Here is a 60948-nt window from a genome sequence, read left to right as displayed (position 1 = left end):
CATGATACAGAATACATGTTCATGTACAGAGTAGTGGATATTTCATTCTGCAGTTTAGGATACCAATATTAAGAATTTTTACAAATTATTTGTAATGGTCACATTTCCATAATTTAACTTTTTTTATCATAGTTATCTTATTAGCATAATTTTTATACTTCTGACACAAAAATCATTTATGTTACGTAAGGCTAAAGTTAAGTTTTGCTGTGTTATTATTTGCTTTAATTGATATCAATCTTGTACATTTTAAACCAAATCACTAATTGTAGTTAATGTGACATTGAAATATATGTGATTTTATTGCTACTATTAAAATAATTTATGCAATGTTACAATATATACATGTACATACAATGTAATTACATAATTACATTGTATGTGCTTTGTTATCCTTGAAATAAACACAATGTGTTCAGACGCTCGTATTTGATGAGTTTTCCATATAAACAAACAAAGAAAATTCAGAGTACATTTTGTGATACATTCAATTTATTGTTAGAATCCATTCATCAAAATATTAATGTCAATTTAACTAAATAATGACACACACACATATACCATTTAACTGGTAACCTCATATACAAATCTCATTCTTCTCAACACTGAATTCATTAATAGCACAACATACAATATTTTATCAACTTGTATTCATGGTGTAAACTAAAAGATGAAATGTAATACATACAATGAAATGAAACTCAGCCTTGCAAGTCTCGGATCCAAACACAGGCTTTCATGCAAGTCAATATATAACACACCAGTACTTGACATCTTGCACACCATCTTCTGTGCAAATGAAGAGACCATACAAGTGAATTATATAGCACTCCCGTGTTTGCTAGATAAGATCATTCATACATACTCTCTCCTAACTTGTGTATTTTATATACACGTATATCAAATATTTATTAAATATGTCTCACTTCACACCTTCCACAGGATGTGTCTCAAATTTATGTGAATATTACCAGTAAGACTGAATTAGCAGTTTTGTCACTTGGTATGATCAGGAATTAGAGAAGGAAAATGTGTAACCTGTAATGAAGACAATGCAATTTTGACTTCAGATATATCAAAGGCAGAACCTGGATCTAAAGCTGAACTATAACCTGAGATTTCTCTCGTCACACAAGATCTGAGATTCTATCTATCTACATTCAAAACAGCAACAGAAAAGTCTTCAAACGACAAAAACATAACACTTTAAACATGCTGTAAATGACTAATTCTAAGCCTTGAAAATAAGTTATCTGACAATAATAATCAAGTTACCATTTCTTGTTTACTGTGATACAAAATTTTCTGTTAACACATATATACTTTTTTTATCAGGGGACAAATTTCACTAATCATCTGTTCCAGTATTTTTTATCTATGAAGTTAAATCAAAATGTTTTATAACTATTAATTCAATGCTTAATGTTTGTTTATATTTTTCTTTGACCTAAACTACCATATTTCAATACTAGAAGTTTGCATGGAACACATTTTTCTGGAAAATGAACTACCACATTACAAAGTAGCATATTAAATAAATTACTTAAATCATAAACATCAGTGTACATGCTACTTAATTTTTAAAAGGAGGTTTTTAGGGGACAAATCATGTTACCTCTGAACAATTGCTCCCCTTTGAACTGAAAGGACCCGTATATTTGACAATGGAAGGGCCCAAATGCACAAACAATTCACTTTCAGAAAATAAATAGAAATGCAATCATATAGCCATAGGGCTTACTTCAGTCAAACAGTATAAAGTTAGATTGCTGTTGGATGAGGCATACTTCCACAGCTCTATCATACACAGTGGATACACTCTTACTTTATCCAGATCTAATTCAAATCACTTGTGGTTAACTATACTTGTGCCAACCTACATCTCAGCAATCATATATCACTTTGTCTGATCTCAACTGACTCTCAGTCGAAGAGAGGATTTAATACCTGTCCATGCCTTCCTTTGAGTACAACTGACTTTGAAAATACACAAAGCATGCCCTCTTTTCATAATTTTAGTCCAATGACCAAATATGATATCCAACATGCATGCTAGACTTTCGATGAATCAGACTCCTTCCATCAGAGTTACACTTGAGGCAGACAGCCCCTCCTTATTGTGGCCCCACTACACAGGATCAGACAGCCCCTCCTTATTGTGGCCCCACTACACAGGATCAGACAGCCCCTCCTTATTGTGGCCCCACTACACAGGATCAGATAGCCCCTCCTTATTGTGGCCCCACTACACAGGATCAGACAGCCCCTCCTTATTGTGGCCCCACTACACAGGATCAGACAGCCCCTCCTTATTGTGGCCCCACTACACAGGATCAGACAGCCCCTCCTTATTGTGGCCCCACTACACAGGATCAGACAGCCCCTCCTTATTGTGGCCCCACTACACAGGATCAGACAGCCCCTCCTTATTGTGGCCCCACTACACAGGATCAGACAGCCCCTCCTTATTGCTGCCCCACTACACAGGATCAGAGCTATATGGATACAAAGCCAGTGCTATGCGAGGTAAAGTCTGTGATAGTCATTTGCACCAAAACCTGCGTTACACTTGGGACACTTTCGCTGACGCGTCTCATACCGTGTCTTGAGACACTCGAGACAGAACACATGGAAACATTTGGTCAACACAGCATCCTTACGGTTCACCTTACACGAGGGACATGTCAGCTGTTCCTGAAATATAAAACAGTATCGTGTTATTATCTTTATCTACGAGAGGATGGATTATCATATAAATTTGCATGTATTATTTACGGGATGTTTAGAGTTAACTTTTCTTTCAAAATTTCACCTTTTACTAGAATTCTGCAATGATTTGAAACTCTTTATCTATCATATCTACTGTTTATTTCAGATTTTGATATTGATACTGTACTGAGTGTTAAGTTAACTTGTATTACAAAAATTCCCCTTCTACAAGAATTTTTCAACAACTCTATACTTATTAAACCATGTCTACGAGAGTCACTTCATACTTTGATATCCATAACTACACTGTACTAGATATGATCTGTACTCTGTATCTAAATCTGTCCCATATCCGAACAACTAATACCTAAACTAACATTATACTCGACTATCTCTGTCATGACTGACTTATACCTAGACTTACATTATACTCGGCTATCTCTGTCATGACTGACTTATACCTAGACTTACATTATACTCGGCTATCTCTGTCATGACAGTCTGACTTATACCTAGACTTACATTATACTCGACTATCTCTGTCATGACTGACTTATTGACTTATACCTAGACTTACATTATACTCGACTATCTCTGTCATGACTGACTTATACCTAGACTTACATTATACTCGACTATCTCTGTCATGACTGACTTATACCTAGACTTACATTATACTCGGCTATCTCTGTCACGACTGACTTATACCTAGACTTACATTATACTCGGCTATCTCTGTCATGACTGACTTATACCTAGACTTACATTATACTCGACTATCTCTGTCATGACTGACTTATACCTAGACTTACATTATACTCGACTATCTCTGTCATGACTGACTTATACCTAGACTTACATTATACTCGACTATCTCTGTCATGACTGACTTATACCTAGACTTACATTATACTCGACTATCTCTGTCATGACAGTCTGACTTATACCTAGACTTACATTATACTCGACTATCTCTGTCATGACTGACTTATACCTAGACTTACATTATACTCGGCTATCTCTGTCGTGACAGTCTGACTTATACCTAGACTTACATTATACTCGGCTATCTCTGTCATGACAGTCTGACTTATACCTAGACTTACATTATACTCGGCTATCTCTGTCATGACTGACTTATACCTAGACTTACATTATACTCGGCTATCTCTGTCATGACAGTCTGACTTATACCTAGACTTACATTATACTCGGCTATCTCTGTCATGACAGACTTATACCTAGACTTACATTATACTCGGCTATCTCTGTCATGACAGTCTGACTTATACCTAGACTTACATTATACTTGGCTATCTCTGTCATGACGGACTTATACCTAGACTTACATTATACTCGGCTATCTCTGTCATGACTGACTTATACCTAGACTTACATTATACTCGGCTATCTCTGTCATGACTGACTTATACCTAGACTTACATTATACTCGGCTATCTCTGTCATGACTGACTTATACCTAGACTTACATTATACTCGGCTATCTCTGTCATGACAGTCTGACTTATACCTAGAGTTACATTATACTTGGCTATCTCTGTCATGACTGACTTATACCTAGACTTACATTATACTCGGCTATCTCTGTCATGACGGACTTATACCTAGACTTACATTATACTCGGCTATCTCTGTCATGACTGACTTATACCTAGACTTACATTATACTCGGCTATCTCTGTCATGACTGACTTATACCTAGACTTACATTATACTTGGCTATCTCTGTCATGACTGACTTATACCTAGACTTACATTATACTCAGCTATCTCTGTCATGACTGACTTATACCTAGACTTACATTATACTCGGCTATCTCTGTCATGACTGACTTATACCTAGACTTACATTATACTCGACTATCTCTGTCATGACTGACTTATACCTAGACTTACATTATACTCGACTATCTCTGTCATGACTGACTTATACCTAGACTTACATTATACTCGGCTATCTCTGTCGTGACTGACTTATACCTAGACTTACATTATACTCGGCTATCTCTGTCATGACTGACTTATACCTAGACTTACATTATACTCGGCTATCTCTGTCATGACTGACTTATACCTAGACTTACATTATACTCGACTATCTCTGTCACGACTGACTTATACCTAGACTTACATTATACTTGGCTATCTCTGTCATGACAGACTTATACCTAGACTTACATTATACTCGACTATCTCTGTCATGACTGACTTATACCTAGACTTATATTATACTCGGCTATCTCTGTCATGACAGTCTGACTTATACCTAGACTTACATTATACTCGACTATCTCTGTTATGTCTGACTTATACCTAGACTTACATTATACTCAGCTATCTCTGTCATGACTGACTTATACCTAGACTTACATTATACTGGCTATCTCTGTCATGACTGACTTATACCTAGACTTACATTATACTCGACTATCTCTGTCATGACTGACTTATACCTAGACTTACATTATACTCGGCTATCTCTGTCATGACAGTCTGACTTATACCTAGACTTACATTATACTCAACTATCTCTGTCATGACTGACTTATACCTAGACTTACATTATACTGGGCTATCTCTGTCATGACAGACTTATACCTAGGCTTATATTATACTCGGCTATCTCTGTCATGACTGACTTATACCTAGACTTACATTATAGTCGACTATCTCTGTCGTGACTGACTTATACCTAGACTTACATTGTACTCGGCTATCTCTGTCATGACAGACTTATACCTAGACTTACATTATACTCGACTATCTCTGTCATGACTGACTTATACCTAGACTTACATTATACTCGGCTATCTCTGTCATGACAGTCTGACTTATACCTAGACTTACATTATACTCGGCTATCTCTGTCGTGACTGACTTATACCTAGACTTACATTATACTCGGCTATCTCTGTCGTGACAGTCTGACTTATACCTAGACTTACATTATACTCGGCTATCTCTGTCATGACTGACTTATACCTAGACTTACATTATACTCGGCTATCTCTGTCATGACTGACTTATACCTAGACTTACATTATACTCTGCTATCTCTGTCATGACTGACTCATACCTACACTTACATTATACTCGGCTATCTCTGTCATGACTGACTTATACCTAGACTTACATTATACTCGGCTATCTCTGTCATGACTGACTTATACCTAGACTTACATTATACTTGGCTATCTCTGTCATGACAGTCTGACTTATACCTAGACTTACATTATACTCGACTATCTCTGTCATGACAGTCTGACTTATACCTAGACTTACATTATACTCGACTATCTCTGTCATGACTGAATTATACCTAGACTTACATTATACTCGGCTATCTCTGTCATGACAGTCTGACTTATACCTAGACTTACATTATACTGGGCTATCTCTGTCATGACTGACTTATACCTAGACTTACATTATACTCGACTATCTCTGTCGTGACTGACTTATACCTAGACTTACATTATACTCGACTATCTCTGTCATGACTGACTTATACCTAGACTTACATTATACTCGACTATCTCTGTCATGACTGACTTATACCTAGACTTACATTATACTCGACTATCTCTGTCATGACTGACTTATACCTAGACTTACATTATACTCGACTATCTCTGTCATGACAGTCTGACTTATACCTAGACTTACATTATACTTGGCTATCTCTGTCATGACTGACTTATACCTAGACTTACATTATACTTGGCTATCTCTGTCATGACAGTCTGACTTATACCTAGACTTACATTATACTCGGCTATCTCTGTCATGACTGACTTATACCTAGACTTACATTATACTCAGCTATCTCTGTCGTGACTGACTTATACCTAGACTTACATTATACTCGGCTATCTCTGTCATGACTGACTTATACCTAGACTTACATTATACTCGGCTATCTCTGTCATGACTGACTTATACCTAGACTTACATTATACTCGGCTATCTCTGTCATGACTGACTTATACCTAGACTTACATTATACTCGGCTATCTCTGTCATGACTGACTTATACCTAGACTTACATTATACTCGACTATCTCTGTCGTGAATGACTTATACCTAGACTTACATTATACTCGACTATCTCTGTCGTGACTGACTTATACCTAGACTTACATTATACTCGGCTATCTCTGTCGTGACTGACTTATACCTAGACTTACATTATACTCGGCTATCTCTGTCATGACTGACTTATACCTAGACTTACATTATACTCGGCTATCTCTGTCATGACTGACTTATACCTAGACTTACATTATACTCGACTATCTCTGTCACGACTGACTTATACCTAGACTTACATTATACTTGGCTATCTCTGTCATGACAGACTTATACCTAGACTTACATTATACTCGACTATCTCTGTCATGACTGACTTATACCTAGACTTATATTATACTCGGCTATCTCTGTCATGACAGTCTGACTTATACCTAGACTTACATTATACTGGCTATCTCTGTCATGACTGACTTATACCTAGACTTACATTATACTCGACTATCTCTGTCATGACTGACTTATACCTAGACTTACATTATACTCGGCTATCTCTGTCATGACAGTCTGACTTATACCTAGACTTACATTATACTCAACTATCTCTGTCATGACTGACTTATACCTAGACTTACATTATACTGGGCTATCTCTGTCATGACAGACTTATACCTAGGCTTATATTATACTCGGCTATCTCTGTCATGACTGACTTATACCTAGACTTACATTATACTCGACTATCTCTGTCGTGACTGACTTATACCTAGACTTACATTGTACTCGGCTATCTCTGTCATGACAGACTTATACCTAGACTTACATTATACTTGGCTATCTCTGTCATGACAGTCTGACTTATACCTAGACTTACATTATACTCGACTATCTCTGTCGTGACTGACTTATACCTAGACTTACATCATACTCGGCTATCTCTGTCGTGACAGTCTGACTTATACCTAGACTTACATTATACTCGGCTATCTCTGTCATGACTGACTTATACCTAGACTTACATTATACTCGGCTATCTCTGTCATGACTGACTTATACCTAGACTTACATTATACTCGGCTATCTCTGTCATGACTGACTTATACCTAGACTTACATTATACTCGACTATCTCTGTCATGACTGACTTATACCTAGACTTACATTATACTCGACTATCTCTGTCATGACAGTCTGACTTATACCTAGACTTACATTATACTCGGCTATCTCTGTCATGACTGACTTATACCTAGACTTACATTATACTCGACTATCTCTGTCATGACTGACTTATACCTAGACTTACATTATACTCGACTATCTCTGTCGTGACTGACTTATACCTAGACTTACATTATACTGGGCTATCTCTGTCATGACTGACTTATACCTAGACTTACATTATACTCGGCTATCTCTGTCATGACTGACTTATACCTAGACTTACATTATACTCGGCTATCTCTGTCATGACTGTCTGACTTATACCTAGACTTACATTATACTGGCTATCTCTGTCACGACTGACTTATACCTAGACTTACATTATACTCGACTATCTCTGTCATGACTGACTTATACCTAGACTTACATTATACTCGACTATCTCTGTCATGACTGACTTATACCTAGACTTACATTATACTCGACTATCTCTGTCATGACAGTCTGACTTATACCTAGACTTACATTATACTCGACTATCTCTGTCATGACTGACTTATACCTAGACTTACATTATACTTGGCTATCTCTGTCGTGACAGTCTGACTTATACCTAGACTTACATTATACTCGGCTATCTCTGTCGTGACAGTCTGACTTATACCTAGACTTACATTATACTCGGCTATCTCTGTCATGACTGACTTATACCTAGACTTACATTATACTCGGCTATCTCTGTCATGACAGTCTGACTTATACCTAGACTTACATTATACTCGGCTATCTCTGTCATGACAGACTTATACCTAGACTTACATTATACTCGGCTATCTCTGTCATGACAGTCTGACTTATACCTAGACTTACATTATACTTGGCTATCTCTGTCATGACGGACTTATACCTAGACTTACATTATACTCGGCTATCTCTGTCATGACTGACTTATACCTAGACTTACATTATACTCGGCTATCTCTGTCATGACTGACTTATACCTAGACTTACATTATACTCGGCTATCTCTGTCATGACTGACTTATACCTAGACTTACATTATACTCGGCTATCTCTGTCATGACAGTCTGACTTATACCTAGAGTTACATTATACTTGGCTATCTCTGTCATGACTGACTTATACCTAGACTTACATTATACTCGGCTATCTCTGTCATGACGGACTTATACCTAGACTTACATTATACTCGGCTATCTCTGTCATGACTGACTTATACCTAGACTTACATTATACTCGGCTATCTCTGTCATGACTGACTTATACCTAGACTTACATTATACTTGGCTATCTCTGTCATGACTGACTTATACCTAGACTTACATTATACTCAGCTATCTCTGTCATGACTGACTTATACCTAGACTTACATTATACTCGGCTATCTCTGTCATGACTGACTTATACCTAGACTTACATTATACTCGACTATCTCTGTCATGACTGACTTATACCTAGACTTACATTATACTCGACTATCTCTGTCATGACTGACTTATACCTAGACTTACATTATACTCGGCTATCTCTGTCGTGACTGACTTATACCTAGACTTACATTATACTCGGCTATCTCTGTCATGACTGACTTATACCTAGACTTACATTATACTCGGCTATCTCTGTCATGACTGACTTATACCTAGACTTACATTATACTCGACTATCTCTGTCACGACTGACTTATACCTAGACTTACATTATACTTGGCTATCTCTGTCATGACAGACTTATACCTAGACTTACATTATACTCGACTATCTCTGTCATGACTGACTTATACCTAGACTTATATTATACTCGGCTATCTCTGTCATGACAGTCTGACTTATACCTAGACTTACATTATACTCGACTATCTCTGTTATGTCTGACTTATACCTAGACTTACATTATACTCAGCTATCTCTGTCATGACTGACTTATACCTAGACTTACATTATACTGGCTATCTCTGTCATGACTGACTTATACCTAGACTTACATTATACTCGACTATCTCTGTCATGACTGACTTATACCTAGACTTACATTATACTCGGCTATCTCTGTCATGACAGTCTGACTTATACCTAGACTTACATTATACTCAACTATCTCTGTCATGACTGACTTATACCTAGACTTACATTATACTGGGCTATCTCTGTCATGACAGACTTATACCTAGGCTTATATTATACTCGGCTATCTCTGTCATGACTGACTTATACCTAGACTTACATTATAGTCGACTATCTCTGTCGTGACTGACTTATACCTAGACTTACATTGTACTCGGCTATCTCTGTCATGACAGACTTATACCTAGACTTACATTATACTCGACTATCTCTGTCATGACTGACTTATACCTAGACTTACATTATACTCGGCTATCTCTGTCATGACAGTCTGACTTATACCTAGACTTACATTATACTCGGCTATCTCTGTCGTGACTGACTTATACCTAGACTTACATTATACTCGGCTATCTCTGTCGTGACAGTCTGACTTATACCTAGACTTACATTATACTCGGCTATCTCTGTCATGACTGACTTATACCTAGACTTACATTATACTCGGCTATCTCTGTCATGACTGACTTATACCTAGACTTACATTATACTCTGCTATCTCTGTCATGACTGACTCATACCTACACTTACATTATACTCGGCTATCTCTGTCATGACTGACTTATACCTAGACTTACATTATACTCGGCTATCTCTGTCATGACTGACTTATACCTAGACTTACATTATACTTGGCTATCTCTGTCATGACAGTCTGACTTATACCTAGACTTACATTATACTCGACTATCTCTGTCATGACAGTCTGACTTATACCTAGACTTACATTATACTCGACTATCTCTGTCATGACTGAATTATACCTAGACTTACATTATACTCGGCTATCTCTGTCATGACAGTCTGACTTATACCTAGACTTACATTATACTGGGCTATCTCTGTCATGACTGACTTATACCTAGACTTACATTATACTCGACTATCTCTGTCGTGACTGACTTATACCTAGACTTACATTATACTCGACTATCTCTGTCATGACTGACTTATACCTAGACTTACATTATACTCGACTATCTCTGTCATGACTGACTTATACCTAGACTTACATTATACTCGACTATCTCTGTCATGACTGACTTATACCTAGACTTACATTATACTCGACTATCTCTGTCATGACAGTCTGACTTATACCTAGACTTACATTATACTTGGCTATCTCTGTCATGACTGACTTATACCTAGACTTACATTATACTCGGCTATCTCTGTCATGACTGACTTATACCTAGACTTACATTATACTCGACTATCTCTGTCACGACTGACTTATACCTAGACTTACATTATACTCGACTATCTCTGTCATGACTGACTTATACCTAGACTTACATTATACTCGACTATCTCTGTCATGACTGACTTATACCTAGACTTACATTATACTCGACTATCTCTGTCATGACAGTCTGACTTATACCTAGACTTACATTATACTCGACTATCTCTGTCATGACTGACTTATACCTAGACTTACATTATACTTGGCTATCTCTGTCGTGACAGTCTGACTTATACCTAGACTTACATTATACTCGGCTATCTCTGTCGTGACAGTCTGACTTATACCTAGACTTACATTATACTCGGCTATCTCTGTCATGACTGACTTATACCTAGACTTACATTATACTCGGCTATCTCTGTCATGACAGTCTGACTTATACCTAGACTTACATTATACTCGGCTATCTCTGTCATGACAGACTTATACCTAGACTTACATTATACTCGGCTATCTCTGTCATGACAGTCTGACTTATACCTAGACTTACATTATACTTGGCTATCTCTGTCATGACGGACTTATACCTAGACTTACATTATACTCGGCTATCTCTGTCATGACTGACTTATACCTAGACTTACATTATACTCGGCTATCTCTGTCATGACTGACTTATACCTAGACTTACATTATACTCGGCTATCTCTGTCATGACTGACTTATACCTAGACTTACATTATACTCGGCTATCTCTGTCATGACAGTCTGACTTATACCTAGAGTTACATTATACTTGGCTATCTCTGTCATGACTGACTTATACCTAGACTTACATTATACTCGGCTATCTCTGTCATGACGGACTTATACCTAGACTTACATTATACTCGGCTATCTCTGTCATGACTGACTTATACCTAGACTTACATTATACTCGGCTATCTCTGTCATGACTGACTTATACCTAGACTTACATTATACTTGGCTATCTCTGTCATGACTGACTTATACCTAGACTTACATTATACTCAGCTATCTCTGTCATGACTGACTTATACCTAGACTTACATTATACTCGGCTATCTCTGTCATGACTGACTTATACCTAGACTTACATTATACTCGACTATCTCTGTCATGACTGACTTATACCTAGACTTACATTATACTCGACTATCTCTGTCATGACTGACTTATACCTAGACTTACATTATACTCGGCTATCTCTGTCGTGACTGACTTATACCTAGACTTACATTATACTCGGCTATCTCTGTCATGACTGACTTATACCTAGACTTACATTATACTCGGCTATCTCTGTCATGACTGACTTATACCTAGACTTACATTATACTCGACTATCTCTGTCACGACTGACTTATACCTAGACTTACATTATACTTGGCTATCTCTGTCATGACAGACTTATACCTAGACTTACATTATACTCGACTATCTCTGTCATGACTGACTTATACCTAGACTTATATTATACTCGGCTATCTCTGTCATGACAGTCTGACTTATACCTAGACTTACATTATACTCGACTATCTCTGTTATGTCTGACTTATACCTAGACTTACATTATACTCAGCTATCTCTGTCATGACTGACTTATACCTAGACTTACATTATACTGGCTATCTCTGTCATGACTGACTTATACCTAGACTTACATTATACTCGACTATCTCTGTCATGACTGACTTATACCTAGACTTACATTATACTCGGCTATCTCTGTCATGACAGTCTGACTTATACCTAGACTTACATTATACTCAACTATCTCTGTCATGACTGACTTATACCTAGACTTACATTATACTGGGCTATCTCTGTCATGACAGACTTATACCTAGGCTTATATTATACTCGGCTATCTCTGTCATGACTGACTTATACCTAGACTTACATTATAGTCGACTATCTCTGTCGTGACTGACTTATACCTAGACTTACATTGTACTCGGCTATCTCTGTCATGACAGACTTATACCTAGACTTACATTATACTCGACTATCTCTGTCATGACTGACTTATACCTAGACTTACATTATACTCGGCTATCTCTGTCATGACAGTCTGACTTATACCTAGACTTACATTATACTCGGCTATCTCTGTCGTGACTGACTTATACCTAGACTTACATTATACTCGGCTATCTCTGTCGTGACAGTCTGACTTATACCTAGACTTACATTATACTCGGCTATCTCTGTCATGACTGACTTATACCTAGACTTACATTATACTCGGCTATCTCTGTCATGACTGACTTATACCTAGACTTACATTATACTCTGCTATCTCTGTCATGACTGACTCATACCTACACTTACATTATACTCGGCTATCTCTGTCATGACTGACTTATACCTAGACTTACATTATACTCGGCTATCTCTGTCATGACTGACTTATACCTAGACTTACATTATACTTGGCTATCTCTGTCATGACAGTCTGACTTATACCTAGACTTACATTATACTCGACTATCTCTGTCATGACAGTCTGACTTATACCTAGACTTACATTATACTCGACTATCTCTGTCATGACTGAATTATACCTAGACTTACATTATACTCGGCTATCTCTGTCATGACAGTCTGACTTATACCTAGACTTACATTATACTGGGCTATCTCTGTCATGACTGACTTATACCTAGACTTACATTATACTCGACTATCTCTGTCGTGACTGACTTATACCTAGACTTACATTATACTCGACTATCTCTGTCATGACTGACTTATACCTAGACTTACATTATACTCGACTATCTCTGTCATGACTGACTTATACCTAGACTTACATTATACTCGACTATCTCTGTCATGACTGACTTATACCTAGACTTACATTATACTCGACTATCTCTGTCATGACAGTCTGACTTATACCTAGACTTACATTATACTTGGCTATCTCTGTCATGACTGACTTATACCTAGACTTACATTATACTTGGCTATCTCTGTCATGACTGACTTATACCTAGACTTACATTATACTCGGCTATCTCTGTCATGACTGACTTATACCTAGACTTACATTATACTCGGCTATCTCTGTCATGACTGACTTATACCTAGACTTACATTATACTCAGCTATCTCTGTCGTGACTGACTTATACCTAGACTTACATTATACTCGGCTATCTCTGTCATGACTGACTTATACCTAGACTTACATTATACTCGGCTATCTCTGTCATGACTGACTTATACCTAGACTTACATTATACTCGGCTATCTCTGTCATGACTGACTTATACCTAGACTTACATTATACTCGGCTATCTCTGTCATGACTGACTTATACCTAGACTTACATTATACTCGACTATCTCTGTCGTGAATGACTTATACCTAGACTTACATTATACTCGACTATCTCTGTCGTGACTGACTTATACCTAGACTTACATTATACTCGGCTATCTCTGTCGTGACTGACTTATACCTAGACTTACATTATACTCGGCTATCTCTGTCATGACTGACTTATACCTAGACTTACATTATACTCGGCTATCTCTGTCATGACTGACTTATACCTAGACTTACATTATACTCGACTATCTCTGTCACGACTGACTTATACCTAGACTTACATTATACTTGGCTATCTCTGTCATGACAGACTTATACCTAGACTTACATTATACTCGACTATCTCTGTCATGACTGACTTATACCTAGACTTATATTATACTCGGCTATCTCTGTCATGACAGTCTGACTTATACCTAGACTTACATTATACTGGCTATCTCTGTCATGACTGACTTATACCTAGACTTACATTATACTCGACTATCTCTGTCATGACTGACTTATACCTAGACTTACATTATACTCGGCTATCTCTGTCATGACAGTCTGACTTATACCTAGACTTACATTATACTCAACTATCTCTGTCATGACTGACTTATACCTAGACTTACATTATACTGGGCTATCTCTGTCATGACAGACTTATACCTAGGCTTATATTATACTCGGCTATCTCTGTCATGACTGACTTATACCTAGACTTACATTATACTCGACTATCTCTGTCGTGACTGACTTATACCTAGACTTACATTGTACTCGGCTATCTCTGTCATGACAGACTTATACCTAGACTTACATTATACTTGGCTATCTCTGTCATGACAGTCTGACTTATACCTAGACTTACATTATACTCGACTATCTCTGTCGTGACTGACTTATACCTAGACTTACATCATACTCGGCTATCTCTGTCGTGACAGTCTGACTTATACCTAGACTTACATTATACTCGGCTATCTCTGTCATGACTGACTTATACCTAGACTTACATTATACTCGGCTATCTCTGTCATGACTGACTTATACCTAGACTTACATTATACTCGGCTATCTCTGTCATGACTGACTTATACCTAGACTTACATTATACTCGACTATCTCTGTCATGACTGACTTATACCTAGACTTACATTATACTCGACTATCTCTGTCATGACAGTCTGACTTATACCTAGACTTACATTATACTCGGCTATCTCTGTCATGACTGACTTATACCTAGACTTACATTATACTCGACTATCTTTGTCATGACTGACTTATACCTAGACTTACATTATACTCGACTATCTCTGTCGTGACTGACTTATACCTAGACTTACATTATACTGGGCTATCTCTGTCATGACTGACTTATACCTAGACTTACATTATACTCGGCTATCTCTGTCATGACTGACTTATACCTAGACTTACATTATACTCGGCTATCTCTGTCATGACTGTCTGACTTATACCTAGACTTACATTATACTGGCTATCTCTGTCACGACTGACTTATACCTAGACTTACATTATACTCGACTATCTCTGTCATGACTGACTTATACCTAGACTTACATTATACTCGACTATCTCTGTCATGACTGACTTATACCTAGACTTACATTATACTTGACTATTTCTGTCACGACTGACTTATACCTAGACTTACATTATACTCGACTATCTCTGTCATGACTGACTTATACCTAGACTTACATTATACTCGGCTATCTCTGTCATGACAGTCTGACTTATACCTAGACTTACATTATACTCGGCTATCTCTGTCATGACTGACTTATACCTAGACTTACATTATACTCGGCTATCTATGTCATGACAGTCTGACATATACCTAGACTTACTTTATACTTGGCTATCTCTGTCATGACTGACTTATACCTAGACTAACATTATACTCAACTATCTCTGTCATGACAGTCTGACTTATACCTAGACTAACATTATACTCGACTATCTGTGTCATGACTGACTTATACCTAGACTTACATTATACTCGACTATCTCTGTCATGACTGACTTATACCTAGACTTACATTATACTCGACTATCTGTGTCATGACTGACTTATACCTAGACTTACATTATACTCGACTATCTGTGTCATGACTGACTTATACCTAGACTTACATTATACTCGGCTATCTCTGTCATGACTGACTTATACCTAGACTTACATTATACTCGGCTATCTCTGTCATGACCGACTTATACCTAGACTTACTTTATACTCGACTATCTCTGTCATGACTGACTTATACCTAGACTTACATTATACTCGGCTATCTCTGTCATGACAGTCTGACTTATACCTAGACTTACTTTATACTCGGTTATCTCTGTCGTGACTGACTTATACCTAGACTTACATTATACTCGGCTATCTCTGTCGTGACAGTCTGACTTATACCTAGACTTACATTATACTGGGCTATCTCTGTCATGACTGACTTATACCTAGACTTACATTATACTCGACTATCTGTGTCATGACTGACTTATACCTAGACTTACATTATACTCGACTATCTGTGTCATGACTGACTTATACCTAGACTTACTTTATACTCTGCTATCTCTGCCATGAGAACCTCATCAGCAGCACCCGCCATTTCTATCTTCTTTGTTCGTTCCAACTTTCTCTGCAGCTTAGCTATTTCTTCCTGAAAACCAATTGTACAGAAATATACCATGAACAAAATGTTAAAGTCTATTCTACTGGAAAAAGGATTTTACATTCAGATGTCATATCAACAATAAATACACCATACAGTAAATCCTTAATACCTGTCAGACTGGCAGTCATATCGACAATAAATACACCATACAGTAAATCCTTAATACCTGTCAGACTGGCAGTCATATCAACAATACATACACCATACAGTAAATCCTTAATACCTGTCAGACTGGCAGTCATATCAACAATACACCATACAGTAAATCCTTAATACCTGTCAGACTGGCAGTCATACCGACAATACACCATACAGTAAATCCTTGATACCTGTCAGACTGGCAGTCATACCGACAATACACCATACAGTAAATCCTTAATACCTGTCAGACTGGCAGTCATATCAACAATACACCATACAGTAAATCCTTAATACCTGTCAGACTGGCAGTTATATCAACAATACACCATACAGTAAATCCTTGATACCTGTCAGACTGGCAGTCATATCGACAATACACCATACAGTAAATCCTTAATACCTGTCAGACTGGCAGTCATATCGACAATACATACACCATACAGTAAATCCTTAATACCTGTCAGACTGGCAGTCATATCAACAATACACCATACAGTAAATCCGTAATACCTGTCAGACTGGCAGTCATATCGAGAATTCATACACCATACAGTAAATCCTTAATACCTGTCAGACTGGCAGTCATATCAACAATACACCATACAGTAAATCTTAATACCTGTCAGACTGGCAGTCATATCGACAATACATACACCATACAGTAAATCCTTAATACCTGTCAGACTGGCAGTCATATCAACAATACATACACCATACAGTAAATCCTTAATACCTGTCAGACTGGCAGTCATATCAACAATACACCATACAGTAAATCCTTAATACCTGTCAGACTGGCAGTCATATCAACAATACACCATACAGTAAATCCTTGACACCTGTCAGACTGGCAGTCATATCAACAATACACCATACAGTAAATCCTTAATACCTGTCAGACTGGCCGTCATATCAACAATACATACACCATACAGTAAATCCTTGATACCTGTCAGACTGGCAGTCATATCGACAATACACCATACAGTAAATCCTTGATATCTGTCAGACTGGCAGTCATATCAACAATACACCATACAGTAAATCCTTAATACCTGTCAGACTGGCAGTCATATCAACAATACACCATACAGTAAATCCTTGATACCTGTCAGACTGGCAGTCATATCGACAATACATACACCATACAGTAAATCCTTAATACCTGTCAGACTGGCAGTCATATCGACAATACATACACCATACAGTAAATACTTAATACCTGTCAGACTGGCAGTCATATCAACAATACATACACCATACAGTAAATCCTTAATACCTGTCAGACTGGCAGTCATATCGACAATACATACACCATACAGTAAATCCTTAATACCTGTCAGACTGGCAGTCATATCGACAATACACCATACAGTAAATCCTTAATACCTGTCAGACTGGCAGTCATATCGACAATACATACACCATACAGTAAATCCTTGATACCTGTCAGACTGGCAGTCATATCAACAATACACCATACAGTAAATCCTTGATATCTGTCAGACTGGCAGTCATATCAACAATACATACACCATACAGTAAATCCTTAATACCTGTCAGACTGGCAGTCATATCAACAATACATACACCATACAGTAAATCCTTGATATCTGTCAGACTGGCAGTCATACCGACAATACACCATACAGTAATACCTGTCAGACTGGCAGTCATATCAACAATAAATACACCATTTGTTGATGAAGACCTCCTATTTCTGTACAGTTTGAAATTTTTTACATTTTGACTGCTCTACATTTTTGTCCCTACTTTTATCAGTGAACTGTCATCAAGGCTCTGTCATTTGCATTTTTTCCTTGACAATGAAAACAAACATTTTTGAAAACACACAGTTTTCAGTCACTGTTTATGATTAAGATAAACACCTTACCAAATAAGCCTAAAATTAATCCAAATTACCTGCATCCTCTTGTGTTTGTAAGCCTCCTGCTCCAGGGCTCCTGTTTTCTCGGCCACCAGGACTGTAGCCTCCTTCAGCTGGGCCTGGTACTTGTCCAGGTGGAGCTTCAGGTCGGCCGCAGTTTGTGAACTCTCGACGGCCTTACGCTTGTGCATCTCCATGGCCTGCTGTGTCAGACTACACAAACACAAAGATATGTAACTACACAAACACAAAGATATGTAACTACACAAACACAGAGATATGTAACTACATAGCCAACACAAAGATATGTAACTACATAGCTAACACAAAGATATGTAACTATATAGCCAACACAAAGATATGTAACTACACAAACACAAAGATATGTAACTACACAAACGCAAAGATATGTAACTATATAGCCAACACAAAGATATGTAACTACACAAACACAGAGATATGTAACTACACAAACACAGAGATATGTAACTACACAAACACAAAGATATGTAACTACACAAACACAAAGATATGTAACTACACAAACACAGAGATATGTAACTACACAAACACAAAGATATGTAACTACACAAACACAAAGATATGTAACTACACAAACACAGAGATATGTAACTACACAAACACAGAGATATGTAACTACACAAACACAAAGATATGTAACTACACAAACACAGAGATATGTTACTACACAAACACAAAGATATGTAACTACACAAACACAAAGATATGTAACTACACAAACACAAAGATATGTTACTACACAAACACAAAGATATGTAACTACACAAACACAGAGATATGTTACTACACAAACACAGAGATATGTAACTACACAAACACAAAGATATGTAACTACACAAACACAGAGATATGTAACTACACAAACACAGAGATATGTAACTACACAAACACAAAGATATGTAACTACACAAACACAAAGATATGTAACTACACAAACACAGAGATATGTAACTACACAAACACAAAGATATGTAACTACACAAACACAGAGATATGTAACTACACAAACACAAAGATATGTTACTACACAAACACAAAGATATGTAACTACACAAATTAACACAAAGATATGTAACTACACAAACACAAAGATATGTAACTACACAAACACAGTGATATGTAAGTACACAAACACAAAGATATGTTACTACACAAACACAAAGATATGTAACTACACAAATTAACACAAAGATATGTAACTACACAAATTAACACAAAGATATGTAACTACACAAACACAAAGATATGTAACTACACAAACACAAAGATATGTAACTACACAAATTAACACAAAGATATGTAACTACACAAATTAACACAAAGATATGTAACTACACAAACACAAAGATATGTAACTACACAAACACAAAGATATGTAACTACACAAACACAAAGATATGTAACTACACAAACACAAAGATATGTAACTACACAAACACAGAGATATGTAACTACACAAACACAAAGATATGTAACTACACAAACACAAAGATATGTAACTACATAGCTAACACAAAGATATGTAACTATATAGCCAACACAAAGATATGTAACTACATAGCCAACACAAAGATATGTAACTACACAAATTAACACAAAGATATGTAACTACACAAACACAAAGATATGTAACTACACAAACACAAAGATATGTAACTACACAAACACAGAGATATGTAACTACACAAACACAAAGATATGTAACTACACAAACACAGAGATATGTAACTACATAGCCAACACAAAGATATGTAACTACACAAACACAAAGATATGTAACTACATAGCCAACACAAAGATATGTAACTACACAAACACAAAGATATGTAACTACATAGCCAACACAAAGATATGTAACTACACAAACACAAAGATATGTAACTACACAAACACAAAGATATGTAACTACATAGCCAACACAAAGATATGTAACTACACAAACACAAAGATATGTAACTACACAAACACAAAGATATGTAACTACACAAACACAAAGATATGTAACTACACAAACACAAAGATATGTAACTACACAAATTAACACAAAGATATGTAACTACACAAACACAAAGATATGTAACTACACAAACACAAAGATATGTAACTACACAAACACAAAGATATGTAACTACACAAACACAAAGATATGTAACTACACAAACACAAAGATATGTAACTACACAAACACAAAGATATGTAACTACACAAACACAAAGATATGTAACTACACCAACACAGAGATATGTAACTACACAAACACAAAGATATGTAACTACACAAACACAAAGATATGTAACTACACAAACACAAAGATATGTAACTACACAAACACAGAGATATGTAACTACACAAACACAAAGATATGTAACTACACAAACACAAAGATATGTAACTACACAAACACAAAGATATGTAACTACACAAACACAAAGATATGTAACTACACAAACACAAAGATATGTAACTACACAAACACAGAGATATGTAACTACACAAACACAGAGATATGTAACTACACAAACACAGAGATATGTAACTACATAGCCAACACAAAGATATGTAACTACACAAACACAAAGATATGTAACTACATAGCCAACAAAGCATAATAATTCTTGTTATTTAACCAAAGTTAGACCCTGACAGCTATACTCCCTAATCAACACTCCACTATCCCAACCTTACAAAACTTGGTGGAGTTGTAGGTAGGGTATACTTTATACCGTGGATGATGCGACTCCTGAAATACAGCATTAACATGACTGTGTTACCTCCGATAGCAATTAAAGATTTTATACCAATTCGTCAAAATCTAATACTTTCTGAGCAACAAATCTTAGCACAAAAATTGAAAGTGAAATGCTGCTGATGGCACTGTCCCCGTCAGAAAAGTGAAACCCTATACACTGTATCAATATATTATGATCTATAAGATAACTTTTAAATCCCTAAATTACGTACAGATAAATACATTTTTGAATCATAGATTAGAACAGTGATGATAGTTACTGACCCGAGTTCCTTCTCTATAGTAGACAGATTAATTACTGACCCGAGTTCCTTCTCTATAGTAGACAGAGTAATTACTGACCCGAGTTCCTTCTCTATAGTAGACAGAGTAATTACTGACCCGAGTTCCTTCTCTATAGTAGACAGTAATTACTGACCCGAGTTCCTTCTCTATAGTAGACAGAGTAATTACTGACCCGAGTTCCTTCTCTATAGTAGACAGTAATTACTGACCCGAGTTCCTTCTCTATAGTAGACAGAGTAATTACTGACCCGAGTTCCTTCTCTATAGTAGACAGAGTAATTACTGACCCGAGTTCCTTCTCTATAGTAGACAGAGTAATTACTGACCCGAGTTCCTTCTCTATAGTAGACAGAGTAATTACTGACCCGAGTTCCTTCTCTATAGTAGACAGCGTATTCTGCAGTATCTGTTCCTTCTCCTCCAGTTTCCTAACTACAATGTTTTGAGCCTCGACCTGGGAGTGGATAGTATTCACCTGGTCAGCCAGTACCTCCTTCTCCTCTCGTAATAACTTCTGAATCTGGTTGGACTTAATTCGCTACAATAAACACATAATCATACAAAATAAGAATTCTACAGGATGTGTCGCCTGCACATAAAGTTACAAGAGCTATTGCATGAAAACAGTTGTTCTATTTTTAGTAACAGTGACCTGGACCTTTGACCTTCAGACCTGAAAAGCAATCCCAAGCAAGCACTTGTGGTAAGGAAGGTCTGGATGATGTTTGAGTTTGATCCTCCCTCTGCCGCTGCAGACACCAAGGCGAGCATAGCAATACCTATATTCTGCCTACTTTTTGCAGGTAACACAAAATTGTTCTATGAGAAAACAATAACTCACTTGAGGCAGTAGATGGGTTTGGTTGAACCCCATATTTCAATTCTGAGCATAAAACATTAATCATGTTGGGGTAGTTTTCTGTGATAATAACCTCAATGATAAAACATTAACCTTTTGCCACATGCAGGTTATAACACTTCAGCACTCTGTGCCAATAGTGCAAAGATACATTGTTGCAATGCAACATTATTGTGCTGACTGAAATATACATACACCATCTCAATGGCAGTTTTTGAGAAATTAAGCTTTGTTTTGATTAATTTTTCTAAACCTAATTTTGAAAGTGAAATAGTTGTTTTAGACATTTTTAGTAAGTTACAATTATGTTCAGAATTTCTTAAATTTTAATTCTGTGCTATTTTCTTTATAAAACCAACAACACATAACCACGAAATCAGCTGTATACAAACAGAACAGAAAAATTTCAAAATATTTTGACAATGTAATTTATAATTCATTGAATTCCTGTACATGAAATGATTCAACATTAACTCCCAAATGAAACAAACTGAATTTTCAAAGTTTTCACAAGAATACTTTCAACAGTTCAGGCTTAAGCCTAGAATATTTTATATCCGATGTCGCGACGAAGGAATGTGTATCCGACCATTTTGGGTCAAATCTACCTTCGTTTTTCAAATGCCGGCGAGCGTAGTTATTAGTGTGTCGAGCTATGGTGGAAACTGATTCTCATTGAAGAAAAGGTAGAAATAATCAATGGGACTTGCAGTATCAACATCTAAAGTTTCTGGAAGTACTGGCCCCGTTTCCCTAACAAAATCATTTACTGTGATCGGCGAAAACTCTCGGTCAACATTACCTAATGGCGGCGGTACAACTAGTCGCCGTTCGTCCTCATTTTCGGACTCGATATCTGTTGACAGTTCATTTAGAACATCGTTAAGATCAATATCTGACTCAATGTATTCAGGTCCAAAGCCATCGAACTCTAAATTATCATCATCGTCGTCAAAAATCGTAGCCACAGCCGCCATCACGCCTCATTGTTGTCACACTTTTCTACACTCATGACTCACACTTTCTAGGTTAATTTATTCAAAAACTTTCGTATGAATGACGTGTACAAATCTGATTGGTCGATGCATTGATATCTTCTTAAAATAGTATCAGGGATTTCCAGATAGGTGTCGCTCTCAATCACGGGATTTTCCATGTCTAAGTTTACCGAACCGGCATGGCGTCGAGAGGCGCTTACATTGAGATAACGTAGAGGCGTCGAGAAGTGCTTACATGGAAATAATGCAGAGGCGTCGAGAAGCGCTTACATGTGGCAAGGGGTAAAGGCGTCCAGAGGCGCTTACATGTGGCAAAGGGTTAATCACCTTTTGGTGATTTTCTGTGACGATAACCTCAATGATAAAACATTAATCACATTGGGGTAGTTTTCTGTGATAATAACCTCAATGATAAAACATTAATCACATTGGGGTAGTTTTCTGTGATAATAACCTCAATGATAAAACATTAATCACATTGGGGAAGTTTTCTGTGATAATAACCTCAATGATAAAACATTACACATTGGGGTAGTTTTCTGTGATAATAACCTCAATGATAAACAGATGATAATGGTGACATACATACCTCTGACATCAGTTTAAAGTTAGCGTCGTCCTTCTCTTTGAGTTGTTGAAGTAGACGTGTGTTTTGTTCCTGCATGTCCTCGAACGCCTGGCCAGTTACCTCCATTTCGTCCAGTAAAGCCTCTTCCTTCTGTTTCTGACTTGTCAAATTCTTCTGTAGTTCTGTTATTGTTTCTTCCATCTTCTTTATCTTTCTGATTGCGTCTTCCTCTGCTAGTTTTCGCCTCTCTTTACGCTCTGTCTCCTGCATTTTCTTAATATGTGTTTTGAGTTCCTCTATTTCCTGTCTTGCTTTCTTTTCACTGGCCATCAGCTGCAGAGGAAGTCAGTGAAATGTCCAGTTAACAAAAGCTTCCCTTTTATCTTCAGTGAAAACATTTTCAAACACACAAAGTAACCAAATTGTGGATTAAGAATAGATAAATAAGACACCAATGCTCTACATCTTTTAAAAAGAAATCAACATGACAAATATAATTACCTGGGAACAATGTGGGTTACTTTTAAAAGTACCGTATTATTAGTGACAGTCAACCCATCACACATTCACCATTAGTATCCAATGCTTCTAACAACTGGATAATTTATATCAAAGTAATTAATCAAGAAAGCATTCTCCAACCTTCACGTGTGTTTTATATAAGTGCATCTCTTTCGTGCTGTAAGGATTTTATCATAAACTAATTACAGGCCATTACCTGTACTTTGTCGCGCTGTTCTTTGGGAGCCGACTTGTACATATCCAGTAAAAGTTTCAGCTCCTTCTGACTAGCCTGCGCCTGTTTCAGCTGTGACCGTAAATCTTTGATGACCTCAAGGTCAGTTTTGCCCTTCTCTCTGTACTCAAGGTCATCCCTGTCCTCCTCTTTGGTTAGAATACAAGCTGGTGGTTCGAGTGGTTCAGACTTACTGCTGGAGGTTGGGGTAGGAGGTGAAGGAACTTGGTCCTTCGTGGGGACTGTTTCTGCTCCCTGAGAACCTGAATTACTATGAGTACCAGCAACCCCAGAATTTTCACCTGTTCCATTGTTGCTTGGTTTTTGTTCATTAGCAGCAAGTTCTGCTTTGATCTGAAGAAATGGAGAAAATTATGTCATATCACAAATGACACAGTGGTCAAAATTTCCATTTCCAAACACAACTGTATCTTTTAATGAAAAGCATTAATGCTGCATTATAAAGTTTGTAGTAAAGAAGTCAAGTTTAGCACAAAATACTGTATAGCCCTTTAATTCATTGGGTCAAAGTTTTTGGCCCTTTTGTTTTATGGAACATATTAAAGCATTGTTTAAAATTTTGAATTACTTGTATATCAATATAATTTCTAAATCATCATCATCACAGTTATGTCTTTGTATTTTGAGTATAAATGTTTGTGGGTAAATCATCATTATCACAGTTATGTCTTTGTATTTTGAGTATATTTGTTTGTGGGTAAATCATCATTATTCCAATTATGTCTTTGTATTTTGAGTATATTTGTTTGTGGGTAAATCATCATTATTCCAATTATGTCTTTGTATTTTGAGTATAAATGTTTGTGGGTAAATCATCATTATTCCAGTTATGTCTTTGTATTTTGAGTATAAATGTTTGTGGGTAAATCCGATACACATCATTATAAGAGATTCTACCATGTTTGCTATGCAACGCCAGTTTTGATTGGTTTAAAACCATGTATTATTTTCCAATACACGCTCGTGTCAATAACACACGCTCGTGAGTCACGGCTGTTACAATGTTATGTATCTAATATTCACCAAGAAAGAATACGCTTATTGTAGCCGAGTGGGCTAATGGGTTAGTCAATGCTCATTTTTTATCACGACGCGAGTTCGAATCCTACGAAGGCCGCTTTTTTTTTCATCCTTTTTTTTTTTTAATTTTAAAAAATCAATGCCATATGATATATTTTCTAGATTGTAGTACTGTAGTGCCTGTAAAGAAATACAAATGTATATATTTTATCAACAAAATAATGCAATACTCAAGAAATAAAGTTTTTCCCAGGGCTTCTTTGCTGTTTTTCTATAAGAAAGAGGTCGATCTCAGAACTAAACAGTACATGGTAGAATACAAATAATCAACTTTGACTCGTGTATTGTTGCAGGATAAACAACGAGGACGAGGATATTTTGCAATTTTAATTAATAACTCAGGCCTGCGGCATTCGTTATTAATTTAATTGCAAAATATCGTTGTATATCCTGCAACAGTACATGAATCATCGTTGATTATTTCTTAAATAAAACCCCCACAATGTATAACTGCTGTACAGTAATAACTTCCTCATTTCAAACCATATGAAGGTACCCTGATTCAGAAAACTTTCTACCTTGGTGCACTCTGCCTGTGCTTCCTTTGCCCGTCGTCGGTACCTGCCCGATTCTGATTTCAGCTGCTGATTGTGTTTCTGTAAACTTTGGATCAAATTCCTCATCTCATGGTTAATTGGTCCTACAATGGCAATAAATCAAACGTCAAAGATTAATAGTCTTTACCCTGAAGCTGAATCCAAATCGATAAATTGTAAATACCTGTCTGTTCAAACTAAATACCTGTCTGTTCATTGTGTGCCAGAGTCTGTTCAAACTAAACACCTGTCTGTTCATTGTGTGCCAGAGTCTGTTCAAACTAAATACCTGTCTGTTCATTCTGTGCCAGAGTCTGTTCAAACTAAACACCTGTCTGTTCATTGTGTGCCAGAGTCTGTTCAAACTAAATACCTGTCTGTTCATTCTGTGCCAGAGTCTGTTCAAACTAGCTAAATACCTGTCTGTTCATTGTGTATCCGAGTCTGTTCAAACTAAATACCTGTCTGTTCATTCTGTGCCAGAGTCTGTTCAAACTAAATACCTGTCTGTTCATTGTGTGTCAGAATCTTCAAACTAAATACCTGTCTGTTCATTGTGTGTCAGAATCTTCAAACTAAATACCTGTCTGTTCATTGTGTCAGGATCTTCAAACTAAATACCTGTCTGTTCATTGTGTGTCAGAATCTTAAAACTAAATACCTGTCTGTTCATTGTGTGCCAGAGTCTGTTCAAACTAAATACCTGTCTGTTCATTCTGTGCCAGAGTCTGTTCAAACTAAATACCTGTCTGTTCATTGTGTGTCAGAATCTTCAAACTAAATACCTGTCTGTTCATTCTGTGCCAGAGTCTGTTCAAACTAAATACCTGTCTGTTCATTCTGTGCCAGAGTCTGTTCAAACTAAATACATGTCTGTTCATTCTGTGCCAGAGTCTGTTCAAACTAAATACCTGTCTGTTCATTGTGTGTCAGAATCTTCAAACTAAATACCTGTCTGTTCATTGTGTGTCAGAATCTTAAAACTAAATACCTGTCTGTTCATTCTGTGCCAGAGTCTGTTCAAACTAAATACATGTCTGTTCATTGTGTGCCAGAGTCTGTTCAAACTAAACACCTGTCTGTTCATTCTGTGCCAGAGTCTGTTCAAACTAAACACCTGTCTGTTCATTCTGTGCCAGAGTCTGTTCAAACTAAATACCTGTCTGTTCATTCTGTGCCAGAGTCTGTTCAAACTAAACACCTGTCTGTTCATTCTGTGCCAGAGTCTGTTCAAACTAAATACCTGTCTGTTCATTCTGTGCCAGAGTCTGTTCAAACTAAATACCTGTCTGTTCATTGTGTGTCAGAATCTTCAAACTAAATACCTGTCTGTTCATTGTGTGCCAGAGTCTGTTCAAACTAAATACATGTCTGTTCATTCTGTGCCAGAGTCTGTTCAAACTAAATACCTGTCTGTTCATTCTGTGCCAGAGTCTGTTCAAACTAAATACCTGTCTGTTCATTCTGTGCCAGTCTGTTCAAACTAAATACCTGTCTGTTCATTCTGTGCCAGAGTCTGTTCAAACTAAATACCTGTCTGTTCATTCTGTGCCAGAGTCTGTTCAAACTCGATCCTCAACATCTCGTACTCCTTCCTGACCTGTGCTAGAGCGTCCTCCAACTGTATACATTCCCCCCTCAATTTCTTCTGTCCTCCCAGCTCATCACTCTGGAGAAGTCATTTCATAAATTAAACTTTATATAATTTAAAAACATTACATCACAGTATCAACCTTCAAATTAGTAGAAAATCTTAAGAATTTCCTTCAGCGATATATAAATCTGCAATTGATACATTATTTCTTTAAATAGGTGAAAATTTCAGAAAAATAACAGTTGAACATAACACATCATTACAGTAAAACTTGCCTCCATCTGTTCCAGGTGTCGGAGATGGGTATTTTTACTGTTCTGAAGTCGGCTACTCGACTCCTCTATCTGAGTACGGAACTGCATGTTGTCGTTATAGAGGACAGAGTACTGTGATTGTAGGCACTTATATTCTGTTGTCTCCACGATCACACTCTCAGGCAGGTGTTGGAGCTGTTCAATAAAGTTTACAATTATAGTGATTGATATTCACTAGACTCCCCGGCAGGTGTTGGGATGATAAATGCAAATTGTGTGTGTGTAATACTATATATTACTCTACATTGTATGCTATTAATACCGGATGGTTTTTTTTTGTTAATATTATTATAATACGGAGAGAACTTAAAATAGGCTTAATTGAACAAAGATATACCTCCCATACCCCTCATCAACTAAATCTATCCAAGGGTTCATCAGCTCCCCTCATCAACAAAGTCTGTCTAGGGGTTCATCAGCTATCTTATACACATTGTCAAGCTTTTCATTTTGACTTGTAAACTTGAACGAAGACCACCAAAATCTAATCAAGTGTAGAACTTGATGGTGTGATGTTATTGTTTATAATGAACTAAATCTGTCCAGGGGGACATAAGTTATCTTGTACACAAGTTTATCACAGATATATTCACAAGTGATTACTTTATATACCCCTTCACTAAGTTGGGAGGTGGGAAGGGGGTATGATTTAAACAGCTGTGATCACAAGTGGTTCAAGACAAAATTACTTGTGTCTACAAATTTCATGCAATGTTTCATATAAATTCAGAAGAGCAAAGAATATGGACATAACAATTTCATTTGCAATGAATACACGGAATTTCAAAATAACAAATACATTTACTAATTATCATATAAAATATGAATCTGGACTTGATGAACTCCAGAAATAAAAGAAGCTATTTTTGTGGTCCCCAGATTTTTATTATGAGTGAAGTTGACTGATGTCGACTGAAATAGATGGCCTTTACTTTCCTTTAACGGTGAGTTTGAGACTTACATCCATTTTTAATTTTTCAATTTCTGTGAGAGCCTCCTGATGTTCTTTACTGAGTTTCTCTAATTCTGTCATCCTGTTGGTGGCAAGTTCTCGCTGTTCCTCCAAGTCCTGTATGATCTCATCAAACTACAAATCATAGAATTAGCATTTAAGCCTTCGCAAGCAAATAAATCAAAAGGGAGTGTATTAATTTTGAGGAATTCCATTTAAACTATGCAGAAAGACTTCATGAGGTTTGAAAAATATCACATTTATAGAAATTAGAAACATTAACAGGACAAAGTAAGCCATCCACATAAGGACGGAAGACAGTAGGGACAGAAAACAGTAGGGTCAGAAGACGTATGTGAGAACAATACCTTATATTTAGGTTAGGGAAACAATAGTAATGTGAGAATAATACATTATATTTAGGTTAGGGAGACAATAGTAATGTGAGAATAATACCTTATATTTAGGTTAGGGAGACAATAGGAATGTGAGAATAATACCTTATTTTTAGGTTAGGGAGACAATAGTAATGTGAGAATAATACCTTATATTTAGGTTAGGGAGACAATAGTAATGTGAGAATAATACCTTATTTCTAGGTCAGGGAGACAATAGGAATGTGAGAATAATACTTTATTTCTAGGTCAGGGAGACAATAGGAATGTGAGAATAATACCTTATTTCTAGGTTAGGGAGACAATAGGAATGTGAGAATAATACTTTATTTCTAGGTTAGGGAGACAATAGGAATGTGAGAATAATACCTTATATTTAGGTTAGGGAGACAATAGTAATGTGAGAATAATACCTTATTTCTAGGTTAGGGAGACAATAGGAAAGTGAGAACAATACCTTATTTTTAGAAACACCTGTAATACTCTTGCCGCCCTCCACAGGTATGATGGTAGTTGTGTCCTGGTAACCCTGAAGTTTCTGACAGGCGTCGGCCAGGTGTCGATCCAACTTCTCCGCCCGAGAGTCGGCCTTCTCATAGTTGTACTCCAGATCATCCATCTTGTTTTTCAGCTCGGCTATTTCTGTCTCTGCTGCTGTCAGCTTGTCTTGTAACTCTGACACCTGTGTGAAGTTATATTAACTTTATTTTGAAACTGACAACACCCTAAGAATATAAACTCAAATTGGCTTCACATCTATGATCTATGATGACAAACCATCAGAAGTTGGGATTGTTACATCTCTATAAAACAGTCATGTATCAACAAAGTTAAACTTGTACTTTTCAGTAATATAACTGTTCATTTTATCACGAAAGATCACAAAGGATGACTTTTTGCATTCTTCAGCAGCAAAAATATTAACAAGAGGCCCATAGGCCCTAACAGCCATCTGACAAAGATTTCCAGCAGAAACACGCCCCTCCACCCTAAAGGGTCAAACCTGCCTCATTTATATAAATTCTAACTGCTCTCCTCCATTAATGTTTCAGACCAAATAAGGTTGTAATCCATTAAGGCACTAAGAAGGAGTAGTACATTAAATAAAAATTTGTGGCCCTGGCCCTGCCCCTCTGTCCCTTGGGTTTAACAAGCCTCATTTATAAACATTCTGATTGCCCTCCCTCAATGATGTTTCAGATCAAATTTGGCCAAAAACCACTTTGGCATTAAGGAGTTGTGATTTGAAAGAAAACGTTTACACATGACTGACAGCTCATGATGACAGACAAACCACGATGGTTATATATAGGTCATCTTTGGGCCAGGTGACCTAAAAACACCATTATTTTTATCCTTTTAACATTTAAGATCCCAGGGGTTAGGTGAAGACGTTGTACTTGTCTAACTTTAAATATCTGAGTAAATGTCAGAGTAGAGTATTAATAATGATAGAGATTAGTTCTTTGATAAATAATGTACTGTAAACGTACTTAATCTGATGCACTCAAATTTTAGCACAAAACCACATTAAAACAGATTATAGGAATGATGAATTAGTGTACCAACAATGATTGTCATAGGAACCAATGTAGATAAACTACAATTAAAAAATAGATATGTTAACAGTATTCATTTTATAACAGTAATTCTTTTCAGAATTTTTCTAAAAGTCAAATCTACAATTTCAACAAAATATCAAATTATTCTAATTAAAAAACAATGGCCTAGATGCATGTTTGTCTTTGTGGTAAAAGGAAGTGGAGATAAATTAAGTAACTATGAACTTTGACCCTGAGAGTATGTTCATTATGAACTCTGACTTTGAGGATAGGTTAACTATAAACTGTGACCTTGAGCGTATGTCAACTATGAATTGTGGTCTTCAGAGTGTGTAAACTATGAACCCTAACTTTTAGAATATTTTAACTATGGACTCTGACCTTGAGCGTATGTTAACTATGGACTCTGACCTTGAGCGTATGTTAACTATGAATTGTGGTCTTCAGAGTGTGTAAACTATGAACCCTAACCTTTAGAATATTTTAACTATGGACTCTGACCTTGAGCGTATGTTCGTGGTGGCGCGCATGGAGGTGTGTGACCATGTTGTGGATCTGTTTGTTTTCCTGCTGTAAGACCACCAGTTCATTCTGTACTACGTCACGGAGAGATAAGACATTCTCCTCCTCCGGTACCTCCTCCTTCACTTCATCTACTGGTTCTTCTTTCACCTCAGTATCTCCCTCCTCCTTCACTTCCATGGACGTCTCTGGTTTGATGTCCTCCCCCTCACCTTCCTCTTTAACACTGGCTGTTGATACATCACCTTCACAAAGGAGGAACATACATACAGAAACATATATAGATCATCTGCCCAGAAATACGTCAGTCTCAAAATCTGATTTTCTCACATAAACCACTGTGTCTTGGATACAGACAAAATGTTTTTTTTTTAAATAATTAACTCTTTTAGCAACCTTTCAAATTTGTGGTCTTTACTGGAAGATGCCGACTGATTGGTCCTTTGCCCATCACGCTTTTCAAACTTCACAGTTGTCACTGCCACTCACTAAAATGACGACTTACATCCGAGTGATGCTAATGCTAGCGTTATGTTGTTTGTCATATATATATCGTACTGAATGAGTAGAAGCTAGTTTAATGAATATCTACAAAGAATTACGACAAAATCATTTGGTAAATTGACAGCAGGTACGACTTGAGCTGCTCACCATATGCATGTCACTAGTGTATAAGTTACAACACATTTTAACATTTTTTGTTGCATGCACAAGTTATATGCATTCCTATTATACTTCAACCATAAACTTTGATAAATTATATATATACAACCATTTTTAACAGTTTAATTGTGTTTTTCTCATTGACAATGCCCCAGAAATAGAAATTAAAATCTGATTACACCATTTTGTTGTCTTATAACCTGACATAAACCAGCTGATTTCCGACCATCAGACTAAATGAACATGCTTTTAACACAAGAAATATTTCATTGAATCAATTCCTACATTAGCCTAGGCTAGCCATCAAGTAACATGAACATGTTTCTTAACATCAGTTCAACGTCAGGAAAGAAGGCATGTTTACTGTGACGTCAAGACATCATGAATTATACGGGAACACTTTTCTATGACATCTCAAGACGTCCTCAGTACAGAAGGAGATAATCTGGCAATAACACAGATGTGTACTGTTAATTCTGGAGTAAATTTATGTATGTAATAGTATGTCTGATACTCTCATTAATTAACTTTTCTACTTAGACTTTTTAATCAATAGAGACATAAAAACTTCTGTTAACAATATGAAAGTCATCAAAACATATACCAGCTCCTTGTTCTGCCTCTGTCTTGACTTCTGTCCCTTCAACTTTGACAGACTCTGGCACCTCTTTCTTTATATCGATGACCTCTGGTTCTATCTTCACCTCTGTGATTTCATTGGCAACAGAAGCCATTTCGTGAGCTTTGGCCTCAGTTTCAACTTTGTCCTGGATAGCCTTGTTGAGTTTCTCATTTCTCTGGAGAAGCCTGTCGAAGGCCTGTAGTAGTTTACCAATGGCACGCTTGGAGAACTCCACTCGCTGTCCAAGTTTCTGCTCCAGTTCCTGTTTGTCCCAGGTCGACAACAGGGTAAGGAATGCTGTTGTTGCATCACTCTCGTCTATCAACAGATAAATAACAGTTGTCATAGAAATAATACGTCTATCAACAGGTAAATAACAGTTGTTATAGAAATAACTATCAACAGGTAAAAAACAGTTGTCATAGAAATAATATGTCTATCAACAGATAAATAACAGTTGTCATAGAAATAATACGTCTATCAACAGGTAAATAACAGTTGTTATAGAAATAATACGTCTATCAACAGGTAAATAACATGTACAGTTGTCATAGAAATAACTATCAACAGGTAAATAACAGTTGTTATAGAAATAATACATCTACCAACAGGTAAATAACAGTTGTCATAGAAATAATACGTCTATCAACAGGTAAATAACAGTTGTCATAGAAATAATACGTCTATCAACAGGTAAATAACAGTTGTTATAGAAATAATACGTCTATCAACAGGTAAATAACAGTTGTTATAGAAATAATATGTCTATCAACAGATAAATAACAGTTGTCATAGAAATAATACGTCTATCAACAGGTAAATAACAGTTGTTATAGAAATAATACGTCTATCAACAGGTAAATAACAGTTGTTATAGAAATATCTATCAACAGATAAATAACAGTTGTCATAGAAATAATACGTCTATCAACAGATAAATAACAGTTGTTATAGAAATAACTATCAACAGGTAAATAACAGTTGTCATAGAAATAATACGTCTATCAACAGGTAAATAACAGTTGTCATAGAAATAATACGTCTATCAACAGGTAAATAACAGTTGTCATAGAAATAATACGTCTATCAACAGGTAAATAATAGTTGTCATAGAAATAACTATCAACAGGTAAATAACAGTTGTTATAGAAATAATACGTCTATCAACAGGTAAATAACAGTTGTCATAGAAATAATACATCAACAGGTAAATAACAGTTGTCATAGAAATAATACATCAACAAACTGAAACTAAACAACATTAAACTTCTCTTAAACTCTCAACAGCAAATTAACAGAAATAATGTATTTTCTCTGCCTATAGCTTCTGTATTGTAATACATGTTATGCTTATATTTTATATATCATTTACATGTAATGCGTATCTTTTACGTAATACATGCTATGCTTGTAATTTATGATATTTAGGAATTTTCCCATTTCTCCTATAGTCAGCGATGAGAGCAGCTGAATGTAAACAAGAGGCCCATGGGCCTTAACGGTCACCTGAGATTTGAAATATTTCAGTTAATTTAATTGACCCTTTTTGGCCCCACCCATCAGCCCCTGGGGGTCAGTCAGGGCCAACATGTGCATGCCATCAAACTGTCATCCCATGCTGATAATGTTAACCAAGTTAGAATGAACTCCAATCGAAATCAAACAAATTAGAGTCAAAAATGTGATTTCCCTATATAAACTATAGAAAATTATACCCCCTCCCCAGGGGCAAACGTGAGACCCTAGGGTCATGAAATTCACACTTTTGGTAAAGTACCTTAAGACCCTTCCATTTATGAAGAGTATTTGATTCCATCATATCTGAGAGTAGAGAAGAAGATTTTTGAAATTTCAGTCAATTTGACACTTTTTAGCCCCACCCATTAGCCCCTAAGGGTCAGTCAGGGCCAACATGTGCATGCCATCAAACTGTCATCCCATACTGACAATGTTAACCAAGTTAGAATGAATTCCAATCGAAATCAAACAAATTACAGTCAAAAATGTGATTTCCCTATATAAACTATAGTAAACTTTGTCTCAGGTGACCTCAAAAGTCTGAAATCCCAATTTGTAGTGTGATTTCTATGATGAATTATATTACAATTAACATTACAGCCAACATGAGAAACAAGAGATCCCAGAGGGATCTTGGCGCCCACCATTGAATGATCTTTATAGGTTCCATGTCAGATTGATCTTTTCCCTACTTTTCCCTTCCTCTAAGTCTTACTTATCTGTGTAAATTCAGAAACAGCCCTCTAGTACTTTTCAAACAAGGGGAACCTATATACAGAATTTAAGATTTAGCTATAATGGCTGTCTGTCGGCCATGTTGTTTTCGTATTGGTCCCAATATGCAAAACTAGGCACTGAGGGGAACCTACATATGAAATTTGAAAAAGATCCCTTCAGTAATTTCACAGAAATAGCGATAACAAACTCCAATTGTCAAAATCCAAGATGGCTGCCTGTCGGCCATGTTGTTTTCCGATTGGTCCCAAAATGCAATATGCATAACTAGGCACCAAGGGGAACCTACATATGAAATTTGAGAAAGGTCCCTTCAGCACTTCCTCAGAAATAGCGATAACAAACTCCAATTGTCAAAATCCAAGATGGCTGCCTGTCGGCCATGTTGTTTTTTGATCGGTCCCAAAATGCAATATGCATAACTAGGCACCAAGGGAAACCTACATATGAAATTTGAGAAAGATCCCTTCAACACTTTCTCAGAAATAGAGATAACAAACTTTGATTGTCAAAATCCAAGATGGCTGCCTGTCGGCCATGTTGTTTTCCGATCGGTCCCAAAATGCAATATGCACAACTAGGCACCAAGGGGAACCCACATATGAAATTTGAGAAAGATCCCTTCAACACTTTCTCAGAAATAGAGATAACAAACTTTGATTGTCAAAATCCAAGATGGCTGCCTGTCGGCCATGTTGTTTTCCGATCGGTCCCAAAATGCAATATGCATAACTAGGCACCAAGGGGAACCTACATATGAAATTTGAGAAAGATCCCTTCAGTACTTCCTCAGAAATAGCGATAACAAACTCCAATTGTCAAAATCCAAGATGGCTGCCTGTCGGCCATGTTGTTTTCCGATTGGTCCCAAAATGCAATATGCATAACTAGGCACCAAGGGGAACCTACATATGAAATTTGAGAAAGGTCCCTTCAGCACTTCCTCAGAAATAGCGATAACAAACTCCAATTGTCAAAATCCAAGATGGCTGCCTGTCGGCCATGTTGTTTTTTGATCGGTCTTAAAATGCAATATGCATAACTAGGCACCAAGGGAAACCTACATATGAAATTTGAGAAAGATCCCTTCAATACTTTCTCAGAAATAGAGATAACAAACTTCAATTGTCTAAATCCAAGATGGCTGCCTGTCGGCCATGTTGTTTTCCGATCGGTCCCAAAATGCAATATGCACAACTAGGCACCAAGGGGAACCCACATATGAAATTTGAGAAAGATCCCTTAAGTACTTTCTCAGAAATAGAGATAACAAACTTCAATTGTCTAAATCCAAGATGGCTGCCTGTCGGCCATGTTGTTTTCCGATCGGTCCCAAAATGCAATATGCACAACTAGGCACCAAGGGGAACCCACATATGAAATTTGAGAAAGATCCCATCAGTACTTTCTCAGAAATAGCGATAACAAGAATTGTTTACGGACGGACGGACGGAGGGACGGACCACGGACCACGCACGCAGGGCGATTTGAATAGCCCACCATCTGATGATGGTGGGCTAAAAAGTCTGAAATCAGATTTTCATCTGAAAATTCTCATGCCTGAATATTACTTAAAGTATTCTTTCATCTATAGAGGAACTTTTCAGTATAGAGGTATAGAGGATTACTGTGACCTAACATACAAAATAAAATCAGAGAATAAAGTAAACGCCATTACTTTTGGTTTCCATTTCATCTGCCGTTTCTGCATCAAACCTCTGCAACAACACACGAGCATCCTCGTCAAGCTGAAAGTACAAATCACACAGGTATGTTATCATTTCTAGTTTTCTACCACTGAGAACTATCGACCAAATATTTATTGTAAAGTTTTGTAACTTTCAATAGTGATTGTTATTCTGGTAAGACAAAATGCCGCTGTACTTTTCAGGAATAAGACTAGTATTGAAATATGAGACTTAGTAATAGCAACTTATATTCACTGATTCTAGCTCTTTTGTCACTGCAGGCAGGGTGTAATGATCAAATGAGGTGACTGAATTTGGGATATTATCCTTTCTCCTTTTTTCTTCCTAATGTCTCCATTGACAATGCCTCACTTATTGCCTTTGGTTGAGCATTCGCCCCTGTGAGGAAGGCTTTGGGTTCTGCCTCCCCCGGCCGAGACATACCAGAGTTAGTAAAATGGTAGTCTCTGCTCCTGCTGAGTGTCTTCAACAGTATGCTTCAGTGAGGTAGCACTATAATGTCGACATCAGTTTTGTACTATCACAAGGAGACAAACACGACATAACACAACCTCTTTAAACACACAAACTCACCACAGACATGCCATCGTGCACACAGGGGAGGCCATCATAAAGGACCTTAGCTGTTGATGGGGCGTTAAACAATACAAAACCAAACCAGCTCAGTTTCTATACAATTTGGGAGGTATTTAATGATGAAGCTGAATATTAAACCTTATCTATATAAGTCATCTCCACTAACCAGATTCCAGTATCTGTTGACTATCATAAGGACAGCATCGTCAGTGCACTGACGATTCTCCAGCTGATCGATTCTTTTTCTCAGTTCATCTTCTGCACGTCGACGAAGCTCAATCCTTTCTACCAACTTCTTGTTCTGGAACTTCAGCACCTTCATGTCCAGTTCCTCCTGTAAACCACACATCAATATGTTATCATATAAGCTTCAAACACAGTAAAGAACATTGGTATTTAACAAATGAAAGTCAAGTGTAACTGTTAAAATGAAAGAAATACAAGAGATCTGGCTACAAAGAGGTTAAGGAGTCCTACAGATAGTTCCTTGTAGTAATGACAGTACTCTTGTTAAAGGTGACTGAATATACAATGTTATATATACTCAATATCTATATTGCTGACAATGGCAGGTGTAGTCTAGATCTACGATCACACAAGTATGGGTGTGTAAAATACTTCCTAATAAGAGCTTGACCAAGTGTAGACTGCCCCGATTGAAGTCACCCACAGTCAAACATCAGCTTCGGAATAAGGTGACATAAACACCATCGCTTAGAGAAGTCAGCTAGTCATGTACATTCAAAACAGTACTTACCAGGTTATAGACTCGGCCAATACTGACAACAGTACTTACCAGGTTATAGACTCGGCCAATACTGACAACAGCACTTACCAGGTTATAGACTCGGCCAATACTGACAACAGTACTTACCAGGTTATAGACTCGGCCAATACTGACAACAGTACTTACCAGGTTATAGACTCGGCCAATACTGACAACAGTACTTACCAGGTTATAGACTCGGCCAATACTGACAGGATCAAACCTTGTCATGGACTTTTTGGCAGGAGGACCACCTGAGCCTGCGGCCTGATCCTCAGCAGGCCGCTTGGTGGCCATGATTGGGAACAGATGTACCCTTATGGGTTCTGGAATGAATAATATAATTTTTAGATAAATTCAGACAGCAATTGTGGTTATTCAGTCTCCTAAGTAAAATCATTCATTCATGGTATTTTGAATTCCAAAGATTGAATTGTATATCGATTATAATTATGAACTCTTACTAAATGTGTCCTGGAATAAAGCATCATAGTTTTCTGTAGATATACATCTTAATAATGAAGATTCTGGCTTCAAGGTGAATTTTCAGATGATGCTACTGTGGGTGGATTTTATGCTGGAAAGTTTGATTACCATACAACGAAAATATATAAGAATTTTTGTCTAAAGCAAGTGTGATACGTTATTGTCAGGCTTTGATAATGAAATTGTTGATATTTCCTCTAGCCACTGATGAGCAATTCAACGCAAGGTGAAAAATGGCATGGATGAAATCTAATGAAGGGAATCAAAATATCTGATAGACTTACTAGCTTATCCATCCTCTTTTTGATGTGCACATATGACACTTGTGACCAGATATGATTGTAAAAACAGGGAAAATCAAATGCCAGCAGAGTACTACAATGATATTCAACTCAAATCAAGTGATAAATGGCATCCTAATTAATTAATATTAATCAACTGTGTAAAAGAAGCTTGATCAACCAGCTGAGTGAATGCCTGGTTGAAATCATATATTTAAATGTAGCACTGTGTATATGGTCTTTTACATTATATAATTAGGTCAATCTGCTTACATTTGTTCTAAATATATATTCAGTTTTGTGAAAGGTGAGAGTACAGGTCATCTTTGGCAAGTAAGAATTTCATTTCAGTCTGGAGGTAGGGTAATCATTTAAAGATCATATGTTAGTAATGTTACTACCTTCAGCACCAGCTGATGCATTAATTGGCCATATATATGTGTAATGGAACTGGACTGGGCTAACTGTGATCATTAATTTAATATACCATCACTGTGGGTATTTTAGTTGGGCGCCAATTTTGTAACAGGAGAGTAGAAAATGTAGCGACCAGACCAGAGTTTGAACCCGGAACCTCCGAACACTAGCCAGTTGCTCTACCAATTGAGCTACCTGGTCAATGATGATCGACCCAGTCCAGTCCCGCCACACACCTCCCTGCTTTTTTCCAAGTCTTCACCCTCGAAGACACACGAGACCCTTGTGCCATCACTGTGGGTATTTTAGTTGGGCGCCAATTTTGTAACAGGAGAGGACAAAATGTAGCGGCCAGACTGGGGTTCTCGAACCCAGGATCTCCGAACAGTAGCCGAAGGCTCTACCTGATCACCAATGATCGACCCAGTCTAGCCCGAGTATTCTCTGGCCCTGTCACCATGTCTGGTGCAGGGCCAGAGCGCACTATTATATGAAAACGTAAAATTATCCGACACCGTTTGGTGTCGCTAAAAAATTTGGTGCAAATACAATATAATCGGGTGTGACATAACACCTACCTTACATGTATGGATAAATGAGATATTTATTTACCCCGGAACACCCATTTAGTCCCATGTAGGTGGTTTATTACGTCCATATTGACCCTCTCTTTACGCTAGCTATATAGTCAAAATTTTGTACTGTTGACCCACCATTTTGTAAGTGACAGTACGACTAACCACCCGAATCGGAATGCAATGGACCGAAAAGACCACATATCAATTATTGTGTTTTTCTTCTTGCATAGTTTAAATTAAGAAAACTAAGCTTATTATTTCCCAAAACCTGTTATATTAACTTCAAAAATTCATTATTTATAAATTATAAGGGGTAAAATATATAAAAATAAATCTTGTATTTTTTTTTTTTTCGCTCCATCGCGTACTGATTAGGATAGGCCGCCTGCGACCTACATAGTTAACAAGATGGCGTCGAGTCGAGTATGAAATTTTGAATTTTGACTAGCATAAAGCGAGGGTCTATACGGACAGAATAAAGCACTTAGATGGGACTAAATGGGTGTTCCGGGGTAAATGAATATCTCATTTATCCATACATGTAAGGTAGGTGTTAAAATTCTTAGCGACACCAGGCTGTGTGTGCGTGGGGGGTATTTAACAAGGAAGATTACCAGAACTCATTCCCTAGATCCAACAGGGAATGGAACAAACTCTCAAAAGAAGTAGTGTAACCGTTTGAGATGTCTTCTGTTTTTATCAAACATGTACCGAGTTAATTACACTTCAGTGAAGTGCAACTCTGTAGAAGGAAGAATAAAAACGTGCAGAGTTGAGTTGTGATAGTCCACTCCTGACAGTATATGAAAGGGGAAGGAATAATTCAGACTACAGTACAGGTTGAGGGGGGGGGGGGGGGGGGGTTAACCGCTTACCAGAACTCATTCCCTAGATCCAACAGGGAATGGAACAAACTCTCAAAAGAAGTAGTGTAACCGTTTGAGATGTCTTCTGTTTTTATCAAACATGTACCGAGTTAATTACACTTCAGTGAAGTGCAACTCTGTAGAAGGAAGAATAAAAACGTGCAGAGTTGAGTTGTGATAGTCCACTCCTGACAGTATATGAAAGGGGAAGGAATAATTCAGACTACAGTACAGGTTGAGGGGGGGGGGGGGGGTTAACCGCTTAAACGTTCAGTGATCAAGATTACTTTTCAGAATGTGCAATGTGCTATTTTTAAATGCAAACTGTGGGACATGATCTGATATATTCAGCCCACCTCAAAATATCGAATTATTACGATACTTATACATACATTTCTTCATAAATCGTAAGTTAAATATCTTATTCTCTTGAACGCATCCATCTTGAAAGTCCCCGGATGAAATTGTAGTCGGAACCACTTTGGAGTTTACATTCTATGATCTGTTATACGGATCCTCTCTGACATTTACCCTTTTCTCTTAACTGTTTTACACCTGTCATATGAGGATATCGAGCGGTAGGATTTATACACTGTTTTAGCGTTGTTTGTCGTACCTAAACGTGATGACGGATACAGATGAATTAGATATCAACAAATTCTTCCGATTTCTTCAGGTAAAAGATAATTCATAAGCCTAGTTATGTATTTGACAGGCCGAATACACTTTTAACAGTGTAGTGTAAGCTTACATTCATTAGTCAGGTACTGGTCAGCTGACAGTCAGGTAACAAGAACGTTCATCCACTTCTACTCCTACCAGATGATTGGCCTACCTCAACATACAGAGTATCATCTCTGCATCATCTTTTATAAGTAATTTAATGTATCATACAATTTAAGGTAAATAGAGTGTCACAGTAATACTTATAATATAATGTAGATCAGACACAACCAGGTATGACAAAACATCATATCGGTCTGAAGCTAGCCAGGTGTGAAACAGCTCACCTGATGACAATATACCAGGCTGACAATCACAGAGTTTTCTGTAGGCTGTACACTTCGGATTGTAGCCCGAGTTTCCTCTGGCCCTGACCATCCCGAGTTAAATTCCTCTGGCCCTGACACCATGTCTGGTGCAGGGGCCCTACTAGCTGCGATAACATAACTCTGAATGACGGACGGCAACCATCTCCTGCCGGAGAGCAGTGTAGGCAGGGTATGAATATTCGTTCTAGGACCCTACATCAGACATGGGGCTACTGAGATGGTAAGCCCTTAGTCCAAATGTAAGTTACATGCTCCATGGGTACAACAGACGGATCTGGAATCCTTCAGGACTAACCTTGCTAGTCACCATGCATCTAGCCTAGATAATTAAGCAACCTGATTTTATCTTATGTTATGAAAATTAAAAGCCTCAAATGTTTTTAACTTTAATTCCTATTACATGCCACCTCCCAGGGTCAACTGCACTCAATCCTTTGAGTCTGAACCTTGTCTAGGAAGAAGAAGAAGAACAGAATGGTTACCAATCCAAGAGCTGGCCACGCTCAACGTTGCTTAACATTGGAAGATAGACATAATACTCTAGCTATTGGAGTCCAGCTGAAATACCCATTTCCATGAATTATCTCACAACAAATTAGGTAGAGGTTCAACATGGCAAGAAACTTTTGACAGGCGCCATCACAGTCTTCACAATAATGTCAGATGATAAATGGCGGACCAGCAGCCTCCTGTATTGTAGGAGTAGGTAATCTCAGTTTGTACATGACCTTGAGCTTATACTGCTGACCTTCATCTGGCCTGTGCATTCATGCATATGCTTTACCACATTTTGTGTATTTTTTAATTTTCTAACCATGCTATTAACATTGTACTGTTTACCATAGGAATCATTCCAATCGGTCAACTGAAAATATATTGCATAACAATAATTTATGACAAATGATTACAGCCATGGGTGGAGAGAGTTAAGAGGGTGGAAGAGGAAGATATCTCGGGAGAGAGAACTAGTCTTTATTAATGTGTACTTCATTGTGAGTACTTATCATATCACTAACACTGGAGATATTACAGTTATGACACCTGTTGGATACAAGTAACCTGGCCACCCTATGCTGAATTGTTCCAGGAGCTGACAGCATACCAATAGGCTAAAGGGAAATTCCCACTAGCCTGAACTTATAATGTAGTAAGGGTATATTTACCTTAAGTCTCCATATTTACACATGTACCCACAGACATATTGTTTACTGCGGATGGCAGAGTGGTACCTTCTGAAATCAGGTATCATATTACAGAGTTACGGCTCCTTGTTACACACTGAAGTTTGTGTCAAGGTATGGGGTTATGGATAACTCACAATGTTTTCAAGTTTGTTATTGTGCCGATGTAGTCATTTTCTTTAAACCCCTAACAGGTCAGGAACATCTGTGTGGAATTAATCTAGATTTACATGGTCTGAAACAGTCACAATTATAGTTATTATCAGATTGTCAAGTATAGTTGAATTGAGATTTGTTAAGTCACAGATGCCAATTAAAATACATGGCGAAAAGATTTTGAGTGTGTCTTATACAAATTAGCAACGATTCATCTTTGGTAACCACAATGATAAGCTATATTTCTAATAACACTACTAAATACGAGAATATTTTGCCACAATTGACAGAATATCCAATTGAGCATTTCAAGTTTTCTTGTGCTGTTACAATAATCTCCTTGTAACTTTAAATCTATTAATGATTTATTTCTGATGATGTTTGTAACCTATGTAGAGAACAAATGATTTATACGTAGCTATGTCATGTAGGGCCTGTTTGAAGTAATGTACCACCATGATTATACACCTGGAGAAATTCTTTTTAACCATATACAAAATGTATGTAGAATTTCAAGCCATAGACCTTGGTCTTTCTCATGGATACTAATTATTCATAGCATTTGGAATATTCATGAAAATCAGCTTAATAACTCACACTCGCTCAGAATTCATTTGTAGTATAACTCAAAGATACATGTTGATATATTGCATTAGGCTATTATATGTTTATGGTTTAATTATAATGAATTCATTATATTTAATGTTTTTGATGGCACGTACAAAAGATTATTCAGGACAGAAATAAAATGTTTTAATACATAACAAGGATTTGTGTTGGGCCATCTCATAATAAATGGTATAGTTCTACATATATGTACTTAATTTATATACAGAAACTTCAGTACATGTGGTATATAGTTCTACTTAATTTATATACAGAAACTTCAGTACATGTGGTATATATAGTTCTACTTAATTTATACAGAAACTTCAGTACATGGAAAAATTTTATATACGCTGGATTTTAAATATCTGATAACCAGTGGAATCCACTGTTTATGTAACAAAGTTTGGTTCTGACATTGTTTCCTAAATTGTGTCACACAACTGCACAACATTGGAATATGGTTCATTGGAAACGTATAGCACTTTGTGGTCCTTACATGTTGTTATGGTGTTACAGACATTGTACCTAGATGTGTATTGTAATGGTGTTATTGTTATGGTGTTACAGACATCGTACCTAGATGTGTACTGTTATGGTGTTATTGTTATGGTGTTACAGACATCATACCTAGATGTGTATTGTTATGGTGTTACAGACATCGTACCTAGATGTGTATTGTTATGGTGTTATTGTTATGGTGTTACAGACATTGTACCTAGATGTGTATTGTTATGGTGTTATTGTTATGGTGTTACAGACATCGTACCTAGATGTGTATTGTTATGGTGTTATTGTTATGGTGTTATTGTTATGGTGTTATTGTTATGGTGTTATTGTGATGGTGTTACAGAAATCGTACCTAGATGTGTATTGTAATGGTGTTATTGTTATGGTGTTATTGTTATGGTGTTACAGACATCGTACCTAGATGTGTATTGTTATGGTGTTATTGTTATGGTGTTACAGACATCGTACTTAGATGTGTATTGTTATGGTGTTATTGTTATGGTGTTACAGACATCGTACCTAGATGTGTATTGTTATGGTGTTATTGTTATGGTGTTATTGTTATGGTGTTATTGTTATGGTGTTACAGACATCGTACCTAGATGTGTATTGTTATGGTGTAATTGTTATGGTGTAATTGTAATGGTGTTACAGACTTCGTACCTAGATGTGTATGAGGCGGCCCAGGAGAGATGCTACATGGTCTGTATCCCACAACAGACCTCTCTCACCAACATCAACATCAACAAAAAGTTTGTGGGTAAGTCTGGTATCAACTTTCACTGTCATAGGATTTTTTTTTTGAAATTCATGTTAAAGATATTTATGTGATATGATAGAATATTTCATATCATCATTTACAGTATTACATTCATTTATTAAAAAGGTGCTTTTTGATTAAAAGGTTATCTTTGTGAATGATGGAGTAAGATAATGTTTGTGTGTAATATTTTTAATGTTTTTGATATTCTTAACTCATTTACTAGCTACACATGTTACCATAACATAAGTAATTGTGGTAAAACAGGCTATAATCAGGGTTTATCATCACAACAAACTGGTATGATAAGCTTTACCCAATCCATGTGATTTTTACCAAACTGTTGTGAGTTTTAGCGAACCAAGTCTGTGGTGTCACATGATATCTAAATGATGAGGCATGGCTGAATATTCCAGTGTGGATGCAGAGCGGCAGATCTAGAGTTTTGCAAATTTTCTGTACATATATGATATATATTCCATCACAATTAAGCATAAATAGGAATATAAGCTTCTTTTATTCATAAATCTTATAAATCACTGTATAACACACATTTGATGTTCGAATGAAGGATTACCCCTTTAACAAATTCTAAACCTGTTATATTGGGTCAAGTTTTATTTTTCTTTTAGGCCAAATTCTTACCTGTATTCAGACCAGGTTTTACCTGTAATAGTCAGACTAGGTTTTACCTGTATTTAGACCAGGTTTTACCTGTATTCAGACCAGATTTTACCTGTATTCAGACCAGGTTTTACCTGTATTTAGACCAGATTTTACCTATATTTTGACCAGATTTTACCTGTATTTAGACCAGGTTTTACCTGTAATAGTCAGACTAGGTTTTACCTGTATTCAGACCAGGTTTTACCTGTATTCAGACCAGGTTTTACCTATATTTTGACCAGATTTTACCTGTATTTAGACCAGGTTTTACCTGTATTTAGACCAGATTTTACCTGTATTTAGACCAGGTTTTACCTGTATTCAGACCAGGTTTTTACCTGTAATACTAAGATAAGTGTTTCACCTACAATCTCTCCTAATTATTTGTATCAGACAGCCATACTCAAATCATTCATTAACATATGCATTATTTTTTTCAGAAACTCACATACTGAGACCATCTCCATATTTCCAAAGGTATGAATCTCACTGGAAATGCTTTCACTGTCACATCTGACACCATCTTTGTGGGGTCTGAATTAAAAATCTATAAAAAAAATTAATATGTAAATTTTGTTCTGACTTTAAGAAAATGTTACCATTATTTATTTCTAAGTGAATGTTAAAGAAGAAACATACCTGTGTTTTTACTGGAACAATACACATCTGTTTCAGTGAATTCCTTACTCTCAAGTCAAGTGAAAGAATTGTTCATCTAGAAGAAAATGGAAAGGAACTTCGAACAGGAGATGGTAAGTTATCTGTGAGTGATTATGAAGTGGATGTACAACATGTTAAATCATCTTAAGTTGTTCCTGATTCTACTGACACATGATACTTCTAACCAAGCATAATGTACGACCTTGTATCATTGTGGTTGGGGATTACCATTATGTACGACCTTGTATCATTGTTGGTGGGGATTACCATAATGTACGACCTTGTATCATTGTGGACGGGGATTACCATAAAGTACGACCTTGTATCATTGTTGGTGGGGATTACCATAAAGTACGACCTTGTATCATTGTGGACGGGGATTACCATAATGTACGACCTTGTATCATTGTGGTTGGGGATTACCATAATGTACGACCTTGTATCATTGTGGTTGGGGATTACCATAATGTACGACCTTGTATCATTGTGGTTGGGGATTACCATAATGTATGACCTTGTATCATTGTGGACGGGGATTACCATAATGTACGACCTTGTATCATTGTGGACGGGGATTACCATAATGTATGACCTTGTATCACTGTGGTTGGGGATTACCATAATGTACGACCTTGTATCATTGTGGACGGGGATTACCATAATGTATGACCTTGTATCATTGTGGTTGGGGATTACCATAATGTACGACCTTGTATCATTGTGGGTGGGGATTACTATAATGTACGACCTTGTATCATTGTGTTGATGGGGATTACCATAATGTACGACCTTGTATCATTGTGGACAGGGATTACCATAATGTACGACCTTGTATCATTGTGGGTGGCGATTACCATAATGTACGACCTTGTATCATTGTGGTTGGGGATTACCATAATGTATGACCTTGTATCATTGTGGTTGAGGATTACCATAATGTACAGCCTTGTATCATTGTGGACAGGGATTACCATAATGTACGACCTTGTATCATTGTGGACGGGGATTACCATAATGTATGACCTTGTATCATTGTGGACGGGGATTACCATAATGTATGACCTTGTATCATTGTGGACGGGGATTACCATAATGTATGACCTTGTATCATTGTGGTTGGGGATTACCATAATGTACGACCTTGTATCATTGTGGGTGGGGATTACCATAATGTATGACCTTGTATCATTGTGGGTGGGGATTACCATAATGTACGACCTTGTATCATTGTGGTTGAGGATTACCATAATGTACAGCCTTGTATCATTGTGGTTGGGGATTACCATAATGTATGACCTTGTATCATTGTGGACAGGGATTACCATAATGTACGACCTTGTATCATTGTGGGCGGGGATTACCATAAAGTACGACCTTGTATCATTGTTGGTGGGGATTACCATAAAGTACGACCTTGTATCATTGTGGTTGGGGATTACCATAATGTACGACCTTGTATCATTGTGGGCGGGGATTACCATAATGTACGACCTTGTATCATTGTGGACGGGGATTACCATAATGTACGACCTTGTATCATTGTGGTTGGGGATTACCATAATGTATGACCTTGTATCATTGTGGACATGGATTACCATAATGTATGACCTTGTATCATTGTGGGCGGGGATTACCATAATGTACGACCTTGTATCATTGTGGGTGGGGATTACCATAATGTACGACCTTGTATCATTGTTGGTGGGGATTACCATAAAGTACGACCTTGTATCATTGTTGGTGGGGATTACCATAAAGTACGACCTTGTATCATTGTGGGTGGGGATTACCATAATGTACGACCTTGTATCATTGTTGGTGGGGATTACCATAATGTACGACCTTGTATCATTGTGGGCGGGGATTACCATAATGTACGACCTTGTATCATTGTGGTTGGGGATTACCATAATGTACGACCTTGTATCATTGTGGTTGAGGATTACCATAATGTACGACCTTGTATCATTGTGGGTGGGGATTACCATAATGTACGACCTTGTATCATTGTTGGTGGGGATTACCATAAAGTACGACCTTGTATCATTGTTGGTGGGGATTACCATAATGTACGACCTTGTATCATTGTGGTTGGGGATTACCATAATGTATGACCTTGTATCATTGTGGACATGGATTACCATAATGTATGACCTTGTATCATTGTTGGTGGGGATTACCATAATGTACGACCTTGTATCATTGTGGGTGGGGATTACCATAATGTACGACCTTGTATCATTGTTGGTGGGGATTACCATAAAGTACGACCTTGTATCATTGTTGGTGGGGATTACCATAAAGTACGACCTTGTATCATTGTGGTTGGGGATTACCATAATGTATGACCTTGTATCATTGTGGACATGGATTACCATAATGTACGACCTTGTATCATTGTTGGTGGGGATTACCATAAAGTACGACCTTGTATCATTGTGGACGGGGATTACCATAATGTACGACCTTGTATCATTGTTGGTGGGGATTACCATAAAGTACGACCTTGTATCATTGTTGGTGGGGATTACCATAATGTACGACCTTGTATCATTGTTGGTGGGGATTACCATAAAGTACGACCTTGTATCATTGTGTTGATGGGGATTACCATAAAGTACGACCTTGTATCATTGTGTTGATGGGGATTACCATAAAGTACGACCTTGTATCATTGTTGGTGGGGATTACCATAAAGTACGACCTTGTATCATTGTGTTGATGGGGATTACCATAATGTACGACCTTGTATCATTGTGGGTGGGGATTACTACAATGTATGACCTTGTATCATTGTGTTGATGGGGATTACCATAATGTTCGACCTTGTATCATTGTGGTTGGGGATTACTATAATGTATGACCTTGTATCATTGTGTTGATGGGGATTACCATAATGTACGACCTTGTATCACTTTTGTCTCATTTAGAAATTTTAAGTAAGATACATATTCGTTATAAATAGATAAAAATGAGAAATAAAAACAACTCAAGAGTATTAGAATCATTTACTATATAGACAACACTTAAAATACTACCTTGATTTATTTGATTAGGATTCCAATGCCCATGTAAAGTAAAGATACTGACCGAAGAACTAGGCTATAACAAGGTAAGGATGGATACGTAATATTTCGTCAGGAAAGCATGGTTTATGTAAGGAATTTGTTACACGACCAATGTATGTTTATACATGACAATGACCAGTACGGTATGTACACTGTCACCTTCATCAGACAAATGACAAGTACGGTATGTACACTGTCACCTTCATCAGACGAATGACTAGTACGGTATGTATACTGTGACTTTCATCAGACTTATGACCAGTACGTTATGTACACTGTCACCTTCATCAGACCAATGACTAGTACGGTATGTATACTGTGACTTTATCAGACCAATGACTAGTACGGTATGTACACTGTCACCTTCATCAGACCAATGACAAGTACGGTATGTACACTGTCACCTTCATCAGACAAATGACCAGTACGGTATGTACACTGTCACCTTCATCAGACGAATGACTAGTACGGTATGTATACTGTGACTTTCATCAGACCAATGACCAGTACGTTATGTACACTGTCACCTTCATCAGACCAATGACTAGTACGGTATGTATACTGTGACTTTATCAGACCAATGACTAGTACGGTATGTACACTGTCACCTTCATCAGACCAATGACAAGTACGGTATGTACATTGTCACCTTCATCAGACCAATGACTAGTACGGTATGTACACTGTCACCTTCATCACACCAATGACTAGTACGGTATGTACACTGTCACCTTCATCAGACCAATGACTAGTACGGTATGTATACTGTGACTTTCATCAGACAAATGACTAGTACTGTATGTACACTGTCACCTTCATCAGACAAATGACTAGTACTGTATGTACACTGTTAGGCGCATGATTCTTTTTATCTATATTAAGACTACAAGCTATTCAAAATCTGACTTAGAATTTTGTTTTTATGTTTTAAATCAGGACTATAAGCCATTTAAAATCTTGGTGATAGAAAAACCTCTGGACACTTTCAGCCAAGTGACTTCTTCACAAGTAAGTATTAACCCAGATTGAGTGATGCTACTGTTGTCTTTTGTCAAAGGCAAGTTTTATTCTGAATTTTGGAAGTTCAATTCTTTTGTGTATGGTGCTATTATTGGCCGAGTCAGACGACAAAGGGCCAGTCTAGTTTATAATTAGTCAATAGAGGATCATACTCCTGGGCCTCAGGTGAGGGGAGCTGGTTCTCAGGTGAGGGGAGCTGGGCCTCAGGTGAGGGAAGCTGGGCCTCAGGTGAGGGGAGCTGGGTCTCAGTTGAGGGGAGCTGGGTCTCAGGTGAGGAGAGATGGGCCTGAGGTGAGGAGAGATGGGCCTCAGGTGAGGGGAGATGGGCCTCGGGTGAGGGGAGATGGGCCTCAGGTGAGGGGAGCTGGGTCTCAGGTGAGGGGAGCTGGGTCTCAGGTGAGGAGAGCTGGGTCTCAGGTGAGGAGAGCTGGGTCTCAGGTGAGGAGAGCTGGGTCTCCGGTGAGGAGAGCTGGGCCTCAGGTGAGGAGAGCTGGGCCTCAGGTGAGGGGAGCTGGGCCTCGGGTGAAGTGAGCTGGGTCTCAGGCGAGGGGAGCTGGGTCTCAGGTGAGGAGAGCTGGGTTGGGTGAGGGGAGCTGGGCCTCGGGTGAAGTGAGCTGGGTCTCAGGCGAAGGGAGCTGGGTCTCAGGTGAGGAGAGCTGGGCCTCAGGTGAGGGGAGCTGGGCCTCAGGCGAGGGGAGCTGGGTCTCAGGTGAGGGGAGCTGGGTCTCAGTTGAGGGGAGCTGGGTCTCAGTTGAGGGGAGCTGGGCCTCAGGTGAGGGGAGCTGGGCCTCAGGTGAGGGGAGCTGGGTCTCAGTTGAGGGGAGCTGGGTCTCAGGTGAGGAGAGCTGGGTCGGGTGAGGGGAGCTGGGCCTCAGGTGAGGAGAGCTGGGTCGGGTGAGGGGAGCTGGGCCTCGGGTGAGGTGAGCTGGGTCTCAGGTGAGGGGAGCTGGGTCTCAGGTGAGGGGAGATTGTTCTCAGGTGAGGGGAGATGGTCCTCAGGTGAGGGGAGACGGTCATCAGGTGAGGGGAGATGGTCCTCGAGTGAGGGAAACTGGGTCTCAGGTGAAGATCTGAGGTGTGTGGTGAGATCCCTCCACAGGATGTTTTTCGATTCTCAGGGAGCTGTGGCCAAAGACTCCTGCCACGTATACTATTTTGACCTTGGCAAGTCACTTACACTAATTATTCTAGTCATCTTGCAATCTCCCATACATGCATGTTGTTCTTTAATGTATAGTCACCAGCTATAACAAAGAGACCCCATCTCAAAATGACCTGACTGGTCCCAAGTGATCATTGAGATTATCGATTGGACATATTTGAGAATGATTATGAAGATGTCACCTAGATTCAATCATTACTAGATGAATACCTGAATATACTACATAGTTCTTTTGAATTGTCGATGTGTTATCCTACATGTATTTACATTTCCAGACAAGGGATAGAACTGGAAGTGAAAGAATTTCTGACAAGGATGCTGCTTTGTCTGTATCAGAGTAAGTAACACTTATTCGTTCCTATTATTCTTTCCTGATAAAATCTATATTGATAGTTGTACAAGTTAAATCTGTATTGATAGTTGTACAAGTTAAATCTATATTGATGGTTGTACAAGATAAATCTATATTGATGTCTGTACAAGATAAATCTATATTGATAGTTGTACAAGTTAAATCTATATTGATGGTTGTACAAGTTAAATCTATATTGATGGTTGTACAAGATAAATCTATATTGATGGTTGTACAAGTTAAATCTATATTGATAGTTGTACAAGTTAAATCTATATTGATAGTTGTACAAGTTAAATCTATATTGATAGTTGTACAAGTTAAATCTATATTGATGGTTGTACAAGTTAAATCTATATTGATAGTTGTACAAAATAAATCTATATTGATGTCTGTACAAGATAAATCTATATTGATGGTTGTACAAGTTAAATCTATATTGAGGGTTGTACAAAATAAATCTATATTGATGTCTGTACAAGATAAATCTATATTGATAGTTGTACAAGTTAAATCTATATTGAGGGTTGTACAAAATAAATCTATATTGATGTCTGTACAAGATAAATCTATATTGATAGTTGTACAAGTTAAATCTATATTGATGGTTGTACAAGATAAATCTATATTGATGGCTGTTCATGATAAATCTATATTGATGGTTGTACAAGATAAATCTATATTGAGGGTTGTGAATAATAAATCTATATGGTTCTAATATTGTAGTTGACTTTTTATAAAAGATTTTTACGTTTTAAATCCCATAAAAATTATGCGGGCTGTAATTTTTTTTAAAGATAGGGAGTTTTGGGGCCGGGGTTGGGGCCGGTTTAAAAAGGGCCTGGGGGGGGGGAAAATTGGGCCGGGGTTTTGAGGGGGAGCAGGGGCCGATTTTTTGAAGGGGGGGGGCAAGGTTTTGAGGGGAAAGGGGGCCAGGTTTTTAAAGATTGGGTTAAAGGTGAGGAAAGATGGGCCTTTCAGGTGGGGAAAAGAAGTTTTTCCTGAAGGGGGGGGAAAGGGGTTTTGGGATTTTTAAAAGGGGAGGGCCCTTTTTAATTTTTGGAAGGGGGCCTGGACTACAGGTAAAAGGGGGAAGATTTCGGGTAAGGGGAGGGCCCTTTTTTTTTAAGGGTTTGGGTTCAGGGGGGGGGAAATTGTTTCTTTTAGGGGGAGGCCGGGGCCTTAAAGGGGGCCTTTTTAAGATTCCATTTAGGGGGAATAACCCTTTTCCAGGCGGTATAACAGGGTTTTAAATTCTTAAAAAGGGGTAACCCAACTTTTTTAAAAGGGTGTTTGCATTTTTGGATGTTTTAAAATTCCTACGGTTAAAAATTTTTACTTTTTGGACGGGGAAAAATTTTAAAACCCCCGGGAAAGGTTGAAAAATTTTTGATTTTAAAGGATGCCGGGTTTTGTTCGTGGGGAGGAAATTTTTAAACTTATTCGTTCCATTTTTTTCTTTCCCTGAATAAAACTTTTTGATTTTGTAAATGATAAAACTTTTGAGGGTGTCATGATAAAATTTTAAAAGTTTGGTTTTCATGATAAAAATTTTTAAAAATTTGGGGTGTCATGACCAACATTTTTAAGGTTTTTGTTTAAATAACAATTTGTTGTAAAGATAAATTTAAGGGAGGAAACCATGTTTTTCCTTTTTAAAATTGTCAGTTTACCTTTCACTTAAAAATTTTTTCGTTGGGCTTTGATAAAAATTTTTAAAAATTTGGTGGGAAAATTTTTAACCCAAACTTTAACAAAAAGGGTTTTCCCGGGTTTTGAAGGGTAAAAACTTTTAAACCCGGTTTTGAATGTAAAACTTTTTTAACCCGGTTTTTGAAAATGCTAAAACTTTTTTAAACCCGGTTTTGTTAGGCTAAAAACCCTTGTTTAATTTTCCGGTACATTATAAAAATTTTTAAATTTTAAAAAATTTTAAAATAACCTTTTTTAAAATTTTTCCTTACCAAAAATTTTTTTATACCTGTACAGGTGGGGAAATTTTTAAGACCGAAGGGTAGGGCCCACTTTTTAAGATTACTTTAAAAAAAAAAAAAACCCAACTTTTTAAAAAATTTGGTCAGGGTTGAACCCCCCTTTTTAAAATTTTTTAAGGGAAAATTTTTAAAAACTTTCCCTGTACCAGTTTGCCTTGTTTTTTAACTTTTCATTACATGAAACAGGGTTTAAAGTTTAGGAATGCCTGAAATTTTTAATTTGTCGGTATTTAAACACTTTTAAATTTTTTACTTTTTGGGAACATTTTTTAAACTTCCAGCTACTTTGGGGCCACTTTTTTTAACTTTGGTTAATGGGGTTTTTAAATTCCGTCTAATGAACAATGTTAAAACAACAAAACATTTTTTCCGTTCTTTAAAAGGTGAAAATTTTTAACAAAGTTTATGGTTGCATTTTGGACCAAAGTGGTTAAACCAAAACGATTTATTCGGGTAAATTTTTTTAAACACAGGCCGGGTTTTAATGAAAAAATGGGGTTCCCCTTCTTAAACCCTTTTTCGAATTGGGTAAGGGGGAAAACATTTTTACTTTTGGTCCTAAACACATGTTTCGGGGACAGGGATAACCCCCTTTGGGGTTAAAAGTTTGGTTAAGGTTTTGAAACAAACGGGGGACCCGGTATGAAAAGGGCCCCCCCCCCTTGTTTGTTGGGGGGTTGTTTTTAAAAAATTTAAAAAAACAAAATAAAAAAAAAAACCAAAAAAAAAAACCAAAAAAAAAACCCCCAAAACAAAAAAAAAAAAAAAAAACCTTTTTAAAACACAACAAAAAAAAAAAAAAAAAACCCAAACAAAAATAAAAACAAAAGCCCAAAACACAAAAAACCCCCACACAAAAAAACAAAAAAACACAAAAAAAACCACAAAAAAACCAAAACTTTTTAAAAAAAATTTTTAAACCCCTTTAAAAAAAACAAAAAACAAAAAAACCCAACCCCCAAAAACCCAAAAACCGATTTGTGTAAAGGTGATGAAAAATTTTTTTAACTTTTTCCTTTGAAAAAGGTTGAAGAACACTGTTTTAACGATTTCGTGTACAGGTGATGAACCTGTTTTAACGATTTCGTGTACAGGTGATGAACACTGTTTTAACGATTTCATGTACAGGGTGATGAACACTGTTTTAACGATTTCGTGTACAGGTGATGAACACTGTTTTTAACGATTTCCATGTACAGGTGATGAACACTGTTTTAACGATTCCGTGTACAGGTGATGAACACTGTTTTAACGATTCCATGTACAGTGTATGAACACTGTTTTAACGATTTCATGTACAGTGATGAACACTGTTTTAACGATTCCATGTACAGGTGATGAACACTGTTTTAACGATTCGTGTACAGGTGATGAACACTGTTTTACGATTTCGTTACAGGTGATGAACACTGTTTTAACGATTTGCTGTACAGGTGATGAACACTGTTTTAACGATTTCGTGTACAGGTGATGAACACTTGTTTTAACGATTTCGTGTACAGGGATGAACACTGTTTAACGATTCTGTGTACAGGTGATCGACACTGTTTTAACAGATTTCGTTTACAGGTGATGAACACTGTTTTAACGATTTCCATGTACAGGTGAATGAACATGTTTTAGCGATTCCGTGTACAGGTGATGAACACTGTTGTTAACGATTTCGTGTACAGGTTGATGAACACTGTTTTAACGATTTCGGGTACAGGGGGATGAACACGGGTTTTTAACGATTTGTTTTACAGGGATAAAACATGTTTTAACGATTTGTCAGGTGAGAAAAACTTTTTTAACGTTTTCTTTGTACGGTAGGGAAAAAATGTTTTAACGTTTTGGGGACAGGTGGAAAAATTTTTTTAAGATTTTTTTACAGGTTTTTTTTTTTTTTGGTGATGAAACTTTTTTAAACGATTTGTTTTAAAAGGTAAATGAAAAATGTTTTTTTTTGGGGTTTTTTCGGGTAAAGGTGATGAAAATTTTTTAAACGATTTACGGGTTTGTTTAAACCCACTGTTTTTAACGATTTCGTGTAAAGGGTTAAAAAAACCCTTTTTAAACGTTTGTCAGGTGATAAAACACTTTTTTAAAACCTTTTCCCTTGGTACAGGTATGAACTTTTTTAACGATTGTTTTACAGGTGAGAAAAAATTTTTTAAACGTTTGTTGAAACAGGTGATGAACACGGGTTTTAACGATTTCAGTGTACAGGTGATGACCACTGTTTTAACGATTTCCTGTACAGGTGATGAACACTGTTTAACGATTTCTGTACAGGTGATGAACACTGTTTTAACGATTCATGTACAGGTGATGACACTGTTTTTAACGATTCTGTGTACAGGTGATGAACAACTGTTTTAACGATTCGTTGTACTGGTGATGAACCCTGTTTTAACGATTCCTATGTACAGGTGATGAACACTGTTTTAACGATTCCTGGTACAGGTGATGAACACTGTTTTAACGATTCCTGTACAGGTGATTGAACACTGTTTTAACGATATTTCATTGTACAGGTGATGAACATGTTTTAACGATTCTGTGTACAGGTGATGAACACTGGTTTAAACGATTTCGTGTACGGGTGATTAACACTGTTTTAACGATTCCATGTACAGGTGATGAACACTGTTTAACGACTTTCGTGTACAGGTGATGAAACACTGTTTTTAACGATTCCATTCCCGGTTTGATGAAAAATTTTTTAACGTTTTGTTCCCAGGTGATAAACCCAAACGTTTAACGATTTGTACAGGTGATGAAAAATTTTTTAAACGATTTTGAAACAGGTGATGAAAAAGGTTTTCGTTTTCGGTGTACAGGTAAATTGAACACTGTTTTAACGATTTTTTTTTTTACGGTGTTTGAACACTGTTTTCCCGTTTTTAATTAAAAGGTGATGAACACTTTTTTTAACGATTTGGTACAGGTGATGAACACTTTTTTTAACGATTTCTGTACAGGTGTTTAAAACACTGTTTTACGACCCTGTTCCCAGGTGAATAAACACGGTTTTAACGTTTTCCTGTCCCGGTGAGAACACTTTTTTTAAAGTTTTGGTACAGGTGGGGAAAAAACCCCTTTTTTAAACTTTTTGTGTAAGGGGGAAAATAAAACACTTTTTTTTAACGTTTTCTGTACAGGTGGGAACCCCTTTTTTTTAACGATTTCCTGTACAGGTGATGAACACTGTTTTAACGATTTCCTGTACAGGTGATGAACACTGTTTTAACGATTTCGTGTACAGGTGATGAACACTGTTTTAACGAATCCATGTACAGTTGATGAACACTGTTTTAACGATTCCATGTACAGTTGATGAACACTGTTTTAAACGATTTGTGTACAGGTGATGAACACTGTTTTAACGATTTCATGTACAGGTGATGAACACTGTTTTAACGATTTCGTGTACAGGTGATGAACACTGTTTTAACGATTCCATGTACAGGTGATGAACACTGTTTTAACGATTTGTGTACAGGTGATGAACACTGTTTTAACGATCCCATGTACAGGTGATGAACACTGTTTTAACGATTTCATGTACAGTTGATGAACACTGTTTTAACGATTCCATGTACAGGTGATGAACACTGTTTTAACGATTCGTGTACAGGTGATGAACACTGTTTTAACGATTTCGTGTACAGGTGATGAACACTGTTTTAACGATTTGTGTACAGGTGATGAACACTGTTTTAACGATTTGTGTACAGGTGATGAACACTGTTTTAACGATTTCGTGTACAGGTGATGAACACTGTTTTAACGATTCTGTGTACAGGTGATCGACACTGTTTTAACGATTTGTTTACAGGTGATGAACACTGTTTTAACGATTCCATGTACAGGTGATGAACACTGTTTTAGCGATTCTGTGTACAGGTGATGAACACTGTTTTAACGATTTCGTGTACAGGTGATGAACACTGTTTTAACGATTTCATGTACAGGTGATGAACACTGTTTTAACGATTTCGTGTACAGGTGATGAACACTGTTTTTAACGATTCATGTACAGGTGATGAACACTGTTTTAACGATTTCGTGTACAGGTGATGAACACTGTTTTAACGATTGTGTACAGGTGATGAACACTGTTTTACGATTTTGTGTACAGGTGATGAACACTGTTTTAACTGATTCGTGTTACAGGTGATGACCACTGCTTTTATCGCCCGGGAACCAGGGATGGAAATTTTAAGGTTTTGGGTGAAAAAGGGGGGGGAAAAAACACTTTTTTAAGGGGTTTGGGGGTTACAGGGGGATGAAACTTTTTACGTCCGTGTCCCCGGTGATGAACCTTTTTTAATTTTTGAAAGGGGGCCTGCGCTTACAGGTGATAAAAACTTTTTTTAACGTTTTCCCTGTACAGGTGATGAACACTTTTTTAACGATTTCGTTTTACAGGTGGGGATGAACACTTTTTTAAACGTTTTCCCGGTACAGGTGATGAAAAACTTTTTTTTAACGATTTCTTACAGGTGGAAAAAATTTTTTTTTAACGTTTTCCAGTTCCCAGGGGATAAAACACTGTTTTAACGATTTCAGGGGGGCCTTTTTAAAAGGGGGATGAAAAATGTTTTAACGATTCCTTTACAGGTGATGGAACTTTTTAAAACGATTTCGTGTACAGGTGTTTAAACCTTTTTTTTTTAAACTTTTTTCCGGAAAGGTTTGATAAACCCACTGTTTTAACGTTTCCCTTACAGGGGGTTAAAACACGTTTTAACGATTTGTTTTACAGGGAGAACACTTTTTTAACCCGATTTTTTTGTACGGTAAATGAACACTGTTTAACGTTTTCCATTGTCCAGGTGATAAACCCATGTTTTAACGATTCGTGTAAAGGGGATGAAAAACTGTTTTTAACGATTTTTTTTACGGTGATAAAAACACTGTTTTTAACGTTTCCAGTACAGGTAAAGGGAAACATGTTTTAACGATTGTTTTACAGGGATAAACACTGTTTTTTTTTAACGTTTTTCAGGGGTTTTAAAAGGTGATAAACCCACTTTTTAAACGTTTCCCATGTACAGGTGAAAACACTTTTTAACGTTGTTTTAAGGGGATGAACACTTTTTTTAACGATTTGGTTACAAGGTGATAAAAACCCTTTTTTTTAACGTTTTTGGAAAGGGTTGATGAAAAAATTTTTAAAAGTTTCATGTACAGGTGATGAACACTGTTTTAACGATTCCTGTACAGGTGATGAACATGTCTGTTTTAACGATTTCCGTGTACAGGTGATGACACTGTTTTAACGATTTCCTGCTACAGGTGATGAACACTGTTTTAACGATTTCATGTACAGTTGATGAACACTGTTTTAACGATTCCATTGTACAGGTGATGAACACTGTTTTAACGATTTGTGTACAGGTGATGAACACTGTTTTAACGATTCCATGTACAGGTGATGAACATGTTTTAACGATTCGTGTAACAGTTGATGAACACTGTTTTAAACGATTCCATTGTACAGGTGATGAACACTGTTTTAACGATTTGTGTCAGGGGAGGCCCCATTTGTTTTAACGCCCCCATGTACAGGGTTTAAACCCATTTTTTAAAAGATTTTGAAACGGGTTAAATAAACACTTTTTTAAACCGTTTTTTTACAGGGAGGGAACCCACTTTTTTTTAACGTTTTGTGTAAGGTTTGTTTAAACAGGGTTTTAAAACAAATTTTTCGTTAAAGGTGTTAAAACCATGTTAAGGGTTTGTTTTCAGGTGAGGAACACTTTTTTAAACGTTTTGGTGTACGGGTGATAAACCCACTGTTTTAAGATTTTTTTGAAAAGGGGTGTTTGAAAAATGTTTTAACGTTTTTTGGGGCTACAGGGATAAACAGTTTTAACGTTTTTTTACGGGTGTTTAAAAACACTTTTTTTTAAAGTTTTCCGGGGTAAGGTGATGGGAACACGGGTTTTACGATTTGGTACGGTGTAAACCCACTTTTTTAACGTTTCCGGGTACAGGTGAT

At 37.1% G+C, this 60948-nt stretch overlaps 2 protein-coding genes across 2 annotated transcripts; one reads left to right on the top strand and one right to left on the bottom strand.

The window, feature by feature from the left end:
• Positions 1 to 470: 470 nt before the first annotated feature.
• Positions 471 to 42230, bottom strand: LOC117333651 (E3 ubiquitin-protein ligase Bre1-like). Its single transcript, XM_033893056.1, has 17 exons — positions 42165 to 42230; positions 39331 to 39470; positions 38545 to 38712; positions 37772 to 37841; positions 33823 to 34158; positions 32535 to 32800; positions 30929 to 31153; positions 30086 to 30211; positions 29086 to 29259; positions 28750 to 28885; positions 27199 to 27320; positions 25562 to 25933; positions 24865 to 25176; positions 22784 to 22956; positions 19378 to 19555; positions 17197 to 17298; positions 471 to 2694 (listed from the first exon to the last, which is right to left on the bottom strand). The coding sequence occupies exons 2-17, from the start codon at positions 39439 to 39441 to the stop codon at positions 2518 to 2520; spliced, it is 3048 nt and encodes a 1015-aa protein (XP_033748947.1). The 5' UTR covers positions 39442 to 39470; positions 42165 to 42230; the 3' UTR covers positions 471 to 2517.
• A 94-nt stretch (positions 42231 to 42324) lies between these two features.
• LOC117332363 (putative uncharacterized protein DDB_G0284213) lies at positions 42325 to 52954 on the top strand. The gene is made up of 7 exons (XM_033891250.1): positions 42325 to 42448; positions 45932 to 46037; positions 47144 to 47180; positions 47379 to 47455; positions 50420 to 50475; positions 51368 to 51439; positions 52889 to 52954. Exons 1-7 carry the CDS (start codon positions 42398 to 42400, stop codon positions 52952 to 52954), a joined length of 465 nt encoding a protein of 154 aa, XP_033747141.1. The 5' UTR covers positions 42325 to 42397.
• Positions 52955 to 60948: the final 7994 nt, after the last annotated feature.

Source organism: Pecten maximus, chromosome 8 (genome assembly GCF_902652985.1).
Source record: "Pecten maximus chromosome 8, xPecMax1.1, whole genome shotgun sequence".
Taxonomy (NCBI): Eukaryota; Metazoa; Mollusca; class Bivalvia; order Pectinida; family Pectinidae; genus Pecten; species Pecten maximus.
The sequence above is the reverse complement of the archived record's forward strand: the minus strand, read 5'-3'. Positions and strand labels throughout refer to the sequence as shown.

What these genes read in the sequence shown, in the direction of transcription:
- LOC117333651 (XM_033893056.1), bottom strand. Translation starts at nt 39,441, where the DNA reads ATGGCCACCAAGCGGCCTGCTGAGGATCAGGCCGCAGGCTCAGGTGGT. An exon ending in ACTTTAAACTGATGTCAGAG is followed by an intron (nt 22,957 to 24,864) that starts GTATGTATGTCA and finishes TGTTTATTGTAG; the next exon opens with CGAATTAAGTCCAACCAGAT. An exon ending in CAGAGATAGCAGAGTATAAA is followed by an intron (nt 2,695 to 17,196) that starts GTAAGTCTAGGT and finishes TTTATATTTCAG; the next exon opens with GAACAGCTGACATGTCCCTC.
- LOC117332363 (XM_033891250.1), top strand. Translation starts at nt 42,398, where the DNA reads ATGACGGATACAGATGAATTAGATATCAACAAATTCTTCCGATTTCTT. An exon ending in AATTCTTCCGATTTCTTCAG is followed by an intron (nt 42,449 to 45,931) that starts GTAAAAGATAAT and finishes ATGGTGTTACAG; the next exon opens with ACTTCGTACCTAGATGTGTA. An exon ending in CCATCTCCATATTTCCAAAG is followed by an intron (nt 47,181 to 47,378) that starts GTATGAATCTCA and finishes CATCTGTTTCAG; the next exon opens with TGAATTCCTTACTCTCAAGT.